Source organism: Molossus molossus, unplaced genomic scaffold (assembly GCF_014108415.1).
Source record: "Molossus molossus isolate mMolMol1 unplaced genomic scaffold, mMolMol1.p scaffold_m16_p_5, whole genome shotgun sequence".
Classification (NCBI taxonomy): Eukaryota; Metazoa; Chordata; class Mammalia; order Chiroptera; family Molossidae; genus Molossus; species Molossus molossus.
Window position 1 is genome coordinate 11861985 of NW_023425388.1, and position 70734 is coordinate 11932718.

At 54.2% G+C, this 70734-nt stretch overlaps 1 protein-coding gene across 3 annotated transcripts; it reads right to left on the bottom strand.

Annotated features, from left to right (window-relative positions):
* Positions 1-7769: 7769 nt before the first annotated feature.
* Positions 7770-24276, bottom strand: POFUT2 (protein O-fucosyltransferase 2). Of its 3 annotated transcripts, XM_036243738.1 has the most exons (9): positions 24128-24276; positions 22301-22551; positions 19457-19601; positions 18677-18787; positions 13394-13460; positions 11099-11224; positions 9986-10166; positions 9618-9741; positions 7770-8395 (listed from the first exon to the last, which is right to left on the bottom strand). In XM_036243738.1, exons 1-9 carry the CDS (start codon positions 24256-24258, stop codon positions 8242-8244), a joined length of 1290 nt encoding a protein of 429 aa, XP_036099631.1. In that variant the 5' UTR covers positions 24259-24276; the 3' UTR covers positions 7770-8241. The 3 variants fall into 3 exon arrangements, with proteins under 3 accessions (XP_036099631.1, XP_036099630.1, XP_036099632.1); XM_036243737.1 differs by lacking the exon at positions 7770-8395 and having other exon boundaries at positions 9051-9741; XM_036243739.1 differs by lacking the exons at positions 7770-8395; positions 9618-9741 and adding an exon at positions 9771-9856.
* Positions 24277-70734: the final 46458 nt, after the last annotated feature.

Genomic DNA, 70734 nt, shown 5'->3' on the forward strand with positions numbered 1-70734 from the left:
GCCTCAGGCTCGAGCCTGTCCAAGGCCGGACTCCGGGGTCTCATCTCACCCCTTAGCTCCCCACGGGCTCCCGCAGGACTGCGTCGTCAGGCAGGGTGTGCACAGGGGCCCAGCCAGGGTGAGGGGCCCGCTGTGTGGGGCTGGGCCCTGCCTCAGGGAGGCCTGGTCTGACGCACCCGAAGGAAGGCACTGTTGTCCTTCCTCGTGTTCTTACTGCGCTGCTCACACTGTAAACACATCGTCAGAAATGAGAAGGCAAAGAGACCATGTCGCCCCAGCCCTCACTGTCCCAGTAGGTCAGATTTCCCTTATTTACTCACAGGTGTCTGCATTTATGCTCTGATCTACTCAGTCTGGAGACAGTGAGATCCTGGTCAGAACTCACTCGGGTCCTCCTGCGTCCGCCCGGTCTGCCTGCTGCTGCACCTGACGGCACGCCACGGCCACCGCGCACTGCGGGCCCAGGGCTAGACCGCGCTCTGCCTGCTGCTGCATCTGTAAGCACACCGACGGCACGCCACGGCCTCCGGGCACCGCGGGCCCAGGGCTAGGCCGCGCTCTGCCTGCTGCTGCACCTGTAAGCACACCGACGGCACGCCACGGCCTCCGGGCACCGCGGGCCCAGGGCTAGACCGCGCTCTGCCTGCTGCTGCACCTGTAAGCACACCGACGGCACGCCACGGCCGCCGGGCACCGCGGGCCCAGGGCTAGACCGCGCTCTGCCTGCTGCTGCACCTGTAAGCACACCGACGGCACGCCACGGCCGCCGGGCACCGCGGGCCCAGGGCTAGACCGCGCTCTGCCTGCTGCTGCACCTGTAAGCACACCGACGGCACGCCACGGCCGCCGGGCACCGCGGGCCCAGGGTTAGACCGTGCATGCTCATGCGCCCAGGCACGTGGATTACTTATCTGGTTTTAGTGCTCAGAGCCTCAGTTTCCCCAAACGAGAAAGCAAAGGAGATAGCCTGTGCACACGAGGAGGTGCAGGAGAGGCGGTGGATTAGCCGGTGCGGAGGTCGCGGCTCTGCTGACCCTGGGGGTGGGTTTGAGGAGTGGTTTCTAGGTGGAAGGGGTGAATGTCTCTGGTCTTGGGGGGTCACTGGTTCTCTAAACAGCAGTAATTGAATTAGCTCCCCTTTCTGCTGGTCACTTGCATGCCACGGGCTCTCCCATTTCTCGTAAGAGTGTTGAACACCAAGAAAGTGCTTGGGACACAAACCTGTTTAAATTGTTCCCAGCTTGATGTCAACTGGGACTGTTCTGAAGCCTGGGCGGTTCCTACCTCAGTTGATCTTGAAGGTGAGAAACAGTGTAAGGATCACCTCTGTCCTGAAGGTTCTCCAGTCTGTTTATTGTGTGGGTGAGGCATGGAAAAGGGGTGCCAGTCATCACACATGTGACCAGGGCCCCACAGGGGGCACAGGCCTCAGTGCCAGTCCTGCTCGGGTGCGGGAGCTCCCCTCCTCCGCTCTCCTGTCTGCCTGAGAGGTCGGGCCAGGTTGATCCACAGACACTGCCCAGGACATGTTGGGATCAGGTAAGACTGATTCCTGCTGTTTGTCTAGAAGATGACACTCTCACCTGCTGGACTTAGAGATGGGACATGAGAGGGTACTGCAGTTGCTGGGGATGTTCATCTTGTCACCATGATGGGGGTTCTTCTAAGAATGGGGATCACCAGGAGACAGCAGAGCAGAGGGCGAGCAGGGACCAGATCCCAACAATGCTGCTCTTGCCCCTAGATCCAGCTGTGCCTGAAGGAGGTTCACCCCTGGCCTTTTTAGTGGTGGGAGTTGTATGTGCTCATTGACTGTTGAGCAGCTTGGTCACGTTTTTGTTCTCTTGACTGACACGTAGCTTTGGGTAGAGCTGGGTGTCCAAAACGTGAGAACCTGTCGCTGGAGAGGGCCCAGGCCAGCTACCCACAACCCCGGCCGAGTGGCTGTCTTGCCCCCTCTCAGGCGTCTAGAGGGCCGGGGGCTCCATCCTGCTGCGGAGTCTGTTCACTGGGGAGTAGCTCAGTCCCTGGTTCTTTCCCCTAAATCGGTTGCCCTGGAGCTTCCAGGGGCCTCACGGTGTCGGCACTGGGACGGGAGGTCCCAACCCAGCCCTGCGTCCCGCACAGAGGGGGCGGCTCACTTTCCCGGGATCAGCACAGAACAGTGGCAGCGTTGGCATGCAAGACCCCAGGCTGCGCGTCTCCATCGTGGCCCCTGCGTGGCTGCCTGGGCTGACTGGACGCCGGCGTTTCTTTCATCACGAGTGACAGTGCGTTCAGAGTTCATTGTCTGTGTCACCGCCTTCCTGAACAGGGGTCTGGTTTCATTACAGCGATGGGGGCACAGGGGGCTCCCCTGAGCAGAGGCAATATTTGTCTCTGAGGTCAGGCTCCCTGGCTGGAGCTGCCGCCTTCCTTCGAGGTCACAACATAATTAGAACATCACACCCCTAAAGTGAAGGCCTGTCTCCGCACTTCTCCCGTGAATGTCACTCCACGCCGGCAGCGCTCTGAGGCTGACAGAGTGACGAGTCCTCCAGAGTTCACTGTCTGCATTGGATGAGGTCCCGATATTTTTTAATTTTATTTTTGTTGTTAATCCTCACTTGAAAATATTTTTTCCATTGATTTTTTAGAGAGGATGGAAGGGAGGGAGAGAGGGAGAGAAACATCAGTGTGAGACACACACATCAATTGGTTGCCTCTTGCACATGCCCCAACTGGGGCCAAGGATCGAACCTGCAACCCAGGTACGTGCCCTTGACCAGGAATCGAACCTGCAACCCTTTGGTAGGCAGGCTGACGCTCTAACCACTGAACAACACCAGCCAGAGCTCCCCCTTTATTTTTAAAAGATTAAATAGAGCCCTGGTTGGTTTGGCTCAGCAGTAAGAGCGTCAGCCCGCAGACCAATGAGTCGCGGGTTCGGTTCCCACTAAGAGCACCTACCTCGGTAGCAGTTTGTCCCCGGCCCCGGCAGGGGTCGTGCAGGAGGCAGCCATTCGATGTGTCTCTCTCACATTGAAATTTCTCTCTCTCTCCCTCCCTCTGCCTCCCTCCTCCTCTATCTGAAGAAAAAAGGAAAAATGTCCTCGAGTGAGGATTTAAAAAAAAGATTAAGTGGAAAAGTTAAAAATGGATGATTAGTGGGTTTATCAGAGTCGGCGGGAGGAGGCGTTGCTGAGGGGACCACAGGGGAGCTGGGAAGGGCTCTTTCTCTTTGATGATGTCCCCTCCTAATGGTGCGAGTCACAGCCTTCAAGTCTCCCAGGAGAAGTTGACCCAGGGGTCATGGGCTGGATCTTAGGTGTTCCCCCCGCCCCTCTTTGCTCCTCCCTTGACCCCCAGCCCAGGAAACCACCCACTGTCTGACCCAGGACCCAGGGGCAGCTGAGCCTGCTTGCCCTCCCCTTCTGCAGCCTTCAGCGTTGGGGTCTGATTCAACCTGCCAGAGGTCTCTCACCTGTGCCCAGCCTGCCTAGCCTGGGGGGTTGAGGGGGCTCCGGGCGACCCTCCTGCCCCTTTCTGGCCCCTCCCTCTGCAGCCCTAGCCAGGAGCCACATCCTGGTTCCCTGCCCAGGCCCCTTGCTGCTGGCCGGGGGCTCCATGAACTTGGGGCTCCCGCCACCTTCCTGTCCCATGCTACCCCACACTGTGCCCCAGAACCACCGTGTTGCGCTGTTGGGATACGTTTCTGCTGCTAGAACCAGCCAGGTATGTGCCCCCCCGCCCCCGGGGCTTTGCCCAGCTGCTCCTTCTCCAACACCCTCCACCAGGCCCAGGCCAGCTTTGAGGCCTCACAGCACAGGAGCCAGTGGCCCACCTCACAGCCTCTGGCAGAGCTGAGCTGCCTGGACCGGGGCCTGTGTGTCCATGCGGTCCCCCGATGCGGTCCCCCGAGCCTCGGTGCGTCCTGACCGCAGCCTGAAGGACGGTGCTCGCGGACGCCCTCTCCTCCGTTCAGCTCAGAGGTTTCGCTCAAAGCCCACACTCGGTCCTGTTTTAACTTGCTCTCTCATGCCCCCTCCATCAGAATGCTCCCTCCCGGCTCCCAGAGGTTTATCCCCGGGCCCGTGTGCAGCGCACTTGGCACTCAGCACCCACGGGGGGTGCGGGGCAGAGTGCCCAGAGGGAGAGTTGGTGCTGGGTGCGGATGGGGGAGAAAAGGGGGTCGGAGACTGTAGGGTCCTTCCTGCAGCCCAGACTACAGCTCAGGGTTGACACAGTGTGTTATCTTCGTGTGCATACAGCTGCTTTAGGCCAGTCAGTGACCCTAAAAGTGGCAAACACAGGCACCACCCAGAAATGCTGCCCCCAAATGCGACGAGTGTGCTCCATGCTGCTTTCCTGCGAGAAGTGTTCTGTGAGGACACCGCCCGGCACAGGTGGATCTGGGGGTGTCTGGGGTGAGGAAAGCGCACCTCCAAAGGTTACCAGCTTTGAAATCCTCGTGTACAGCGTTCCTGAGCTGACAACACGAGGGCAGTGGCTTCGGGTTGGGCAGTGTGTGGCTAAAAATGCACCTGTGTGTGGGTGCCACATGGATCTGCATGTGTGACAGAATCACACAGAAGTGCACACCCACATGCACAGGTGCACACACATGCACACACACACAGGTGAGAACATAGGCACACATGCACACATATGCACGCACTCAGTCAGGCATGCACACAGGCACATGTACATGCACACACAGGCACACATTCAGGCAGCACTGGTGTCAGGGGCAGGCCCTGGGTCCTGTGGGCGCAAGGATTGGCCTGAGGTTGCGGTCCAGCACCCAGGCCGGGGTGGGCACTGGTGAGGAGGGAGGATGAGATTACCCAGGAGAGTCAGTTACAGAAGAAGGGGTCATGGGAGGTACCACTGCCCAGGGCCTCCCCTCTCCCACCTCAGCAGGATCCACAAGGTGAGAGGGGTCACAGAGGCCTGGATCCAAATTCAGCTCTGGTTCCTGCTCATTTAGTGGCCTTGGCCATTTGTTTTGCCTCTGAGCCTCAGTTTCCTCATCTGTAAATTGAAGAGGTGACTGTGCACAGACACAGTGCATGACCCGCACGTTCTGGCATTTTCTACAGACCAGCCTGTCCTGCTGGAGGTGAGGAGGGGCACGTAATAAGAGGAGTGCCTAGGTGCCAGGTTCAGGGTGGTGGGTCAGCAGGGACAGGGGTGGGGACGCAGGGGCAGGGTCTGCTGGCTCAGAGGCCTCCAGGGCTTGCTGGGGCTGGGTCCTCGGGGGGATGGAGCCCAGGTGCATGCAGACCCTCAGGGAGACGGGAGGGGAGCCGTGCCCAGGGTCACTGCCTGTCTTCTTGGCCTCAGAGTGGCCCCATGCCCCCAGCCCTTCCAGCATTGCTGCTCTTCAGCTGGATGGTACCCCGGAAGTTTCCGGTGCTCCAGGCTGGGGCGGGGCAATGCCAGCTGGGACCACCAAGACCAATAGCAGTCTTTTTGAGGGACCTCTCCTCCCCATCACCCCCCAGGGCCCTTACTCACCTCCTGGTGCCCAGGGCCTTGAAAGTGGGTTTGATGGGTTGGTGGAAACTGCCCATCAGCAACTTCTCCTTCAGCCCAATCCTTGTCGAATGCACCGTCTCATTTAAACCCACAGGGAAAAAAATCTGGGAGGGGTGTGGGTGTGGGAGCTGATGGTAGTCTCCCTTGTTTGGAGAAAGAGGAAGGGGCTGACGTTGACAGAGGGTGACCCACTGGGAGGGGCTGCGTGGCCCTGACCAACCCTCCCTCTCGGCCTCGGCTGCCATCTGAAAAGATAGCTCTACTCAGGGCCTGACGCCCCAGTGAGCCTGGAGGGCACCGTGGTCACAGCGAAGCCCCACCCCCCTCAAGGCGAATCCCCTGGTGTGAGGACAAGGCCCACATGAGAGCAGAGCAGAGCCTGGGCCTGTGTCCCAGGCCTGTCCACCAGCAGAAGCGTCCATGCAGCGTGGCAGGTGCCCATGGGCCACCATGACCTCGTAGGATCACAATGTGGGATCCTTTTGAGGTCCTTTTGGCTCAAGGTCAAGACGGTAAGGTTTGTCCCCCACGACAGTCCATCGTCCTTGGCTGTCCTGTATGAAGGACACCCCCCACGCACACTCCAGATGCTTCTCAACAGCAGGGCCTCAGCCCGACCACCTGACAGAGCCAGCAGCCACAGGAAGCAGAGAACGTGTCATTACTAATGAAGGGACGCTGCCTTCACCTTCGGCTCCAGGAAAGGTCATCTGCTGAGACGCAGGCCCTGGAGGCCGGCTGGGCTTTCAGAGCTGGGCAGACTGATTATCCCAAGAAAACAGTCTCCGCAGACACACTTCTGCATGTAGAAAACAAGGACGAAGGTGCCATGTCACAAATGCACCAACAGCTGTCCCCACCCCGTGGGAGCAGCGCCTCGATGGCCCCATCCTGAGATGAAAGGCCCCTCCTGGGACTTGGCCAGGGCCCCGGAAGAGCCACCGCTCACACCAGGGCAGCCGCCCACCGGTCAGTGAGATTTGATACCAGGCGGATAACCACTGGCCAGTGTGCCGGGGGCCATGCGGTGTGGCTGTATCCCAGGTCCTCGGGGTGCTGGGCCCGGGCTCCTGAGCTCCCCTCACCCCTTTCCCAGTGCCTCCCACCATCTGGCATGGACGTTCTCACGGACCTTTCCGCCCGCCCGCAGCCCAGGCGCAGCGCTGCCTCCCCGGGCTGAGGCTGGCAGTCTGCCGCGGCCGGAGTTTCTCATGGGCCGGGCGGCAGGCGGCCCAGTGGACGGGGGACCCGGGCGCCACCTCCGCACACGGGGTCACACCCACGATCACAGCGGCAGCACCGCCGTGACACGGCACACCCACGACGACCAAGCCCTTTCACAGGCCGCGCCACGTCAACACTGCTTCTTCGTATAGCTCTCAGCCAAGAGAAAATCCAAGGGGAAGAAAAGGCACAATTTCTAGGATTTCAGCTTTCTAGAAAATTTATTTTATTCATAATATTTGAATGTACAAATGAAAATAGAATAAATATTTCATCATTTCCCCCTGCACAGCTGTGACACCAGAGCCCCTGCGCGTGTTCAGGGTGGATTTCAGAGGCGTGGGAAGGAGGTGGGGGATCGTGGGCCTTGACCCCCCTGCCCTGGCTGCCAGGCTCAGCAGGAGGCTTGGGAAGGAGGTGGGGGATTGTGGGCCTTGACCCCCATGCCCTGGCTGCCAGGCTCAGCAGGAGGCTTGGGAAGGAGGTGGGGGATCGTGGGCCTTGACCCCCATGCCCTGGCTGCCAGGCTCAGCAGGAGGCCCCGTGTGCTTGCCGTCCACGGCTGCTCACCCAGGTGTCCCTGTAAAGTCAGGGTTCCCAGTTAGAGGGGACAGGGTGGGGCCCCCGTGGCAGTGCTCCAGCCAACCCACGTGCCTGGTGGCACCCCCAAGTGGCAGTAGTTCTGAGGCCTCGAAAGGGCTCCTGGAGAAGGACAGAGCCCACTGGGCCCCTCCCAGCCACACCCCTGCCCACGAGGGGAGCAGTGCAGGACTTCCCGGCCGAGCACCTCCATTCCCCACACACTGCAGCGACAGTCACAAATGCAAACGCAGCCGGCTGGACCTGGTGAGGACGGACCGGTTTCTCTGCACGTGAACAGGCAAATCGCCGGAGATCTACCCAGAGTTGCCGGCACCGAGCCGGGAGGAGAGCGGCCCTCGACCGGCTCTGCGAGGCCGTGACCGTCCCTCCCACCGCACATGGTCTCACTCGGGGCGGAAGGACAGAACGAAGGCTTTGGGCCAACACAGGAGTTACCCTGACTGACCCAGGCCCAGATCGCACCAGGTCCAGGGGCCCGCGAGCTCGGCCCACCCGCCGGGAGCTGCCCGCCCGCCCGGGGCCGACTTGCTGGGGAGCCTCCAGGACGAGGCTGAAGAAACACACCGGGGGTCTTGCTGGGCCGCTGAGATTCGGTTTCAAATCTCACAAAAAACACAACCAGAGTCCCCAGAAAGTGGCAGTGCTTTCATGGTGGTGACGGCTGGAGACGCCGAGAACGGCGCGGCTGCAGGGGCAGCGCACACGCCGTGGCCACGCGGTCACGGGCTGTACCTGCGTGTGCAGCCTCCTCTGGGCCTGAGACCACGAGACAGGATGGTCTGTCCAGCTGCCGTTGGGGCAGGAGCGACCCCATGGTGACATGTGTCGTTAGGGGAAGCACGAGAGTCCACCGTGTGTGGAACGGGGCCGGGCACAGGCCTCCGGGGCGCCGGCTCAGTACGCGATCTTCCAGTGAGTGGGCTGCTCGCACACTCTCTCCTGGTCCCCACAAAATCGGTTATACGTAGTCTTGGGGTCCAAGCCCAGGATCTCTCTTTCCTCATGAATCCGAAAAGAGAACGTGGAGACGGAGGTGCCGATGAAGAACCTGCAAAGCAACAGCAGAGGTCACCAGAGTCCCAGAACTGGTCACGTGCTCACACAACCCAACACCTGCCCGGCCCAGGCCCCAGGCTGAGCGGCGGGCACCATGGCTCAGTGGCCAGGGCTGGCGGGGCAGAGCAGAAACCGGAGGAGCCCGAAGGCCAAGCTGGGGGCCTGGCTGAGTCTCGGTGCTGAGGAGACCGACAGCCCTGCACAATGCAGACACGAGATACTTCTAGATTCTGATTCGCAGAGACGAGGGCCCAGAACCACAAGGCCAGGGCAGCGGGAAGAAAACACCCACAGCCACCAGCCCCTCCAAGATGGCAGCCTCGGAACAAAGGCACCAGAAGTCTGCCCTGCAAGACGTCCGCCAGGTTGGGGTCTATGGAAGATGGGTCCCGGAAGCGCTAACCTCAAAATATCCACAGAAGTCTGGGGCTGGGGGGACGGAGCTGTCAGGCTGTGGTTCAGAAGCCTGGCGTGGCCGGTCAAGGTGCAAGCGGTCCCTCAGCCTGGAGCCACCTCCACCCCGCCGCTGGGGCTGAGCCCGCCCCCCAAAGCCCTGTTCAGCAGAGGAAAAGGCCGCTCGCCCTGGAGGAGGGCACCCCTGGGCCTTCCCCGCAGCACCCAGCACACACAAGGACATGTGTACACACAGCATTCAACCAAACACATGCGTTGTCCAGGAGTCTGACAATCCTGAGAACAGAAGGAAAATGAGCTACTCCGCTTTTATTTTCCATTTTACTCAGTGTTCTTTCTGACCTGCTCCCAGCCCAGTGGGCAGAGGCCTTAGAGGGCTCCACAGGGGACCAGGACCCGCTCCCTGGGCAGGCTGCCTCCCACAAGGACCGGCCCAGGAATGGGACTTCTCCAAAGGACCCGTGCTCCCGGACCCCTGAGATGCCCGTGCACATCTTCAAGGATGGGGCCGCTCCTGCAGGCAGGTGGGCAGGTCTGGGAATGGAGTTGGGGCCCCCCTCTGACATGAGATAGAGGAGAGGTTTGGAGTGAAGCAATCATGACAGGGTGCCATGGACCACAGGAATGAAATGAGGAACCGACAGCAGCCTAAGGACCAGAGCATAATGTCACAAGGACTTAGCGGAGCAGAAGGCTGGGCACTGACAACAGGCGCACAGAACTCTCTCTTTTGACTGTCAGGTGTTCGAGACTCACGAACCGTGAGAAACACCACCCAAGGCGCCCTCCGCTCTGAGCACCTGGCATGGGAGCAGACCCACTGATCGATAATGGCCACGCCTCCGTCTTTGTAGAGCTCCAGCTCCTCCCACGTGGGCTCGAACCTCACCATCTCGGGCAACAGCTTTTTCAGCTCCTCATATTCTGCAAGTTAAAAGGAGAGGCCACTGAACGGAGACCTGCCGGTGCCACAGGCGTCTGCCTGCCAGGATCACCGCACACTCTGCGACATGTCAATTCTTCAGGAAATGGCGAAGAGCTGAAGAGGACAGAACCACGAAATTCAGGGTTACCCTCCTGGCATCAGAGCTGAGGGTCAGTACGCATGCCCAGGTCTGCCCAGAATGCAATGGGGGCAAGCAGGGAAGGCAGAGCCAGAGCTGTCTACCCGTTCTGACGGCGTCCGTGGCCACAAACACTCTGTCCAGCCCGTGGGTCTTCATGAGGCTGCGTATCTTCTTCACAGCTCCGTCCAGACTGGGCACGTCCTCCCTGTGGCCCCAGATGAAATCTTTCCTTCTCAGGTGGACGGCAAGGTATGGGCCCCCCAGCGAGGAGCCCAGCTTGACCTGGCAGAGGACGGGACATGGTGAGATGGACCTACGACTTGTGTCAGGTGCTGGCACTGGGACACGCAGAGGGGACAAGAGCTCCACGTGGACTCAGCATCCTGCACCGTGAGTCTGTCTGAGGAACCCTCAGGTGCACAGGGTGTTTTCTAAGGCCGCTGAGTGTCTAATTGCCATACCCTTTGATCCGAGTGCAAAAAAAAAAAAAAAAGGAAATGAAACACTGGAATAAATACACATCGATTAAAGATAAAAACCTTCCACCCGATACTGCATTTCCCAGCGCAGACATGCGCATGCCTACAGTGCTCGAGCAGCCCCCCCCCCCCCCGGGACAGCCGAACGTCCCACAGGAGTCACGGTGAAGCGGCTTCCTCCCCACGGAGTCTGCTGTGACACTCAGAGGGATCACACCCCTATTACACTGAAAATGGCTAAACACTGTCCATTTGAAAAAGCAACATAACATTTCTTAAAATTAAGTTACAGGAAAACCCAACCTTTTAGAAAAGAAAACAAAGGGACGATGCTGGACCAAAAGGGTAAGTGGTGCTTTTGGCTGGTGTGGACGAATCTCGTTTTTTCCCTTTATTGCTCGTCTTATAAAGAAGAAAAGTGCACCTACTGATCACCTACACTCTGCCTGCACAGCTGCCACCCGCTTACTCTAGGAGCGATCCCCGGGCTGCCGGAACCGCAGTGATTCACATTCCACGTCACGGAAGAACTGCTGCTGATTCCCTGAGCTTGCACCAGGGCCGTGGGCTGGTGAGCAGCGTCCACAGTAGTTACAGTAATGAATGTGGATTGTGTTAAGGGAGGTGACACCAAAGATGACAGTCATGCCCCCACCTGCTGTGAATTAAAGGGTTCATTATTATGCATTGAGAGAGACAGTTTACATTTCCTTACTGAAAAGAGACAGAAACTACCTTCATCTTGGTCCAGTCCTCCTCATAGGGGATCCTGTCGGCCTCGTTCGTGGAATTAAGATATTTACTTCTGAATTCATCACCCACAGCCCGCAGGTGCTTGGCAAACACCATGCTCCGCCGAGTCTGGGGGCGCAGAGACAGAGCAGCTGAGCACCCCACCCCATCTGCCCACGAGGTGTGTGCCCACCTCAGCCCTCACCCCAACCCACCCCACCCCGACCCCTGAGACAAGCCCCTGGTGCCCCACCAACTCGAGAGTCCAGTGTGAAAATCTGACAGAAATGCCAAGGACAACAAGCTGGGCTCAGGAGGGCTGAGCTGTGCACAGATCTTAGTCACTGGGCCACCTGGCACGGCGACAAGTCAACCATCAGTGAGTCAGCGGGTCAGTGAGGAGCTCGCTCACGAGGGCGTTATCACACAGCAGAGGCTCTGCAGCCGATACCCATGGCCCCATGTCCTTCCCTGAGGGTCCCCTCCACCTGGGGGCCAGGCCTGACTGAGAGTGTGGCTGGCATTAGGGGGATGTACTGAGGGGGACCTTAAATACTAGCAGGGGACCATTAACAATGGCACTTTGTGCTTCTGAAATGACCCGCCCAGGAGGCGCCCAGGTCACGTGTCCAGGGAGCAGGGGTCTCATCTGTCCTCTGCCCAGCCCAGCCCACCTACAGAAGGCTCTATGACCCCAGACAGGGCAGACCCCGAGAGTGGAAGAGGTCAGTGGCTACACGGGGTACATGACTCCCATTTCTTCAGGCTCCTGACCCATAGCAACAGGGTGCAGGTGCCCCAGCATGAGGACAGGCCAGTTATTTTATGGTTAAGAAGCAATGGCCTGGCCAGTGTGGCTCAGTGGCCGAGCGTCGACCCATGCACCAAGAGGTCGCCGGTTCGATTCCCGGTCAGGGCACATGCCCAGTTTGCGGGCTCGATCCCCAGTGGGGGGCATGCAGAAGGTGGCCAATCGATGTTCTCTCTCATCAATGTTTCCATCTCTCTCTCCCTCCCTCTCCCTTTCTCTCTCTCTAAAAATCAATTAAAAAATTTTTTTTTAAAAAGCATCAATGTGGGTGCTACCCTTCATTATAAACCAGGTGTACAGATAACAGGACACAAACGGCATATTCCTGAACACAAAATACTGTGTTTTTCCTTTTCGAAAATCAGTGGCCACAAATAACACCCTTGCAGCTCAATGGACAACCTGGGAACCCGAGAAGAGGACAAGAATCAAGCCAACCGCATGGAAACCTGTGCCGCTGGCGGGCTGCCTCCAAGGGCACAACGGGGGCGAGCACAGAGGGCCCCAGAAACTGTCCGTACATGGGGCTTCTGGGAGGTGACTAGGCAGAGGGCGCCCAAACCCCGCACAGCTGGGAGCAGCTCAGCATGAGCTTGGAGGCCAGCTTGGTGTGAGTTCTTTTTCTTTAAGACAGCTGGAATTTACCAAAAATGTTTATTTTCTCTTCAGCACCAAAACAACGCATCTTCTAAGAATCAGTTTCTCTCCACGTGTTCGGGTCTGGGTGATACTGGGAGCCGAGTGGGGCTGAGCTGATCTGATGGGGGCAGGTGCCCCGGCAGTGTCCCTGCGTCCCCGGCCCCACCCCGATCCCTCCAGAGGCCCGCACACAGCTCCCACAGAGGCCACCCCTCCCACCCAGCAGAGCCCCAACAGCCCAGGCCCCCAACAGGCTGCGGTGTCTCCCCTCAGACCCCTCCACTCCCAGCCGCAGACTCTCCTCAGGATGTGCTTCGTGCCTTTTCCCGTGTCAGCAGGATGCGCCTCTTCTGAACCAGAGGCTGATGAACAGCGGCCGCCGTGGACACGTCAGCGGAATGCTGATGCCAGGGGACAGCTGCTCTGAGCTCTGCCAGCCCCATTCACGACAACCTGGCATCAAGTCACCCAGAGCCGGCTCCCCACAAAGCAGAGTTCATGAAGTCCTCATGGCAGAAAATACCCCTACCTTGCAAAGCTGAAGACAGAGGAGCAGAAGGAGCCCTAAACCCAGTCACTGATGGAGGCAGCAGGAAAGGACAGGTGATGCCGATTCAGGAGGCGGGGGGGGGGGGGGGGGGGGCTGACCGTCACCCTGGGGCACCCTGAGTGCGTGTGGGGGAGTCACTGCCACACCCACACCCACACCCACACCCAACACTGCTCAGAGCTTCATGGGTTCAGTCAGCAAGGCTGAAAACAGGAGTTGTCGATGGTCTTAGATTTTCAAAAACTAAACAAATTAAAACGATGAGAACATTCAGAGGAGCCCCCTGGGCAGCACTCACATCCCAGTACTCCTTCCCTCCGTAGTGGTCATGAAGGAGGTTCTCGGCTCTGTCTAACATCACGGACCTGTTTTTAAACAACAGAAAAAGAAAGACTTTGACTTTTTTTTGTTGTTAATCCTCACCTAAGGATATTTTTCCATTGATTTTCAGAGAGTGGAAGGAGGGAGGAAGATGAGAGAGAGAGACATTGATTGGTTGCCTCCCACACAACTCTGACCAGGACCCGGAATCGAACCTACAACCCTTGTCAGCAGAAATGCCCAAATCCCACACAGCTGGGAGCTGCGCAGCATGAGCTTGGAGGCCAGCTTAGCGTGAGTTCTTTTTCTGTGCCCTTGACCGGGAATCGAACCCGAGATCCTTCGGTGTGCGGGCCGACACTCTAACCACGGAGCCATACCGGCCAGGGCAAAAGAGTTTAACTTGAAAAACAATTACATTTACACGCTCCAGAGAGCAGCATCAGAGTGGGGCCCTGGGCCAGGAGCCACCAGGGACCAATTCTGAGAGGGCACTAACCTGTGGGTCGCCAGGGCGTATGTGGGCAAGTTACTGCTGACCCTCTAAGGAGCACCTGCCTGGCCCTCCACACTATGAGTCTGGGAGGGTCTTAATTTCTAAGTGATTCTAAGCATCCACGGAGCCTCTCTGTCCTAGCCACTGAACCGGGGATTACCAAGCCCACTTATACAACCAATGCAAAAATGAAAACAGACCAAATAAAATTAGCAAATAGAAACCAGTATATTGAAGTAACAACACACATGACAAATGGGGTTCACCCCAGGAATGAAAGATGATTCAATATTAGAAAACCCATCACTCAACCCCCACGTCAGCAGGTAAAGGGCACATGATGACGGGTACCACAAAGGCATTAAAGTCCGTATTTACTCCTATTTTTAGAACATGGCCTCAATAAAACAGGGACTAGGTACTCCTTATGCTGTCTGTTTCTCGAGCCAAAAGCTAGTTGCCCAGCCGGTGTGGCTCAGTGGTTGAGCATCGACCCATGTACCAAGAGGTCGCCAGTTCAATTCCTGGTCAGGGCACATGCCCAGGTTGTGGGCCCGATCCCCAGTGGGGGGCACGCAGGAGGCGGCCAGTCAATGTTCTCTCTCATTGATGTTTTTATCTCTCTCTCCCTCTTCCTTTCCTCTTTCTCTAAAATCAATAAAAAAAATTTTTAAAAAGCTAGCACTTCTTTAGTGACTGCTTGACTCCTTCCCCTCACAGTGAGGGCCCAGGGAGGCTGTGCTTTACGGGGTGGCCAAACCACTTGCAGCATTAGAACACACAGGGGGACACTCCAGAAACAGGCCCACGCCCGCTTGGGACTGGGCGACCCAGGAGGCAGGACAAGTCTGGAGCTGGGTGAGGACCGGAGCCCTCTCTCACACAGACAAGTCTTCAATGGTCAGAGTTAGATGTGAGAGCTCAGACTACAGAATTAGACCATGAAAGAATTTTTAAGAATATTGGGATGGTGAAGGTTGGAATAAAAAAACCCCAGAAACCATTAAAGAACAGACTAATAACTGTGAATATGGAAAATTAAAACTGCAGAGACAGAAATTGGCAACATTTAAAAGGGTGCATAACAGAAAAATATTTCAGAAATGCCTTTCACTTTGCAATCATGATTTCACTCTGAAATCACACACACACACACACACACACACACACACACACACACTACCAGACCAGGGACCCACTTTTCACTTTTCAGCTTGAAACTCGGCTCTGCTGACGACCGCATGGGGATAAGCCCCAAAGGTGCCACCCAGAAAGGACACATCCCACGGCCACTTCCACTCTAGGTCTGAGCCTCCATTTGTACTCCCCCACATCTGGGCAAAAATGTTTCCTATTTATAACAGAAAAACCTGGAACCAACCAAAGATTTGGGCTTGTTCAGTAAAGTCTCGTACATCTGTGCAGAGACTACTGCAAAAGAACATCGTGACCGCTGTGGGTCTCTAACACCTGAGATGTATTCAGTGGGAAAAAAGGAAAACGAGACCACGTGGAGAACATGCCCCTGGTATGACTTCACTTGTGTTTAAAAAGGAAGGCGAACACACACAAATATCTGACCTAAACAGGAAAGTTCTGGAAAGAAACGGAGTGGGTAGGGACAGTGGCAGCCTCTGGGGTCGGGGAGAGAGGGTCTGCTTTATGAAACACAGCACAGCCTGCAGAAAGGGCATTCCACCCTGCGGGCCGCCAGCACTGTGCAGCCCCCACTGAGCACGGGCCCACACCTGGCCCAGCCTCCCTGTGCCTTTGCCACTGTGGGATCACCTCCTCACGCGCCCCACCCCCGTGCATGTCCCCACACTGCATGCAGGTTAGCTGTGCCTGTCACTGGACTTTATGCAAATGGCATTTGGAGGAATCTCTGTTGTGTTCTTTCACTCAACATTATATCTGATTTACCCTTGTTGAGTCAGCAGGTTTTTCATTTCCTTAGCTAAGTCGTGTTTCAGTTTTGAATATGCCACAACCTATTTATCCACTTACAGCTGAAGGATGCGTGGCGTTTCCTGGTTTGGGTGGCCACATTCTGGAACATACCTTGTGTGCACGTGCAGACACGTGAGGAGGCTAGACCTGCTGGATCACAGGTCTGCCGTTGAACCCTAGGCTAACTGTCCCCCCGAAGTTTTCCTGCCAGCAGCGGTGTGCATCCCTGTCACCCCATCATTCCCAGGGCATTAGCCTGCATTTCCTGGTCACTGAGGGGGCAGAGCGCATCTTCCAGGTTTAACAGCCAGTGTATTTCCTCCTGCCATGTATCTCATTGTGTCTTTTGCAGAATTCACTACAGACTACCTTCCCTTTGTTCACTGATTTTTAGGAACTCTGTCCATTTCCTGCATTGTCCTTTAGGGATCAAATATGCCCTGCGTGCCTTCTCCCATCTGTAATCTCTCTTTCCATTAAAAAAAATTTTTTTTTTTTTACTGATTTTAAAGAGAGAGGAAGGGAGATGGAGACAGAGATAGAAACATCGATGACAGAGAACATCGACTGGCTGCCTCCTACATGCCCCCCGCTCCCCGAGATTGGGCCCACAACCTGGGTATGTGTCCTGACCAGGAATCGAACCAGTGACCTCTTGGTGCATAGGTCAATGCTCAACCACTGAGCCACACTGGTCTGGCTATATTTTCATTTTTTAATGGTATCTTCTGATGGACAGAAATTCTTAATTGTAACGTGACTGAATTTATCAATCTTTTCTTTTTTGTCTGTTTAAGAAATCTCTCCCCACCCCAAGGTCTCTCTCAAGGCTGTTTCTTCTAAAAGCTTCACGGCTTTGCTGTCACACCAGGTCTTTCTCCACCTGGAGCGGAGCCTGCTGTATGGTGGGGTGACTCCCCGTGAAATGTCTAGCCACATGTATCTCAGGGTGCTTCCAAATCGAGGGGCCCTCTTTCTGGGCACAAGTCTCCTTTTGGGCTCAGCTGTATTCTTACCCATAAAATGAGACTCTGAAAAGTGACTGGCAAGCTTACACATCTCACAGGTCCAAACTTCTGCCTTTTCCACCCAAACGTTTCTTAGGAGAGATGCTGCCTTAGGACACTAGTAAGCTGGGGCCCTGCAACCTGTGCTTCCACCTTTCTAGAAGTGAAAACACGGTTCCTCCAACAGACGCCTGCTGGCCGACGACGAACCACTTGCATTTTGTTTACAAAGGAGTAGCCCCAAGGTGGTCCTAACATAGAGAAAATGGGCTCAAAGGGACCAGGAAGGGTCCTGCCTGGCATCCTGGCAAATCAGGGGCAAGACTGTGATCCTGTTGTGATCTGAGGAGAATCCCTCAGGCCTTGGAGATGCACAAAAGGCTTCCCTAGGCGTTGGGCCCCCAGGGTGCAAGGGGCATCAGTGAGGCTGTCATGGGAGGTCTGCCCCCATGGACCTACTTCAGACTAAAGGTAGCTAACAGAAGGGGCTCCTTATTTCAGGGTCCCATGTCCCCCAGCAACTCAATCTACAGGAAACTTCTTTTTTTTTAATCCTCACCCAAGGACATTTTTCCATATTTTGTTCAGATAGAGTGAGAGGGGGAGAGAGAGAGAGAGAAACATCGACGTGAAAGGGACACATCGAGTGGTTGCCACTTGCACGACCCAAACAGGGCCGGGGACAAACTGCAACCGAGGTACGTGCCCTCAGCGGGAACCGAACCCGGGTCTCTCTGGACCGCAGGCCGACGCTCTAACCGCTGAGCCAAACTGGCCAGGGCCACAGGAAACTTCTAAGAACATGGCTGCCTGGCTGCCAAGGTCCTGCCCCAACCAGTCTGTTTCATAAACTAAGCTGGCCGACTTGTCTCTTCCCAGGGACCCCTTGGCACCACCCAGCGGTGAGGGAGGGCAGCTGCAGCCCGAGAGGGACCAGGCACCAGGGACAACACAGCGGGACGGATCCACTTCCAGCAGGAGAGGCCAGGAGCAGCTGCCCAGAGCAGCATTTCCGGGAAAGGCTCTGGCCGCTCCTCTGACCTCACCAAGGTCAGGTTCGAGGGGCTGCACGGGGCAGCTTCATTTCAGAAGTGACCCGGGCAGGAAGCATGGCGCCCCTCCACACTGAGCACGCAGCCAGCTGGGGCCTCGCTGCCCCTGGTCCTGCTCTTCTGACTGTCCTTGCCCTCACCGGCCTCGGCCACATGTGCCCATGGCCATGGCGGCACTTTGCCATCACCAAGACGATGAGGAACATAAAATGGGTGCCCCTTCCGGTCCAGCACACGGCCTTCATCCCTGTCCTCTCCTCTCCACGGGCCCCGTCCCCAAACACCCCCTGTACACCCAGCCAGACCCCACCCTGTCACCGTCACCTCAGACAGGGACCCTGGAGTGAACCAGGTGTGAGTCTGACTCCACTAGCCACCAGCGGTGTGACCAACAGTGTGAACCCCACCAAGCAGTTCAAAAGAGCAGTGCTCCCAGGGGCACCCCGTGGGGACAACAGACGGCACCTGCAGCAGAGCCTCAGCGTGTGGGTGCCGCTGAGCCAAATCTGCGGCCCTTTCCTGGCCTTTCCCAAGGGCACACGCAGCCTCCTCCTGGGTCCCAATGCCCGTTCCGCCTCACTGCAGAGGACGGGGGCAGGGACAAGGTCTAACTGTCCAGCGACCCCACACAGGCCGGAGCCAGGCGGGGTGCCAGTGCCACCAGGACAGAGTGCACACGCACACTCACACGTGCACACACACACGTGCACACGCACCCCCACTGCCCATCACCCAGCGATGGTGCGGGCACCTACCGTGCTGATGTGTTTCTTAAAAGCACAGGCGCGATGACAGAAGCTGATCCTTGAACAGACAGACAGGAAACGTTTAAACCCCTTGTTTCTTCATAACCCCAGAACCATCCCCTGGAAAAGAACAGCCACAGGACGCCTTAGTTTAGTGTTTTCCACAGGCGATAAGTACAATCTGGGTGCACACACGTACACCTCGACCTCGATAACCTGTGCTTCTCTTGGCGAAAGCTCACTGGTCGTCATTACAGGTAGTGAGAATTTTTAAAGAAAACATAAATTTCATCTACTTGATGAGACCACTGAAGCTCTTTTCCGGATCAGGACGGCACAGTGACGGGAGAGCAGGGCAGTCGGAAGGAAACGACACGGTCATGCTGCAGTACCCGAGTTGTGATGGTAACAGTCCCAAAAACAATGCTCCTCTAGAGAGCTTCTATGTCACCCAAGTTGTTAAAGCTGCTGAGGTGACAGCCCTTCTACAGGGAGGTCTTCTGATGGCAACTTAGGAATGGGGTGACAAGAGGGCCATTTCCAGGATCTGGTTCAAACGCAATAAACAATGTGGGAAAAGGTAAATGTGTCTCGGGTATTTTTAAGTGACCGAAGCACCGTGAACAAGGGACAAGGAGGCTGGCTGCACCAGCTGGAGGGCGAAAGGCCGTCCCCTGGGGACCCATGCAGCGGCTGGCAGGTGGGAAGTGTGGCGGTGGTCACACGTGCTCTCCAGACGCTAGGGGTGACCAGCCCCCGCCTGGGCGGTGGAAGGCTGGCCAGTCATACCTGTAGTACTCGTGCTTGTCCTGTGAGTACAGCAGCGGATCGATGCAGGGCCGGTCGTCAACCTTCTCTTCCCAGGTCCCCTCTTTCCACCCTTCTGCATAACTTTGCAGGACATAAACCTGGTCAATGAAGGGCCCACCGGACTCTGGAAGAGACCAAGAACTGACAGTCAATAGTTGCTGAAACACGTGTGCGGCTCGTATGACTGCCATCGATACAGACAGAGAATGATCACTTTTTGGTTAAGGCTACCTTCTTCCCAAGGAGTGGAGGAAGCTTACAAATAGCTAAGACAGAAGCAGTGACATCAGAGCACAGGGTCCCCGAAGGGAGACAGCGGGCTAGCTGGGGAGTGGTACAGCTTGTCTAGGCCCTGGCTGCTCCCATGGGCTCTTCATCACCCTGACCACTCCCTCACCCCCTTCTCTTTATCCCTGTACCCCCACTTCCCTGGAGGCAGGGCGGGGCCTCATGCTGGCCACAGGCCCACTCACTCTTTCACCCTCCTCTCCCGGGCTCCTCCTAGGGCTGGCCGCCCACTGTGCCTCCGGGGTGCGTCCGCCTGCTCCCTCCCTGGGGCCTCCGAACAGCCATCCCCACGTGGACCATCTCCCCAGGGCTTGCTCTCGACCCGTGAGGCCACTCAAATGACACCTCCCTGGGACGCCTTCCCAGGCTGTGGCCACCTGCCCTCCAACACTGCAGACCCCTCCCCTCTCTTTTGGTCCACGCATCTCCAACCCTGCACGTTTCAGTGACTCTTACATTCTTTTATTTCTATTTTTTAATTTTTTTTTCCTTTATTGATTTTAGAGAGGGAGAGAGAGAGATAGAAACACCGATGAGAGAGAACATCGATTGGCCACCTCCTGCGTGCCCCCCACTGGGGGATTGGGCTCACAACCTGGGCATGTGCCCTGACCGGGTATCGAACCTTGGTGCATGGGCTGATGCTCAACCACTGAGCCACACCAGCTGGACTATTTATATTCTTTTAAATCCTCACTCGAGAATACATTTTGATTGATTTTAGACAGAGAGGAAGATCGATGTGAGAGAGAAACATCAGTCGGTTGCGTCCAATACATTCCCTGACCAAGGCTCAAATGAACCACCTAGGTATGTGCCCTGACTGGGAATCGAACCCTCAACCTTTTGGTGTATAGAATGACGCTCCAACAAGGTGAGCCACCCAGCCAGGGCAACTTGTTTATATTCTTTATTTTCTGCTCCCCGTTCCCCACAGGAGCTCTGGGAGCGCAGGGGCCTGTGTCCCTCTTATCCACTGATCCCACCCACACTTAGGACATGTCGGCCACATCTGTGGTCGTCAAAGATTTGTTCAAAGATGGAACGAATGACCCGTGACAAGAGAGCCACAGCAAGTGAAATTCTGGTGTCTTCCACACTTCACTCTCGCGTGGGCACTAACATGTGCATGGTGACAGCACCAGAAGCCACAGCTCCCGGGCTCCTCTTACAGTGGGGGGAAAGTGAGGAGACGTCAAGAGGCTGACATGTGGCCAGGTGCTCTACTGCACATGCCCCAGCATCCCATCCTAGGATGGGCACCCGTGCCTGTCCCCTTTGTAGGGGAAGAAACAGCTGAGCAGAGTCGGCTAGTCAGACAGGGTGAAGGCAAAGCTGTTTTGCCTGCCTCCAAGCAGGACATTCTATCTTCCCTCCCCCTGGCGGCTCCAGCTACAGGGATTGGGGGAGGGGGGGTGGGAAGCAGTAGGGAGGATACCTGTCTCCCATCCCCATAGTTTCCAGTCACTAAGCACGTTTTCAAATGGCTAAAGCCCAGACCCTGTGCCCATCTGTCAGGAAACCTGCCACCCCACCCCGCAGGAAGGTGAAGGGCAGGTTCTCTGGGAGGCTCTGTGACCTGGGTTCAAACCCAGGGCAGACAATTTCCCAGGCCACGTCAAATCCGACTAAACACCTAGCTGCCTCTCTGTTCTTGGGACGGGGGAGTAAGAGTTTCATGAATGCTTTGCACAGTGTCAGGGTTTGCCTCTTCCGAGAAGATACTATGTTGTTCCAGGCTTGTAGCAATCACAGGGCTGACTCTGACACACAGAATCGTTTCAAAGTGACAGGGTCTAGGGTGCAGGGAGAAAAGAACTTGAAAAATTAAGATGTGCAAGCCACCATTCTCAGTGTGAGCACCAATTCTAAGCTGTCCAGGTCCCTGTGGAGTAGGGAATTCAATGTTACAGAGCCACGGCTTAGAGACCAATGACTGTTACAGAGTATCAGCAGCTTAGAGACTGTGACTCATCAATAAACCTTACAGGGTATCAGTGGCTTAAAGACTGTGACTGGCTCTTCTAGGCCTCTCTAGGGAAGGAGAAAAGATGTACACTGATTTGTTAAGTTTATGTCTTCTAAACAAAGCAAGAGTAAACTCTAAATACCTTTATTCTAAGAAAATCTTCAAGCAGGACTAAATGAACGGCACATCGTTACAAGTCTTCAGCAGCACTGCAGTGGACATCACAAGGTCAGTGCCATACACACATAGTGTTTTCCTTCCGATAAAATGCCTCCTCTGCATAAGGACACCCTCTAGGGCAGCCCCGCCTGTGGCAGCGGCTTTCTCACCAGCGGCTCTAACTGCACTTCCCTGACGCACCAGGCTGCCACAGTTGTCAGAGGCAAGGGGAGTCGGAGCTCACACACTTCAGATCTACTTCCCTAGAAAAATTAAGGCAAGACTAAGATCACTGGCAGTGTGGGAAACAGAAGGATACAGGGCCCTCCATAAAGCAAAGGCGACAACAGGCCCACTGGCTGACCTCTCGGCCTGGCCTGCCATCCACACCAGAACCACCACCTCACCTGCAATGAACTGCTCATATTCAATGACGGGGATGTTTCTATTGAGACTTGGAAGATCAAAAAAGTCAGACCACGGGATCCGGACCTGGTGAATGTCAGGGCTCTGCCAATGGTAGAGGCGGCCCCAAGGGGGCAATACCAGTACCCACTCCTCCGTCTTCAGCAGGGTCTTCAGGAGGGAGGCGATGCGAATGTAGACATCCCTGCGGAGGTTGAAACCCTCTGGGGGGTTGACGTCATATAGAAGATACCTGGCAGGGAGGAGCAGGACAGCGGTGCTTTAGCTCGAGGTCTCTGGGCAGAGAACTCAAGGGGATCCAGAGGTGATCGCTCACTCTGGGGCTTTCAATAGTTTCTATTCTGTAAAGGGGAGGCAGCTGCCCATCCACTTCCAACTGACCAAAGACTTACAGAGCCCACAAGCAGGAGCAGCATCTGTTTAACAACTAGCAATACCTGACCACTAAGCCCAGCAGTGTCAGTGACCGGAATCTGAGAATCAGCCCTCCAGTGATTCTCACACTTTTTGATCTACAGTCCACTTTACACTCTTAACAATTACTGAGTACCCCAAAAGGCTGCTGTTTATGTGGGTTAAATCTATATGTAGGTTTAAATCCTGATTTAAGTTAATGTATGATTGTTAAAAAGCATGTATTAATTCACTTCAAAATAACAGTAAACCTATGACATGTTATTATTATTATTAACATTTTAAAATGAAAAGTATATTTGTCAAAACAAAAATAATTGGTGAGCCCTGGCCAGTTTGGCTCAGCAGTTAGAGCGTTGGCCCACGGACCGGAGAGTCCTGGGTTCGGTTCCCAGTAAGGGCATGTACCTCGGTTGCAGTTTGTCCCTGGTCCCAGTTGGGGTCGTGTGGGTGGCAGTCACTCAATGTGTCTCTCTCACATCAATGTTTTCTCTCTCTCTCTTCCTCCCTCTCTCCTTCCCGCTCTATCTGAAGATAAATGCAAAAGTGTCATTGGTGAGGAGTAATAACGATGATGATGATAATAATAATGATAATAATTGGTGAGAAGAGTGGCAGTGTTTGCAAATGCTTCGGTCTGGTGATAGCTGGATTCTTATGTCTGCTGCCATATTCAATGTGTTGAGATATCACAAGTGACCTCCAAGAAAAAACATGAAGTAAACCAGTGGGAGAAAGAGAGTGAAAAAGGCAAATACCATCCTGGTATCACTACAAAAATGGTATGTTCAGATGTCCTGGACACCCTTTGAGAACCGCTGCCCTACCCAAAGCATCACCACCTGCTTTAAAGACCTAAGCCGGTCCTCCGGGTCTGCTGGTTCCGGCTATCCTCACTCCTCCCTTCTCCACACTGCTTTCCCCAGATGAAGTTGTGTGTAATCCAGGGCTTGGGCCTGCAAACACCCAGAGGAAGGGCCTGTCTACAATCTCTGCACCCCTCACCCGGCACAGTCTGTTTTGTACCAAGATGACCTGCACTGACCCTTATTTTTTTATGCCTGAGACATGACCATCCAGCAACTGGATGGAGGCTGAAAGACTCGGGTGCAGATAAAGATAAACAAAGCTGTGCTTTCTTAAGAACCATCCCACTGAACATCTGACTCTGGGGATCCCCGAAACCTGGACAAGAACCCGCATCATCTAACAGGGTCCCAGGCCCACCCCTTAACGCTGACCCACAGCCGGTCCTTCCTGGGGTCTAGGGGTCGCGACCCTGGCTCGTGCCCGCGTCTCCCCGCCCGGAGCCCAGCAGCCCAGCAGCCCCGCCCCCAGTGCCCCACAGCCCCGGGCGCCCAGGAGCCCCGCCGACAGCGCGGACGCGCGTTCACCGTCTGCGGGACGCCGCCCCCGACAGGATGTCAGTCGCCGACTGGCCGGGCCAGAACTCCTCGCCCGAGGCCCAGGCTGACCGCCAGGACGCCAGCCCGAGCAGCAAGTAGACGACGCCGAGCGCCGCCATGGCCCCGGACGGCCACGCACTTCCGGAGACCACGTCCCGCCCCGGAAGCGCCCGCCCCGTGGTCCCCGCGGAGCGCGTCACCCGCAGCCACGGCAACGCCGCGGGCCCCGCCCCGCACATGCGTGGTACGTCATCTCGAGCCAGGACGGCTCTAGGGCCAAGCGCGCGGGGCAGGCGGAGCCCGGGGCCGTGGTCCCGGCCGTGGACGGGGCGAGACCGCAGCGGTGGGACCGCAGGGGTGGGACAGCAGGGGCGGGGGACGGACGGGGTCGGGGCCGAGCGGGGCCGCGCGTTCCGGGGAGCGAACGTCATCTCTGCGGCCTGCGGCGATCGCGGCCTCCGCTCTGTGTCCTCACCGGGCCAGTGCGGCGGGGAGCGGGCAGCGCCGGACCTTGCTGGCAGGTGCCCGGGCTTGCTCCAGACCCCGAGCCCATTCCCGGAGGTCGAGGCGCCTTCTGCGGCCCTCCAGCCATTGTTTCTTCCAGGAACACCTCCGGGAGAGTGGCCCGGGGCGCTCCACGCCGGGCACCCTCCCCTCAGTTCATCACCTAAGGTGCTTCCCACCTCCTCCCCTCCCCTCCTGATAGACCCCTGGGTTATGACTGGGAGAGGTTTTACGTGTCTTTCATTAAGAAAAAAAATAGATCTTTATACAAATAACTGGAAATAGCTTCCTGCTGCACAACAGTCTCCGATGGTTAAGGTTTCTTGACTGGGTGTGCATGCTCTCAAGCTACTGCAGCAACATCCACCCGCAGCCACTTGGCCACCAGAGGGCAGAAGAGCCCTTCCCAAGTCCCTGGGCTCCCGAGGGACCGAGGAGAACGTGGTGGAATAGAAAACAGGGCCCATGAGGAGTCTCCTGACAAGACGAGGGAGCTGGGGGTCTCAGACCTGGGCCCTGTCTTTCCTACCCTGGGAACACCCAGAGTTACTTCTCATCCTGGCCCAACTCCCCCAAAGAGGGGCAGCAAGACCTTCACCTGACAAGGGAGGAGGAACCCCATTTGGCCTGGGGTCCAGGCAGGTGTGGTCTGTGAGTTGTGGGGCCACACCTGTTAAAGCTGCTGCTTTGATCCCCTTTGGGCCCTGGGGTCTCATCTATCCTCACAGTTCTCAAAAGTTCCAGTGTTGGGCACCTGGATCCCAACCCTGGGGTGGAAAAGACACATGGGAAAAGCTCTGAGGCCCGGAGTCTCTGAAGAGGGACAGAGATTATTCTGGAATGTGGGATTCCACAGTAGGGAGGGCTGTGTCTGAAGCAGAGTTCAGGGAGGCAGGGTGGGACACACACCTGAAGGCAGGGCTGTGCACGTGTGTGTGTATGTGTGCACATGTGTGTGTGTGGGGGGGTCCTCTTTAGAGAGGGGGGCGGACCTTGTGTCCCAGGGGAGTCCAGTGTTCCAGCTGCTCAGCCTGGTCCAGTCATGTCCCTAGGTTGCAGCCCCATTCACAAACACCTTCTAGCCCAGGTGGGGGCCGCCCTAGGGGTGGGGCAGAGATGGAGAGGAAAGGGGCAATCTTAGGGAGGCTTGGTCAGCAGTCACAATACATTGCTTGAGGTGGGGATGGGGGCCAGGGAGGAGGACTGACTGAGAATCTGAGATCAAAGCTGGCAAATGTCAAAGAGTGTATACTTTGTTTCATTAAACAGACTGTTTATTTATGTTTGGAGAGCCAGTTTCAAGGACTCATCTCTGCCCTCTCAGATGGTAGCATCAACAGAACCACAAACAGATGGGGATAGGGTAATGTGGGTGTCCCTCCTTGAAATGAAGTGCAGAACAGGGACCTCTGCTGATTGTAGAGGAGACCCCAAGCGGGTATCAACTCCACATGACCCTTGCCCACTTTGCTCTTGTGCTCTGCATCTGGCCAGGGTTGCAAATTCTTCCAAAGGAGTCCCCAAAACTGCACAGGGTGGACCTTGGAGACTGTTTAGACTCAGCCCATGAAAACCCAGAAAGGAGTGGAGGGTCCTTTATCTGGAGTCTCCTCAGCCAAATACACTGTAGCTGAGTCACAAGCTCCCCCACGCCCCGAGGGACTCCCAGCAATAGGTGTGGCTGGGGACCCTGTCCTCATCTGAGAGTGGGGAGCAACCTGCCCATCTGTGGGGCTGAGCGAGAAGCTGCAGCCTAGTGGAAGGGAGAGTGTGAGCAAGGGCACTGTGTGTTGGTGGGCGTAATATTTTCTTTTTCAAATGCACAGCCAGTTGTCACATCATTTATTGAAAAGGGTATCCTTTTTCACTGACATGAAATGCTACTTTCATCATAAATTAAATTCCCTCAAATACGGTGCTATCTCTGGTCTTCCAGTCCTGACCAATGCACCTGTTTGTCGATTTCTGCACAGTAACAGTGCGTTAGTTATGATGGCTTTACAGCAAATTCCTTCTCCAGGTCCTTTTATTTTATCTATTTTCCTTTATTGATTTTAGGGAGAGAGGAAAGGAGAGGAAGAGAGAGAGAAAAACATAGATGAGAGAGAACATCGATTGGCCACCTCCTGTGTGCCCCCCACTGAGGATCTGACCCACAACCTGGGCATGTGCCCTGACCTGGAATCGAACCGGTGACCTCTTGGTGCATGGGTCGACACTCAACCACTGAGCCACACACTGGTCGGACCTTCTCCACATTCTTTTAAAAGTATTTCTCAACTAAGCTTGCATACTTTTTCTTCCATACGTAGTTTAAAATCCATTGTTTCAAACCCAAACTGTTGGGAATTTTATCAAGTACGCAGGTACACTTTGGAATCTAATGTTGATGTGATCTAGAGTCTGGCTCCAGGGTGCGTCTGTCTCTCGACTTCTTTAAACTTCAATAAAGTTTTCTAGTTTTCTTTTACATCAAATTCACTTATTTCTTCATTTATTTCTGGGTTTTATTGTTATCATGAATGGGACACTTTTGCTTATGAAACATTAAGATCATATATTGCTGTTTAAATAAATGCTATTGTTTTTGTATGTTGACCTTAGAACTGACCACTTTTAATTCTAATGGTTTGCCAGTTGATTGTTTTAGATTTTTCTACACAAATAGTCATATAATTATGTAAATAATTGTATTTTTATCTCTGCCTTTTTAGTATTTGTACTTCACATATATTGTCTTGTAGTATTGCGTTCTCCAGGCTTCAAATATAAAATCAGGCATCTTTCTCTTGTTTCTGACTATAATGTAAATGATTCTAATGCAGGAGTCTTCAAACCATGGCTGAGGTCCAAATCCTGCCCACAGTGGTCTCTCTTTGTAAATAAAGTTTTATTGGCACGCAACCAGGCCTATTCATTTACATGTTGTCTAATGACTGTTTTCATACTGTGACATCAATGTTAAGTAGTTGGGACAGAGACCATATGGCCTGAAAAACTTGAAATATTTGCTATCTGACCCTTTACAGAAGTTTGCTGACCCCTGTGCTAATGTATTAAGTACAATGTTTATTAGAGGTTGAGGAATTTTCCTACCATTCTTAGCTTCCTGAAGGTCTTCTGGCTGTGTGCTTGAAATGCAGTAATAAGTATTACATTTTACCAAACGCTTTTGGGGGGAGACTGACTATCTTTTGAGATGACCAAGGATTTTCCTCTTCTCAATGTAGCGAATTGTACTAACAGATTTTATGATGTTGATTCATCCTTGCATTCCTGAGATGAGCTCTACATGCCCCTGATTGTTGGGTTCTGTTTGTCAATGCGTTTACTTAGGATAATTATGTCCCTGTTATAAATCACATGTCCCTATCCGTGGGTGTGTGTTATCCCACCAGTGGGATATGTGCTGAGAAAGGCTCATATCATAAGAGATGACATCTTCCAATCCCAATTCAGACTCTGGTATTGTGGTGACATTAACAGGCTGTGAAACCTTGTTGCAAACAAGGTCTCAAAGGAGGAGAGAGCAGTGTGAGCATGGGCTCAGCTGTGGTCAGAGTGCAGGGCTGACGCAGGTTTGCAGACTCTGCGGCTTGGCTCCTTTTATTGGAGAGATAAGTGCATCTGGCCAGAGCCCCCAGAGCAGAGCCGGAGCTAAAGAAGGCGGGCCGGGCTCTGCATGGGAACCTTCCGGACCAGCTAGTCACATCTGGGCAAGTATCTCCAAAGGTGCTTAGATCAGAGCCTACAGTAATATGAGGATATGAGGTGCTGGGTGATTTCAAAATCAAATGGAATTGGTGTCAAATATAAAATGTTAAAGCACAATAATTAAAGCCAACATGTGCTGAAGGCTCGTCCAGGGCCCGAGGGGCAGCTGCCCACGTGTGGTGGCTCCTTGCAGCCTCCTTGGACCCCTTGGATGTGGGCATCTCCATATGTTGACGGGGACCCTTGGGCTGCAAGGACAGACTGAACTCCCAGGGGCACAAGCCAAAAGAAGAATGTTCTGGAGTTTAGAGGTAAGTAGCCAGAGGGAGAGACAAATGGACCAGGCTCCTTGTGGTGCTCCCTATCCCTGGGTATCTCATTGCTTCGTCTTCTTCTCCTCAGCCCTCCCCTCCCCTCCCCTCCCCTCCTTTCCCCTCATCCTCCCATCTCTCTCCCTGTCTGTGCCTGTTTCTTGTCCATCTCTCTCTCTCTCTCTTCTCTCTCTCCATCTCTCTTCTCTTCACACGTTCACACGTGGGCACTCACTGCTCAGGGGGGCAGCCTTGTAAGAAGTCGGCAGAATATACACCTAGAAGAATGGGTGGGGAACAGAGCACAAGGCGCCAGGGAAGCCCTGGAGCCATACGTATTGGATCGCCATTGACAACAGGTGGCAGAGAAGCTAGAATTAAGTGGGCATTATAACTTACTTGGTTTTACAGATACAAAAATTGTAAAATAATCAGGCACTTCTAGCCATGGACTCCTCGGAAGTGTGGACCCAGCCTTTATGCCGGCACGTCACCACCCAACCCCCAGCTGGTCCCAGATGGTGATGTCCAGATCTGGAGGAGATTTCCCAGGGCTGACTGGTTCATCCGAGCCCCTGGAGGCATGTGAGAATCACCCGTCAAAATGCAGGATGGAATGTCCATCGTCTAACTGGACAGCTTTCTGCAAACCACAACTTTTCTATCTTAATCTCACGGAACTGGGAAAGCCCAGATCATGAGAACATCAGAAAAATTCCTTTGAAAGCTAGCAGGCGCTGAGCTGGCGGCTCAGGGATGGTCAGGGTCCTGGGAACTTCCTCTGTCCCAGAATCCACCCCCCACCAGGTATCTAACCTGCCCCTGTCCCCTGGGGTGTGGCCCCTCGAGGCCCCCTCCATCTGCTCCTCATGTAGGCAACACCCTGTCCTCAACCCAAATGCATCCTAATTCTCACTGCCTTGCTTTCTCCTGAGGGAGCCCCGGCCCTGGGGAATCTCGGAACAGCTGGCAAGAACATTGAACACTGTCCCGGGCCTCACCTGCACCCACACCTGTCCCACACGCCCCAACACGCGAGGTCCTATTTCCTCCGAGAGTCCCTCATCAACTGATCCTTCCCTACTGGTTCACCCCCAGCACGAGTGCACCGTGAAGTACTTTGCATCTTTTTTTTTTTTTATCCTCACCCGAGGACATTTTTCCATTTTTTGTTCAGACAGAATGGGAGGGAGAGAGAGAGAGAGAAATATCGACGTGAAAGGGACACATCGAATGGCTGCCACCCAAACGACCAACCAGGGCCGGGGACAAACTGCAACCGAGGTACATGCCCTTAGTGGGAACTGAACCCGGGTCTCTCTGTACCGCAGGCCGACACTCTAACCGCTGAGCCAAACCGGCCAGGGCAGTACTTTGCATCTTAAATGAAAGCAAACTACACAAGGTGCCATCCTGGGTGTAGGGTGTTCTACATCCCCTCATGTTGGTCTCTCTCCCTGCGGCCTCCCCCTGTGTCACTTGCCAAATTCTCTGTAGATTTTGTTGAAAATGGGGGAAGAAATAGCCCCAGCCTGAGTGCCCAGCAAGATCTGTAGGTCCTGCATCCCAGGGACCCTCTCACTCTGCCTGCAGGAGGGATCAGGCAGGGATTGCACCCGACTGCTGCCCCCAGGCCGTGAGCTGCCCAGAGTGCATCTTCCCCCGTCTGCACGGCAACTGGGAAGGGCATCTGTCCCCAAGTCACGGACCTGAGGAGATCAGAGATGCTGCCTCAGCCCCAGCCTCTTGCCCACCGTGCCTGCCTCCCTGCCAGCGTCTCCGACCTCGGCGTCCTCCTGGAAGGTACTCATCCCAGGTCTGGCTGACCAACTGGAATGTCTTCCTCTGGGTCCTGCCAGGAGACAGGCCTGGAAGTCAGGGCCCCGGTTAGGCCTGGCCTGGGTTTTCTGAGGATGCCCGAAAGGCAGCTGACAGTGGAGGCCGGACAGTGCTGACCTTCAGGGGCATGTGGCCTGGCCCAAGCGGGTCACCACACCAGCAGTGACCGTGAACACAGTTCAGGGCATGTGGCAGTGGGGAACTGAGCTCTGTGGTTGGTAGGAGGGCACCCTGATCCCCGTTTGCCTGTGGCCCTCCTGGGATAAGGCTGCCGAGGCACCAGGACAGGCTCAGCCCACCCTTCTTAGGACCCTGCTGACGCCGAGCAGCCTTCAGCACAGCCAGGGCTGTGATGGGTGCTGCCCAGTGCTGCCTGTGACATTCTGGGTCACAGTGTCAGCCAAGTGCCCTAGAGCCATGACACTGGCTCTGCCCAGAGGAACCAGGCTCCTCTGACCAGCCGTCAGGGCATGACCCCCGAGTGGCCAGGCAGCTCGGACACACGCTGCAGACAGCACAGCAAAGCAGGGCTGGCCCCGTCAACCCAGCGAGTGCCTGGCACCTCGAGTCCTGCCGTGAGGATGCCACCGGGCTGTCAGGGGCCTCATCTGGCTGCTGGCGTTGGCCATGGAGAAGGATGGGATGTACTTGGGCTGGGGTAGGGGGTAATGCACTCAAGACTGATGGTTGGGAGGGGTGGGAATTGGGGTGTTGACATAAAATCAAATGGATGATTTCGTAATGAGTCCCAGCAGCCCTACTGCACTTAGCAGTTAAAATATTTACTTGGAGATGTTGGAGTTTTGAAGCTTAGCTTCCCAACAGCCAGAAGAAGGGTGAGGGGTGGGGATGCAGGGGAAACGTTTGTAGGTGGTTTTATCCCAAAAGCATTCTTTGAAGCCTCCACCCTCCCACGCAGAGGAAGTGGCCCAGCCCTCAGCAGGCTAACAGGAAAACTGGCCCCCAGCCTCACCCGGCTGCTATAATGTGGCCCCAGGGACTGTCCCCAAACACTGGCCTCACACCCCGGAGCCTGGACAGGCCCCTCCAGCATCTGGAGGGGAACCTTTAACATTGCTCTGATCGGGGTCTGCCTGCGACACAGCCAGCTGCAGCCCCCAGGGCCCCAAGCGTGTGGGGAACCCATTGACATCTGTGTGGAGTCCAGAGGCTGAATGGCTTTTCCTTCTGTTCCCCTGTAAGCTCACATCCATGTCTGGGCCAGCAGCTGGGGGAGGCTGGTGGCTGCGCAGTGCTGGTGCCCAGCTCCAGGCTGGCTCCACGGGCTCACAGGAACAGACCCACCGAGAGGCCAGGCCAACTGCTGTGCCGTGACCGCGCCACTGCTGTGCCTTACCAACAAGGTGCTCGGGAAATATTTGCTGAAATAAGGACAAAATAAAATTGGGCGAAATTATCACCTGGATTATAGAAATCAAAAGGGCCTGTGAAATTGGTTACATGCTCCCTGTAAAGTGTCCCTGGGGACTTTACTGTGCTATTTACTAAGGGGAGAGGAGTGATGAGCAGCCCTCCAGTGCAGGCCAGACCCCATGGCACCCTCCCGGGGCACTGAGGGCCCTGTGAAACTGGCACTCTGTCCTGCCTGCCTGCGGTTCCTGTGGCTTTGCAAGCTGCTGCTTCGTGCCGGGTCTCCGAATCCTTCCTTGCAGCTCCCACCCCATCTCACAACCCACGTCTGCACAAAGCCCGTCTCTGGATCTCTGAGCCCATCCCAAGATCTCTGAGCCCGTCCCTGGATCTCTGAGCCCATCCCAAGATCTCTGAGCCCGTCCCTGGATCTCTGAGCCCATCCCAAGATCTCTGAGCCTGTCCTGGGATCTCTGAGCCTGTCCCGGGATGTCTGAGCCCGTCCAGGGATCTCTGAGCCCGTCCCAGGATCTCTGAGCCCCTCCCGGGATCTCTGAGCCCGTCCCAGGATCTCTGAGCCCCTCCCGGGATGTCTGAGCCCGTCCCTGGATCTCTGAGCCCGTCCAGGGATCTCTGAGCCCGTCCCAGGATCTCTGAGCCCCTCCCGGGATGTCTGAGCCCGTCCCTGGATCTCTGAGCCTGTCCTGGGATCTCTGAGCCTGTCCGGGGATCTCTAAAGCCATGGATGTTGCCACAGCGGGTGGTGCTGGTTTCCAGAGCCAGATCACCACTGAACTCACCCAAAGACAGTGTTTGTAAATCTTAGGAGATGCTCCAAGTCTTTGGGACCCCACTTTCTCTTCAAGTGCACCTGGTTCCCTTCGACACACCCCAACCCCAAACAACCTTCAGGGGCCAGTTCAAATGACCTACTTCCGGAAACCTGGGGAGGTCGGACCATGTGGACTCTCCCATCACAGAACTGAGGGCATTTTTTACCTCCGGCACCTTAAAATTAATGATATGAGATCGGGGCCAGTTCCGATGACCCCCCCCCCTTCCAGGGCAGGAAGCTTCCTGCGGACAGGAATCCTGTTTTGGTCACTGCTGGTTCCCCCACAGCAGCAGAAAGGACTTTCCTGTGGTCAGTCCAAAGATACTCGTGTCCACGTGGCCTGGGGACTCCTAGCGGTTGTCGGGCCACAGTACAAACATCCAATTTAACACCCTTTATGATTCCACTTGTCATCTCGTTTGAAATTGTCCCTTATTGACTCCACGTGGAATTAACTTGATACTCAGCAGAGATAGGACTCTGTAAACCGTGTTTGATCAGCTGGTGTCTCCTCTGGACAAGTTGTGGTCTCGTCCATGAATGGACATACTTGGGGTTCTGCAGGAGGTGCAGGCCCCGTGGTGCCCACCCACCTGGGCCCAAAGAGGGCTGGGTGTGAGCCACAGAAAGCACAGCAGCTGCTGGGGGGCCGAGGACGGACTGAACTCGGAGGGCAGGGCCTCCTGTGGGTGGAGTGGACTTGGGGCCGGATGGCGAAGCCCCACACTCGGGCCAGGCCAGGAGCAGTGCTGCCTCCAGCAGGCAGGAGGTGAGCAGAGCTCAGGCCGAGGTCAGGCTCTGCTGGCGCGGGGGGTGTGGTTCAGGGGCTGAGCAAGTGGGTTTGGGCCCTGTCACAGTGGACATGACAGACAGGTACGACCAGAACTCCCCAAGAGAGGAGGAGGCAGTAACCACTCGGGTACTTCCCCAGGTGGGGGCCACATGGCCTCCTGCCCATCCCCAGAGATTCTGGGTCAGGGCTCTGGGAGGGGGCCTGGTAATGTGGATTTTTAAGCAGAGCCCTGGGGGAATCTGACCAGCAGGGAAACAGGAACCTAGTGAGAGGGGGTTAGGGGCTGTCCTGGAACTCTGAGGCCACCCCAAGTCCAGACTGTGAGTCCCTGGGTTCAGGTGCCAGTGACCCTGGGCTTTCTCCGTCATCTGGCTCAGCTCAGCTGTGTGATGAAGGCCACTGGCAGTGGGTCTGTGAACGGTGCCCATGTAGCCGGCTGGCCTTTAGGGTGTGGGGCCAAGAGCCAGAGCCCAACCCTGGTGGGCTGGGCAGCTCCAGCAGCAGGGCACGAGGTCAGGGCTGAAACACAGCAGCACCCAGAGCCCGGGGTGGGGGAGCAGGACCCCGTGTGGGCTTCCACGAGTGGGCCGAACGCAGCAGATGAGGCTCATGGTGGGGCCGACTCAGTCAGTTCCCTCGGACCGGGTGCGAGAGCAGCGTGGCAGGTACTGGGCTCCCCACCAGCCACCTGCTGGCTCTGGAGTCCAAGCTGTGGGTCTGTGCGGGGCAACAGCTTCTCCCCCTCCTCCACGTCTGCAGAGGCCTGTGGCGGGGTCCCAGCCCCTCCTCCTCGGGGACCCTGAGAAGACAGGCAGGTGCCAGCCAGCACCGCCACATGACAGCAGCTACAGGGTGAGAGCGGAAACCAGCCACACGAGGAATTGTTTTTTAAATTTACTTTTTGTTTCAAACCAATTCAAACATATCAAAAAGTTGAAAGAGGGGAGTATGGAGAATACCCGTATTTTCACCAGCCAGAGGCCTATCAAGTTTGCCAGTTGTCCTAATAATGTCTTTTACAGCAAAATATCCAATCTAGGGTCACATGTAGCCCAGTTGCCATGTCCTCCTATTTCTACTCAATCTGGAACATTCCTCAGTCTTTCCTGACTGTTGTGACTGTGACATTATTGAAGAGTGAAATGTCCCCAGTTTGGGTTTGTCTGATTAGACCCAGATGTCCCTGGAGTGCCACTCATCTGGACGTGGGGCAGTCAACACACCCCATGTCCACTCCTGGAGGAGCTCACCTTGACCATCCGATGAACGTGGGCCCACAGGGCTCTCCATTGGAAAGTTAGTTTAGTTGCAGTTTGTACACATTTTAGGGGGGACACGTGGGGGTTCATTCCACTTGCACCACTAGTTAGCGTTTCCTGATGTTCTCATTGCCTGAATTAATTGTTACTGCAATGCCTGACAAGTACATAATGACTTTCTGTTTCCATTAAGTGGAATTCTGTGGTAAGGAAGAGCTCTCTCTTCCCCACTTATTAATTAAGTTTATTTATGTCGACAGAACCTCACAGAGTCCCATTTTATGCAGTGGGTTATCACCTGTTACTGCCCTTCTTTATTTTATTTTGATGCTTGAATGTGTCCCAGTGGGAGCCCCTTGGGGCTGGTTTCTGTCTTTTCAATTTGACCAGTGTTTTTGAGCATTTCGTGACCGTGCTCCCCCGCCACGCCCCCACACCCACCCTCCGGCTCCGCTCCGGCCCCTCCTTGGTGTGCGGACTTCCGGCCTCTGCCAGCGAGGCCACCAGATACTGGGCCGCCTGCGGTTCCCAAACATCTTCTCTCTCCTCAGCACACCCTTTCTCCCATCTGCTCTCATGGGAAGGAGAGAAGGGTGTCTTCTGATTAGGCACCTTGGGACCCGAGTGTGGAGAACCCGTATGTGGAAGATGGGGGACCTCACTCTACACCATCTCTGGGGGCAAAGGGGCAGGTTCTGCTGGCCCTAGGGCAGCCCCATGGTCAGGCTCAGCAACAGAGAAGGGGAGGCTGTCCTGCCCCCCATTAGCCGCAGCGGGGCCCCACACCGATCCCTGCTGCTCTGCAGTTCCTCACATTCCTTTTTCCAACTTAGATCCTGGGACTTCGCCTCAGCCAACGCTCATTTAAATTATCCCACTTCTAATTGTTCTAGCAGCTCTGAGCAACCATCAGAATTACCATTGTATGAATATCTTGGCGTGGAAGTTTTCTGCTGGGGAGAAAGTGGCCCTTGACTGACGTGTCCTGGGCTCCCCTGCAGGTCCAGGGGCAGGGCTCGGCCTGACGGGAGGCCTCGGACACTGATGTGACAAGAGGGAGAACTGTCACCCCTGGGGGTAGTCCAGGCGGCCAGACGGCCTGTCTTTTTAGCCTCACTGCTGGCCACAGCTGCCCCAGCACACAAAGGGGGCCTTGTTCGAAGCCATCATGAGCTCCCAGCCTCACTCCCAAGCTCTCTCTGGACATGATTAGGTGTGGGAACTATTTCCTCTGGGGCTGCCTTTGACATTTGACATTCATCTCAGAGGAGGCATCTGGACTGAAGGGCCTCCCCGACCTCCCCCAACTGGCTGGCTGCAGGGGGATCAAGTGCAGGCAGCCCTGATGTCCCTGCTAACCGAGCACAGATTGCGGGCCAGCCTTGCCCTCCACATCAGAACGGGCAAGGCTGGTCTGGGGGGGCCGTGTGAGAGCACAGGAGGAAGATGGAGCGGGGTCACAAGTTCACACCTGCTCACATGCACAAACATGGCAGGAACTCATGCACACACAGCAGGAACACATGCGCACACATGAACACATCGGGAATACATGCACATATAGCAGGAACACAGGTGTACACACAAACACATCGGGAATACATGCATGCATACATAGACACAGTAGGAACACACACACAAACACAGCAGGAACACATGCACATATAGCACATATAGCAGGAACACATGTGTACACACGAACACATCGGGAATACATGCACGTATAGCAGGAACACAGGTGTACACACAAACACATCAGGAATACATGCATGCATACACACAGTAGGAACACACACAAACACAGCAGGAACACTTGCACATATAGCAGGAACACATGCACACGCAGCAGCACACACTGCACAAACACAGAAGACACACATACATATACAGCAGCACACATGCGCACATGCACACAGCAGGAACACATATGCAAAAAGATGGAGCGTTCTATACAGAGCGGTGAGGGGCACACAATCTATTCCCCAAGGACAGCAGCACACACGCAAGCACACACTGGGCCCAACCAGCCCTGCAGAGCTGCAATCTCAATGAAATCAGGGGGCTTGATGTCTCCCCCATTCTTTCCTGCTGCTGCCCTGCCCAGGGCCAGGAAGGAATGGCCCACAGCCTCCAGAAGGAGGCTGGAGAGGTGGAGCTCCATAAAGGGCCATGCTGCTCTCCACCCTGATTCTGGCGCCCTCCAGGCTAAGCATGGGGCTGGAGCGTTGTTGGAACCGTTTGCCCAAACCGCAACTATGCAGCCCAGAGCTGGCCTGCATGTTTACAGTGCCGGGGTAACAGACAGGGGCTCTTGTAAACATTGCAGGAGAATTGCAACATCATCCTTTCAGTCCGAAATCTGGAGTGGGTGTTAATCACATGGCGTGCAGAGACCCCTGGGGCTTAAGCCTTTTGGGGGCAGCACCTCTGCAGGCAGTCTGGTGGACGGCCCTTGGGACTCTGGCCAGGCCTGTTGTCATCTGCAGACACCTGTGACCACTGCTACATGGCCAGGCGAGTGAAAGAGAGAAGCCTACTGGGCAGAGATGGCTGATAGTCTAGCTTCCCTCCAGCCAAGCCCCTCCCTCAGGTGGCCTTAGCCAGGCCTCTCCTTCCCTTTTGCATGAGGGGCTTGTGACCTAGGGTCAGCAAGGTCACATGGATACAGGTGCACCCCCTCCCCATATCCATTTCAGTCCCTGGAACCCATGAATGTGACCTAATAAGGAAAAAACGTCTGCAGATCTGGTTGAGTTAAGGCTCTGGGATGAGGAGATCATGCTGGATTATCTGGGCCCTAAATGCTTAAAGAGAGCAGAGAGGATGACAGATACACAGGGCAGAGGTCATGTGACCAAAACACAGAGGATAGAGCCATGTGGCCACAAACCCAGGAATGCAAGGAGCGACCAGGAGCTGGGTGTCAGGGAGGAGCCTCCCCTGGATCCTTGGAGAATGCATAGCCCTGAGACACCGATTAGGACTTTCAGCCCCTGAACTGTGGGGGATACGTTTCTGTTGTTTGGGCCCCCAGTCTGTAGTCCTTTGTGGCGGCCACCTTGGAACATCGATGGATACCTCAGAACCACAGGGGCACTTTGTTCAAGTTCCTCTAAAATGAAGGTGACAGGACTTTTGGCTGCTCAGAGAAAGGCTCACCTGACTCTTTTACGAGAAAATTAATTGCAGATAATGAGTCATGCTTTAATGGATCATCCAACCGAGATCCAAAGCCCTTGGCGAACTGAGCAGAGAACCACGCTACCGGAGTGCGCACTACTTACTCTTGAGAAGGGTGGAGTTCACACGGTAATTCCAATCCCCTATCACATGGCTGTGGCCCTGCTCATGGAACCCAGGTCTCCTACATCCCTCTATCTAGCAGGTGCTTTGCAGTCCTGAGCTTTCATCAGCATTTAACATAACTGACCATGTGCATCTGAGCCTGGTCCTCGGGTGCCAGGACTGGCCTGTGACATGTGTCTGCCTTCTGTGCACAGGCCTCCTCATGGGCCCTGGGCCAGGGAGCCCCACCTCACTGTAAACTCAGGCTGTAAACTCCGGGTTCACTGAATCCCTGCCCTGGCCGGTACTGCACCCTGCACCTGCTTATCTTTGAGCTGGGAGAAAATGGGTCCCGAAATGGGGCAACGACCTGGCTGAGGTCAAACGGCTGCTCCAGGGAAACTAGCCACTTTCCATCCACTGTGCTGCCTACCCTCCAGAAAAGTCCAGGCCCACCAGTAATGTTGGCCATGGGCACGGACTGGAGAGGCCGCCCCTAGTTAGAGATGGTACTGGACTCCCATGCCCAGCACCGTCCTGAGTGATGCAGTTACTCCAGGAACACACATGCACAGGTACACCTGCACACGCATCTGCACACATACAAGACACGTGCTCACTCACAGCCACAACTGCACACGCACACACCTGACACTCAGCCACACACCTGCTGACACTCAATCACACATCTGCAGATGCGCACACCTGCTGACAATCACACACCTGCACATGCACACAGGTGCACATATGCTGATGCTCAATCACATACCTGCTCATGCACACGAAGTTAGTATGCCCACAGACGGAAGAGAGAGCGGAGGACATTCAGGTAGGTATGCCAGGGCTCAGCTGGGCAGGCGGAGTGGCATGTGTTTGCTCTGCTTCAGGATGACCCTGGGTGCCTGAGTCTGTCCAGACCTCTGACTCCCTGGGTGTTGCCAGCCGAGGTGGAGCTGGCTAAGTGACTGGAAAAGTAAAACCAACCCTGAATCCAGGTGACGATCCCCACACGCTGGGAGCTCTCTTCCTGGCAGCCTGCTGACTCCCCATTTGTGGCTGGGCACCCCGGCCTTTCCCAGAGCCAGCAGAAAGACGGAAGACTAAACAATATCATCCACTTCTTATTTCCAGAAAAATTCTTTCGGCCAAAATAAATAGATGTCAATCAGCTTCTCGGTCACCAATGGAAACACTGGTCGGCTCAGAGACAGAGGCACAACAGCCACGTGGCGGAAGAATTTGGAATGGCTCAGGGTGCTGCCCGGACTGGAGGCTTTGCACTGACAGCTCAAAACACTGGCCCTGTGGCTTCCCCCAAAGAGTTCTACGTGCTCCCCTACATGGGCTGTTTCCTTCCATGACAGGGAGGTCAGGACAGCAGGGGACTGAGAGACACATCCCGACACACAAATGTGAAGACATCTATTCTCCCCACACTGACACACGTGTGAGAATCAACCTTAGTCAAATCCCCAAAGATTTCTGATGGAATCTGACACTAGGAAACAGAAGAACCAAGACAGTTTTGAAAAATAACCGAGAGGTCGACATGGTTCTGAAGGAGGAGAACAAAGTTGGATGGATGCTGCCTGGCGCTGACTTACCGCAAAGCCGCAGCGATCTGGACCGTGCGGTGCTGGCGACAGAACAAAGGGATCAACGGCAGAGAACAGAGAGCCCAGAAATAGACCCACACAAATACAGCCACCGATCTCTGACAAAGGAGCAAAGACGGTCTCTTCAACAAATGGTGCTGGGACAACTGAACATCTACATGCAAGAAAAAAATCTAGACACAAATCTCACACCCATTACGGAAATGAACTAAAAATGGATCACAGGCCTAAATGTAAAATTCAAAACTATAAAACTCCTAGAAGATAACAGGAGAAAACCTACATAACCCTGTAGATGGTGATGACTTTTTTAGATACAACACTAAAGGCACGATCCATGAAAGAATTGATAAACTGGACATAATTTAATCACATTAAAATTAAAAACTTCTGGTCTCCTGGTTGAACGTTGAGTTTTCTCTCTTCCAAAAGGGCTCAAGACAATTCTCTGAACACAATGAATTGTAGACGAAGCTGCACCAAAGTCACAGAAGATCGATTGAAAATCCTCATCAAAGCATTCAACCAAAAACCTTACCCCGGTGACACTGCCAAGCAAAAGCTTGCTTTAGAAATGGACATTGAAGAGTGCAGAGCCCAGATTTGGTGTCAGAATCAAAGAGCTAGGCACAGCCCAGAGGAGATCAGAACCTGAGGAACACTGAGGAACAAGTTTCCTGTAGAGGAGATTCAAAGTAGAGAAGATACACGGCGTCAGACCAGCTACACTTTCTCCCTCATCAATTACACACCTTCATCTCAGCATCTGCAAACAACCCTTCTCCTGGGATCGATTCCAGAGAACAACTTGCTAAAGAAATTGGGGTTCCAGAGTCAAAAGTCCAAATTTGGTTTCAAAATTGAAGATTTAGAGTCCATGTCCAGAGGAAAAAAAGAACTTGATGAGCCTTTAGAACAGGAACAAGATCTCGGACTTGAGAGAGTTCAAGGTACAGAAACTACACACAATGCACCAGTCTCATTAGCAACTGTCTTATTTCTCTGAAGCCAGAGCAGGATGGACCAGGAGACAAATCAGTATATTTGATGTCATCGGCCTGGGCTCCAAATCCCTCTCTTCCTGGGAACATACCCTTCTGAACACACCTTCAGCTTCTCCAGAAGCTGAGCCTCTGGCGACGGTAAACAAGACCTCAGAAGGCACCACACAGCCCTACCAACGGAGCCTGGCTGCACAGGTCAGCAGATTTCACAGTTCACCATGAAAATAAACTTAGTCCTATTGTTACAGTTGTGAGTACGCAAAACACCAAGTTTATCCTTGTATTATTATTTATTATTGTATTATTTTCCACATGAACAACTGGAAAACCTACTTGTGCCCCTCTCTGTATTATTCAGCAATCATACTACTTGGTATTTACCCAAAGGAGTTGAAAATACATGTCCACAAAAACCTGCACGTGGATGTTTATAGCAGCTTTATTCATCACTGACAACTTGGAAGCAACCGAGATGTCCGTCAGTAGCTGAAAAAGTAAACTCTGATCCATCCAGACAATGAAATATTATTTGGTGATAAAAAGAAATGAGCTAGCCCTGGCCGGTTTGACTCAGCGGTTAGAGCGTCAGCCTGCAGTCCAGAGAGACCCGGGTTCGGTTCCCGCTAAGGGCGCGTACCTCGGTTGCAGTTTGTCCCCGGCCCTGGTTGGTCGTGCGGTTGGCAGCCACTCAATGTGTCCCTTTCATGTAGATGTTTCTCTCTCTCTCTCTCTCTCTCTCTCTCTCTCTCTCTCTCTCTCTCTCCCCCCTCCCACTCTATCTGAACAAAAAATGGGAAAATGTCCTTGGGTGAGGATAAAAAAAAAATAATGACATGAGCTATGAAGCCATAAAAAGACATGGAGGAAGCTTGAGTATATATTACAAAATGAAAGAGGCCAACCTGAATAGTCTACACACTGTGTGATCCCAACTCTACGACATTCTGGGAACGCAACACTGCAGAGACAGTAGAAAGATCAGAGGTTGCCGGTGGCTGGGGGCGGCAGGGATGACTAGGCAGAGCACAGAGGACTGGGGGGACAGGGGGACGATTCTAAATGAACTATAATGGGGGACACTTGTCATTATACATTGGTCCAAGTCCACAGAATGCACGACACTGAGCGTGAACCCTAGTGTCCGTGTAGTTTCATCAATTCCAACAAACACGCCGCTCGGCGGGGCTGTCGATGGTGGGGAGGCGGGGTGTCTGGGGCCATGGGGCTCACGTAGGAGCTCTCTGCACCTTCTACTCATTTTTGCTGTGAGTCTAAAACTTCCCTAAAAATCTATGTAAAACATAACGAAGGAAGTGCTTTATTTTTATTTTTTTATCCTCACCCGAGGACATTTTTGCATTTATCTTCAGAAAGAACAGGAGGGAGAAAGGGAGGAAGAGAGAGAGAGAGAGAAACCTTGAGTGGTTGATACCCACATGACCTCAACCAGGGCCAGGGACAAACTGCAACCGAGATACGTGCCCTTAGTGGGAACCGAACCCGGGTCTCTCTGGTCCGTGGGCCGGCGCTCTAACCGCTGAGCCAAACCAGCCAGGGCCGAAGGCGGTGCTTTAATAGACATCTAGGCACATAAGCAAAGCAGAGCACAGAAAAAAAGGATTTTCTGGCCATAGGAATAGAGAAACAAATCGGTGGGCAGAGTTGAGGGTGCAGAGAAAGCCCCCCGTAGCTGCTGCGCTCCGTCCATGGCAGGGGCATCTTGAACAGGGGTCAGCAGGAGTAACGTGTGTGCAGGCAGACCCAGTCCTCGATTCATTCATAAAATATGGAAAATAAAAGCCTAAGACCAGCAAAAGACGGATGGCCTCGGTTTTGACCTGGAGCAGGATTGGCCAGCCGAAGCCAGGACACACCCTCACGGGGTCCAGAGGAGCAGATGGATAAACTGGATGACACCAGAAGTTAAATTTTTATGACAAATGACCCCATTTTGACAAAATAAAAAGGTGGCTAACAGATGGGAGGCTAAGAAACACGAATGACCCCTCAGACTCATGTAACCAGGGAAAAGACCAGCCAAGTGAAACAGCAGACCTGGTGCTCGGGCAGGTGGGGCTGGGCGGCCGCGCATGGTGGTGACCTGTCCTCAGGGCCCTCCTATTTCTGTCTCCCGAGCAGGGCGGGCAGTGAGGCTGCGGGCTCTGCCAGGAGGTCCTGCAGGCACCAGCTCCGCGCACGGATCCTCTTTGATTTTCAGTGGGACCTGTTCTTGGCCCTGGGGGCAGCAGTGGAGCCGGGCTGGCCCTTGGGTGGGTCTGCATCCTCACGTCAGTGCTGCTCCAGGAGTCTGGGCACCTCTGGCACAGCTGAAAATGCAAACCTGGGGACGGGGTGGGGCCACACTCCTGCTCCGACGTGCCCTCGGGTTCTGACAAGCTCCAGAGAAAGATTTTCGGGAGAGTAACTGGCAGGGGCTGGGGAGACCTCCCGAGGTCCGTCTTGGGCGCTGGAGTCCCTGTTACCCTCAATCAAAAGTCGAGTCTGAGTCACCAGGTCCTGGCGAGGCCTGAGATGCTGCGTTCCTACTTGGCGTCAGGGATGCCCAGGCCTGCTCCTAAAGACCGCCTTGCACCACCGTTTGCTACCTTACAAGACCCCCCACCAGTGGCACTTGTCTCAGCAGCTCACATGTGCTGCGTGTGTGGAATGGCAGTGGGCGTGGGGAGCTTGCTGCTCCCCAGGAGGCCCAATCCTCTCTTACCTGGACTCTGAAGAACCTAATTTTGAGGAGGAGAGAGCAGGAGACCATCCTGCGGAGAGAGGGCCCTCCTACCACCATACCGGTCTCAGCCACAAATAGAAACAACAACAGTGTTTGTCCTGAAAAGTCACCTCGTTTCGCCTGCCTGGACCAGATTGCACCTGGTGCCACTTCTGATGCCACGTTCTACCTCCAGCAGGACCCGGGGTGGCAGGGTGTGTCCCCAGCCAAACCCACCTGATCGCACATGCCTGCTGTGGAGGAAATGGAGGAGACCCTGGGATGTGGAGAAGTGGACACAGAGGCCAAGCCCTGTGCTGCCGGCTCAGAGCCAAGGGTGCCTGGGAGGGTTGGCGGCCGAGACGACCATCCCCAGACCCTCATTTCAGGCCAGCCCAGGGAGGAGCCCACTAGAAGGGGTGTGTCCCAGACACAGAAAAAGTGGCGTCCTGTGGCCCTCGAGGGGATCCCCCTGCACTTGGGTGTTGTCACGGGGCTGGTCCCTGAGGCTCGGTCCCTGGGGGCTGGGAACACACGGGGCTTGCAGTGCCCCATGGACCATTCCCGGGAGGGATGCAGCACACCTTTACCCACCAAGGTCCCTTCGCAAAATTGAACATTTCCCAGGTTTCGGAGGGCGGCATCTGCCTTCCAACCTGGGGCATTTCCCATACCCTCGAGCCATCTCCCCAGGCAGGGCCTGCCTGCCTGGGCTCCGGGCCAGCTTCCTCATCACCTGGCGGACACTGGGCTTGGCGGGGGGCCTGTCCTGGCTGCAGGGATCTTGGGACCCACAGAACAGTATCTCTGTGTGTGGCCGGCACCCAGGTGACGCCCAGCTTGCATCCTGGCTTCTGGGACACAGGGCCTCCAGCTGGAAGCCTAGGTGGTCCCGACCCTGCACCAGACCCCTGCCCACAGTGACTTCAAGGTGCTTTCCAGCCTGCTGGGCTCTGCTCACAGACGGTGGTTCCTGGGGTGCCCAGTCTGGGTGATCGCCTCCTCTCTGTGGCATGGCCGCTGGGGAAGGGGATTTGGGCCGCTCTCTGAACTGTTTCGGGTTTCAGGAGTGTGTGAGTGTAACTGGGTGAGCATGTGTGAGCGTGTGAACCTGCGGGTACAGACGGAAAGTTCGGTAGAGAAAAAGAGACGGGAAGCGGTTTGGAATCTTACTGGTGACAAACCCCATGGGTGTCAGACCAGAAAGCCCGGAGGCACCATCCTGCCCAGGGGCTTCCGTGCAGTCCCGAGGGGATTCGGGGTTCGTGATGCTGGAGGCCAGGAGACAGGGGCAGCCCCTGGACGCAGTCTGCTGCTGGCATGTAACATACCCACGGAGAAGCACATGCAATTACACATTGAGAAATTGTATTGCTGATCGTCAGCACCACTGGTTTATAATCTTGTATTTTTATTCTACACATTTTATTATTATTACTATTTTAATTTTTTAATCCTCACAAGAGGATATAATTTTAGAGAGAGATGAAGGAGGAGAGAGAGAGAAACATTGCTCAGCTGCCTCCTGCACACACCCTGACCAGGGACCAAATCTGTAGCCTAGGTATGTGCCCTGACCGGGAATCAAACCCTCCACCCTTCCCTGTACCGGATGACATTCCCGCCGCTGAGCCACACCAGCCAGGGCTTTACTGTACACATTTTAAAACAAACAGCATGTGAGAGTAAACAGGATTCACCAAATGGCCAGAGAGACTGAGCTGGAAACAGGTTAAGAAGCCCTGCTGTGGCCCCAGCGGATGTGACAGGTGGGCGATGCGGGCCCAGGTGGGGCCAGGACCAGAACCCAGGTCTGCACCCGCGAACAGCCAGTCCTCCTCCCTTCCCCTTTCCCGCAGCCACCAGGAGGAAGGAAGCCGGTCCCAGCGGGCCTGGCCGACCTCTGGCCTGGCTGCCCTGTTGCCCTGCTCAGGACCCGGCGTCGGCCCACCCTAAGGCCCAGCCAGGAGGCTATTCTGGGAACTGGTACTGAGGCCCATGGAGCTCCTTATAAGGCTCTGTCCAGCAGCATGATGCCATCTGAATCCCAGGTCTGCCCTGCCACCCAGCCTGCACCGGACCCGAGGGCTACGGAGGCCCCTCGGCCCTCAGACCCCTCGCCCTGGGTCCAAATTCTCTCCCGTCTCCCATGATGTTCTCCTGAGATTTAAATGAATTTCCTGACCTCTTGGCCTGGGGGAGACTTGGGCAGAATTGGGGAACAGAGCTCTGGGCTGGCCTTCCACATCCTTATATGATGAGGTGCCTGGTCCTGACTGAGTCACTGGCGTTGAGAGGCTGAGCCGTGGGAGCCAGTAATCTGGCTTATTTTTAGAGGCTTTTACCGGAACACCTGGGTTGGGCCCAAATAATACAAGCATTTTATCGGTTCAAAAAAAAATCTCTGTTCCAAGTCATCCAAAGGGGAGACAATCAGTGAGCTCAATGAGGCATTTCCTGAGACTAACGGGCCTACGCTTCCTCCTCTCCCCGCCGTCCAGGGGCCAAGGTGGATCCAGCCCATCCGATGTGTCCCCAGAAGAACACACATCTGTACCAAGCCACCCCATCATTTCTGTTCTTCTTTTCACAAGGAATGGGGAAAGTGAGCAGATGTAAAACTAGGAGCAGATTTTAATGTCTTCACCAAGAGGGTTTATAGTTGGACCCCCGGCTCCAGGCATGAGACCTGGCACCCAAGGGCCTCCTGATGGCACTGGTGTGGAGTGAACTAATGAGTGATCGAGCAGGCTATGTTCAAAGCCCTTACGATGCCCAGGTTGTGGGCCCGATCCCCCGTTGGGGACATGAAGGAGGCAGCCAATCAATGTTCTCTCTTGTCGATGTTTCTATCTCTCTCTCCATCTCCCTTTCTCTCTCTGAAATCAATAAAGAAAAAAATTAAAATAATGTTATGATGTAAAGCAGCTGTACAGACCAGCCATCCGTATCAGTGCTGGGTGGTGCTCACACACTGCTTCGTGGCCAAGGGGCAGCAGGCCGTTCTGACAGGTGTGCTGACCAGATCAGACCTTGCCCCCTGTAAAGGGAGAGTCATACCACCTCCCCAGGTGCCTCCTAAGTGTTTTCACAAGGATTCAACAAGGCAGGCATTGCTAGGCAGTCCCCAGGACACACGCAGTGACAAGGAACAGTTGTTCCTGCCCCACCCCACCCCTTTGCCACTGTGAAAAGCATTGGCCTCCAATTGTAGGCTGAGCCTTCTGGATCCTTCCATGGTGGTGCCTGGCTGACCTCGTGGTGCATCCCAGGAGCTCGTCAGACACGCAGCCTCTGGACCATGCAGTACTTGCTCCTGTTTCCCTCTCGGCTCTGCCCTTGAAGACACGGCTGCGGGCTGCCTGCCCAGCCCCTCTGCAGGCTGTCCTCGCTCACCTTCTGCTGAAGTCCCCTTTCAGTCAGTGCTTTGACACGTCCGGTGCCGACTCCCCAGGAAATGATGACTCTTGGGAACACCTGGGAACACTCCAGCACACCTGGCGTTTCCCCCGAGCTCCCTGGGGTCCTGCTCTCTCTGTCCTCATTCATGTTCCACCTGCACAGCGACCCTCCTCCGACTCCCCCTCCCCTCCGCTCAGTGAGCCTGCCTCCCTCGGTGCCCCTTCGATGGCCAGCCGTCTTCCTGCCTTCACCCAGGGACACTTCTGCCGGGAATGCTCTCCCTCTAGGTGCCCACTTGGCTCCCTTCTGCTCAGCTGTTACCTGTTGACAAGGCTCACCCGGACCCCATGGGTCCCTGCACACTCGGATTTCCTCTCTGCAGTTTTCTTTTCTACAGCACACGTCACCTTGAACACACGACAGGCGTCACCTCCTCGCAATGTGTCACTCATCGTCTGCTCCCCTGTGGAAGGAGTGCTAGTGTGGTGGAGGTCTGTGTCCGCTTCGCTCCTGATGTCTCCCCAGAGCCAGGACAGACCCAGCTCACAGAGGGCTCTGCAACCCTCAGGGGCGGGTGACCGCCGCGGTGGCATCTTTGACGTGACTGCAAACACTAACTTCGCCCGACCTGACTCGCCTGACCGACAGCTCTGCTGCGTGACTCGCCGTCCCGCCCTGGCCTTTCAATGTCAAAACCCCTCAGCTTATAAATAATGGCCCGAAGGTCCTGGCCTTTTGAGGACCTGCACGTTCTTGCCATGTGGGTCTCCGGTAGCAGACCGGCCACAGCCTGCGTCTCAGGACATCCTCCACCGCGGGCTCCAGGCAACAGCGCTGCGGCCTGCAGTCCCAGCCCGCGGCGGGCGCTCAGCCAGGACGCCGGCGGCGGCTGGAGGCCGCGTGGTGAGGCTGGCCTGGCCTGTGTTCACTTCTTTCTCGGTGACCAGAGGGAAGACACCAGATGGGCAGTCTCCATGCATCTGGCAGAGCAGCCCCCTCTCAGGGAGGTCACCTGCAAGCTGAGGTGCCCTGGAGGACCCCCAAGCCACCCGAGGGGGTCCTGAAGGGTCCTGACAGGGCCATGGTTGGCCTGGCCAGGGGCAGCAGGGCCAAGGACCCCCAGGAGTGTCCAATCACCTCTGTTTTTGCATCTCCAGCTGCCCACGCTTTGTTCCCTGGAGGCCGGCATTGGCTGGGTCCCTGGGGCCGCAGGGACTTCTCACCTGCTCTTGTAGGAATACTGCATTCATTCTTCCCACGACCACGGCGTTGGGTACTGGTGCCAGTCTCTGGGTCACTGTGGCTCCCAGAGTCTGCTTCATCCCTGCCAGGTCCTCCCTGCCCTCCCACCCTCCACCCATCCAAAACAAGCCCCTCCCGCCCCTCCTCCTCCTAAACCCGCTCTTACTGCACCTGACCCATTGTTTCCCCAACACCTCTGAGCTCCGACCTCCTGCAGGTGGCCCTGCCCAGGGGCCCGGAGAGGCAGGGGGCAGGGAGCCTGCATGCAGGGGTCCGACAGTCCCAGGCAACAGGAGTACTGGGGAGGGGGGGTGCGGAGTCAGCGCACCATCCTCTGAGAGACTCCTGGCTAAGGCTTGGGGGCAGACACTGGGTGAGTTAGTGGGGAGCACCCCCACTTTGGGGCACAGCTCACACTGGACAGGAAAGGCAGAGATCCTGGTGGGATCCCTGGAAGCTGACCCTGAGGGCTTTACAGTTTTTCTCGAAGGGGAGAGGACCATGCCAGAGGGTTTGAGCAGAGCTGAGACACCCCTTGCCTTAAACAGTCCTCTGCCTTAACCAGTCCAGGGGGAAGCTCCTGGGGCTGCCCTACGGGGACCGGAAGAGCGGGGAGGGGTGAGCATGAAGACAGGGCGGGGAGACTGGCTCAGGGGAGAGGTACTGGGCGCTGGGACCTGGGTAGTGGGGGAGGGAGCGGTGGGGCAGCAGATTCTGGAAAGATCTGGGAGCCCAACGTAGGGACTGCTGATGGATCTGAATGGCATAGGCAGAGGGTGGGGGAGGGGGCTGAGTAGATGGGGAGAGGGGTCAGGGGGAACTGGAGACAGTTACTAAGATTAAGATTAGATAAAACCGAGACCATCCCCTAAGATGGCCACTGGTCATGGCCACTTTCGGGCTATTTTTGAATGACTGGGTTGTGGCCACCAACGTCAGCTTGCCCCCAGGAGCCAGGGGGCCAAGTTGGCCTTGAACATGGAAGGACTGGGCTGGGATTGAAAGGGGCTCTGTCCTCTACAGACCTCGGCCTCAGAACAGGACACAAGGGGCTTTGTTCTCCAGCCTGGGGCCCAGGAAGACCCCTCCCTCAGCTGGGGGCCTGTGGGCCTGTCTGGCAGGGTCTCTCCAGGACGAAGTGCAGGCCAATGGGGCCCCTCCCAAGGTCACTGCCGGAGGTCTGCCTGCCCACCTCATTCCCCAGAACCCGGCGGTGCCTGTCTGACACCCTCTACACACTCACAGCCTGGTCAGTGGGTGAGGTACCAGGACAAGACACTGCACAGAACACGTGCACGGGCGGCTCAGGGGACCTGCTGGAAGAGGTCAGAGGCTGCCCCAAACCCCCTGCAACTCTACCCTGCCCCTGCACCCCCCCGGGGGGGGCTTTGATTTCTTTCTCCTATGCCTCTTTTACTTCCCAGTTGTATTCCTAATTTTTTTGAGATGCATGCTGCACTTTGCAAATCGCAGCACTAAAAACTGGCAGGTGGCCTGCTCAGCGCACCTGCAGCCCAGGTCACCAGCACCTGCTGCCCCCAGTCCCACCTGGTTCCATCAGTTCTGCTCAGAAATGGTACAGCTGCCACATTCAGGGCCCCGGAACCCCTGAGACCCTGACCCCCAGCCCACACTGGCCTTATTCAGAAGTTTTTCCCCAAACGCAGGTCATGTCCTTTCTTAGTCATCTCTGATGACTGCCACTGTTACAGGACAGTCCCACACTCTGTGGCTGGACACTGAGGTACCGGCTGGTCCTGCTTTTCCCCTCTCTTCTCCCTCCTGCCCCCCACAATAGTTGGCCATAAAATGTGTGGATTCTGTTCACAGAGGGCTTCCTTACACTTCGCTGCCTGGCAAAATAAGTTTATCCTTCAAAGCCCAGTTCCCATGTCACTTCTTCCAGGAAGCCTTCCCTGACTGCTTGGAAGAAAAGGAATCCTCCCCATCTAGGTGAATGGGAGATGGAGGATCTAGGAGTGAACAGCCAGGTCTGAGCCCTGCCCCCCCATTTTCAGCCGATGTTCCATGAGTGAGGAGGTGGAGCACATGGAGCTGCCCTTCAAGCATGCCGCACAGAGGGGCAGAAGCTGCCAGACTGCAGACCCAGGGAGTCACTCAGTCAGACCACGACGGGTGCTCCCTGGGGCATTGTGGGAGATGGAGGTGGGGAGACTGGGTGATGGGTCAGTGAGAGAATGCCCAGGTGGGACCTTGGAGCCGGGGCCAAGGTAAAGCCAGAAGGGGGGTGGGCAGGAAATGTTCTGAGATGGAAGAACTGTGTGGATAGAAAGCAGTCATTAAGGTAGAAACACAGGGGGGGTCTGGAGACCCCAGGATGTGTCCTCAGAAGGGTGGGGAGCCAGTGGAAGAATCCAAGCTCTTGGGTGCTGGAGAGACATACCTTGATGGCATGGGGGCCAGGAGGTACAAGGGTCCCAGTGGGGGTGCAGACAGCACGGTGGGTGGCCATGTTTGGAGGCTGAGCTCACAGACGGAACTAGATGTAAGGAGAAGGAGGTAGTATCTGGCATGCCTGGGGGCTCAAGGTCTGGGCATGTGGAAGTTCAGGACCCTCCCAGAGAAGATCTGGGAAAAGATGGGGTGTTTGTTTATGCACGTCCAGTGGGGTGTCTGGACCAAGCTGCCCTCTGAGCCTGGGGTTGTAAGGGGTTCCAGGTTGGGGAGAGGGCAGTGGCCTCCATTTCTCATCTGTGACATACAAGCAATAACGCCGGGCTCCTAACTTTCTCCAAGGATGCTGTGCTTAAACATGATGGGAGATACAGTTCCTGAGCCTGTGGGCTCACAGCAGAAGCTCAACCCTTGTTAACACCTTCCCTGACCCCGTCCACAGGGCCACAGCACACTGTGTCCACAAACTGCACTGAGCCCGAGAGCCCCTCGAGGCTGCAGCTGGCCGCTGGCCCTGAGACACAGCCCAGCGAGGCTCCCTGGCTGCGGGCACTGACACCATCGAACGGCCAGTGGCCCTCAGACCCCGCGAGCAGTGCAGACCGCCTGGGTGTGGCGGGCTCGGAGAGTTGAATTTGGAGAGATGGTGCGTCTTTAAGAAACAGGAAATCAAGAAAACCATGTCTCACCAAAATACAAAGACCCCTTTGACTTAAAGGATCTCCAGTAACGTGTAGGACCCGCTGAGACAGTTTGCTCCTGGAAGGACATTCTTGATGTTAGAGAAAGAAGTTTCTCCAGGATGCAGGGACTTCAGGGGTGAAGAATAATCACTTCATTGTTACAAAATACCAGGGACATTTAGCAAGAACAAGCTAACAGCCTTCAAAAAGAGGTCATTTCCCTAAACATGTGTTGTTTGAAAGATTTTTTAAAATCCTCATCCAAGCCCAGCCAGTGTGGCTCAGTGGTTGACCCATGCGCCAAGCGGTCAGGGCACATGCCCAGGGTGGGCCCGATCCCCGGTGGGGGGCATGCTGGAGGCGGCCAATCTATGTTCTCACTCATCGATGTTTCCCTCTCTCTCTCTCTCTCTCCCTTCCTCTCTTTCTAAAATCAATAAAGAAAAAAAAATTTTTTTAAATCCTCATCCAAGAATATGTTTTGCTTTGTTTTATTATTTTAGAGAGACAGAAAGGGAGAGAGAAAGAAACATCTATGAGAGAGAAGCTCTATGGTTTGCCTCCTGTATACTCCCCAACCAGGGAATCCACAACCTAGGCATGTGCCGTGATCCGGAATCGAACACACAACCTTTTGGTGTATGGGATGATGCTCCAACTGACTGCCACCCAGCCAGGGCAAAATATTTTTTCTTAAACTTTCTACTTGGAAATAGCTTTAACCTTTCAGAAGAGCTTCAAGGACAGAGTTCCCGCCACCCCCAACAGCTTCCCCACATAGGGACATCTATGTGGCCACAACACAATGGTCAAAAGTAAAACCCTGTCGCCCTGGCTGGTTAGGCTCAGCGGTTAGAGCGTTGGCCCACAGACCAGAGAGCCCCAGGTTCGGTTCCCGCTAAGGGCATGTACCTTGGTTGCAGTTTGTCCCTGGCCCTGGTTGGGTTGGGTGGGTGGCAACCAGTCAATATGTCTCTCTCACATCATTGATTTTTTCTTTCTCTCTTCCCCACCTCTCTCCCTCCCGCTCTATCTGAAGATAAATGCAAAAATATCCTCCTCGGGTGAGGATAAAAAGAAAAAAAACATAAAACACTCACCTGAGTGATACTGTGAATAATCACAGCTTCCCCAGTGCCCTTTTCTGGCCCAAGACCCCACATGGCACTTGTTGGCGGGTCCCCGAAGCTCCTCCCAGGTGTGACAAAGCACTTCTGTCTCTCCTGGTCTTTCAGCGCCTCCACAGTTTGGGCGGCCCTCGTCAGGTGCTTTGTAGGCACCCACACTTTAGACTCGTCTGACATCTCACTATTGGATGGGATTTATGCACATTCGGCAAGAACACCGAAGAGGTGAGGAGATATGCTCTTCCCATCACATTATACCAGGGGCTCATGACATCCCCTATGCCGGCACCATTGACCTGGGTCACTCAGGGACGGTGGTGTCTGCTGGTGTCTCCACAAAGTGGCCATTTCCCCTTTCCCCACTTCCTTCGTGGGAAGGGGTCGCTAAATCCAGCCCCCACTCCTGGAAGGGAAATTGCTCCGTCTCCTGAAGGAAGGAATATCCACAAACATATTCATACACGTCAGAACCACAGGAGTAATTAAATGTTTGGGGAGACACTTTGAGGCTATGCAATGACCCTGTTGTTCCTTTGATTTTTCACTGATTTTTGCCCCCGAGTGGTTTGGGCCAGCAGCAATGACTGCAAAAGGGTTTTGATGCTGGTTTTCTGTTTCCCTGTCCTTACACATTTATATTTGGGTTGCTTCATTTGATTATTACTTATATTAGTATGCACTTGGAGATATTTATTTTATTCTTCGAGTTACCAGCCAATAGTTAATTTGACCTTAGGAATAGCTTTATCCGTTTTCTTCTGGCATTTCACAAATTCAGCACAGCATAGATTTGCATAACCACCACTTCAGTCAGGATCCAGAACCACTGCGTCTCCCCAAAACACTGCCCGTGCTTTCCTTTTGTGTCCCCTCCTCCCACCTGTAACCCTGATGACCAGTGACCAGCTTCCTCACTGTGATGGTGTCTTCTCAAGGATGTAACCATACAGTGTGTACTTTTGACTTTTTCGTTCAGCAAAATGCTCTGGGGGTCCATCCAGGTGTGTTAGTAGTTTGTTCCTTTTTATTACTAAGTAGCATCCATGGTACGGGTGGATCACAGTGTGTTTAACTCCTGACTGCAGAAGGACGTGGGTTGTTTCCAGTTTGGGGCTACTACTAATGAAGCTGCTGTGAACCCCCGTGGGTCTGTGTGTGCAGGTGTGTGTGCCTCCTCTCGGGGTAGGCGCCCAGCAGGATCGTGGGTCGTGTGGGAATTGCACATTTCGTTCTCTAAGAAATGGCCCGACTATTTCCCGGAGCGGCTGCACTGTGGCACATTCCCACCACGGCAAGTGCGAAACCCCTGTGCTTACAGGGGAGTCCTCCCCACTGTGGGGTCTGATGCCGTCAGGAGCAGGCTGTTTTCCCGTTAGACCCCTGCTGTCAGGCTGCCCCCACAGAAATGGGGAAACGACCCCCCAGGAGAGTCGTCACCTCCCTTTTGCCGGGCTGACACGTTGGACAGGGATGACTGATCGGAGGTGTGGGGTCTTCGAACCAGCCTCTCAGCAGCCCCGCCCTGCACACCCTCTCGGTGAGGCGGGTAAGTGACTGGACAGCCCATCCGGACCTCAGGTGCAGTTTACAAACTGCTGTCACGATGTGGCCTTTCTGCTCGTCCCCTGAGCACCAGAGCTCCTCCAAGAGGCCAGCTGAGCCCACGTTCCCGCTCCCTGAGGGTCCTCCCCCACTGTGGCCGGGAAGGTGGGGACGCCAGGGGGACACCAGACATTTGGGTGAGGAGCCGCCTTCTATGCAGACCTTCCCTGTGCTTTGTTGGATTAAATGAAGAGGAAAATGGTTGTGAGAAGCTGGCATCTGCGCCCTGAGGTACTGCACCCTCTGGCCTGGCCGGGGTCAGCCGCAGCAGCCCTGGCTGCAAAGGAGAGGACAGGCAGAGTGCAGAGTCCCCGGGGACCAGCTGCGTCGTGAAGGCCTCGCAGAGCACTGGGCTCCGGGCTCCAGAAACCGGCCCTTTGACCCTGAATGTGTGTGTCCTTGGCCACCTCACACTGGCAGTTCCCTCACTCAAGGCTCCTTGAATTATGCGCATGTGAGGGCGTCAGGCTGACCTCTGACCTCTGACCACTCTGTGTACCTGAGGGCTTGGGCCAGACCAGTGTCCGCCACGGGCACAGAGCCCCTCTCTGAAGAGCCTGGGCAGTGAGGGGTCTCAGACCATGCTCCCACCTCCGCGTTTAATGATTTCTCAGCAAAGTCGCCCTGGCCTGGCTTAGAGCGGGCAGAGCTCACTGGTCAGCTTGGCTGCCAGGGCAGTGACGAGTGCCAGCCAGAGCAGCTCGGGCGGGCAGCCAGGAGGCATCGGTGGGACTTAGGCAAAAGGTGTCTGGTTGGGGGGCCTAGGTTCACGACAAATGCGACGTTTAGGTCCTGGTCACATCTGTATTAGGGGCCCGGGAGCTCGGCATTATGCTCGCTGACATCCGACATGCGGGCCCCAGGTTCCCACCCAGCCGACAGAAAAGAAGCTGGACAAGCTGCAGATGAACAGCTTTTTGAACTCATCGAAGCACCTGAAATCTGGAAAGAGGTTCCTACAAGTAGAACCCGAGCAGTTGCCACCCTGGGCAGGTGCTGCTGGACTCCACAGACGGGGTGAGTCAGCTAGAGGTTGTTAACCAGCTGCCACAGCTGGGGGAGGGTGGGAGGGGACAGTGTGCAGAGCTGGGGGTGCCCACCTGCTGGGAAGATAGGGAGATCCCAGAGATTTTCCCCTGGTGTTGGTGGGGAGGGGACACCCAGACAACTGTCCCGTCATCCCCGAGGTGGCAGGGACACGTGGAGAGGGCAGGAGGACTTGGGAAGGCCACACCTGAGACCAGGTTTCAGGTGTCCCAGGCTGAGGCAGATGCAAACATCAGAGAATGTCCCTCCCCTCCCTGGTGGTGTGGCTGTGAGGTATGGACACTCAGGCATTGGACACAGGTCCCACTGGGTCTGTGCAGCCAGGTCAGTGTTTCCCCAGATGTGCCCCACAGGGATGGGCCTGGCACCCGATCCAGGAGTGTAAGAAGACCCCCACCCAGCAGGGAGGTACAGGTGGGTGTATAGGGACTGTCAGACTGGTTCACCCCAGTGGGCCAGGGAAGGGAGGTGATGTCCCCTCAGGGAGCCCAGGGAGGACCCCCAGGCCTGCCCCTCACCCCTGAGGAGGTGGGTCTCTGCAGCACCATGCTGGGCGGCCAGGAGGCAGGCCCGCCCCAGGGGAGAGGTCCGTCCTGCTTCAGACCTTCGGCATTAGAGAGGGAGAACCTAGAACCTGAGCAGAGACACCCTGCCCCCGCCCTGTGGCATCAAGTGCCCCCTGGTCAGCCTTGACATCTGCAGCATCCTCACGGTTTCCTGACAAACTACTCTGAGTACAAGGAATCTGCTTGCCTCCCTTTGAGGCACAAAGTTTAGAAGGTTTCATGGTTTTCGCACCTGGGAGGAAAAAAGAACGATCTCCCAGGTGTTTTCATTGTTCCAAAAAAGGAGAGCTCCCTGGCCGCAGGTATGTCTGGAAGCCCCGTGTCTGCACAGATCTCCTGTGGAATTCACCAGGAATGCTCCCAGGGGACAGAGGAGGAGCCTGCCCCTCTCCCCAGGCTGTAGGCGAGTGAGGGCTGACATCAGCACCCTCCGTGGGTGGAAACCCAGCCAGAAGGCAGACGTGGGCCAGCCCCTGTCTCAGGGAGGCAAGGAGGCCTCCCACCACCCACCAGCCCCGACCTGCCAGCCCTCTGAGTGAGTCACCTGGAACCCTGCAACCCAGTTAACCCTGGGCTGAGAGGCCCAGAGACAACCGACTGCAACCTCAGAGAGGTCTGAGCCCGGAGCTCCGTGGCTGCAAGGATAGGAAAAGTGACGACAGGTGTTGTAATGAGGGCAACTTTTTCTGCAGCAAGACATAACTAGCATCCCACTGATGGACGCGGTCTCCCCAAACCCAGGGCACAAGTCCCTTCAGGGTCCTTGCTCAGCCCTGACTCACAGATACGTTTTGCTGTAGGTTGATCGGGTCTGCCCAAAAGGTATGTAGAAGTCCTAGCCCCTGCCTCTGTGACCGTGGTCTTACTTGGACAAGGAGCCTTGCAGAGATGAGACACACACAGGTGAGGCAGAGATTAGAGGGCTGTGGCCACAGCCAAGGGAGGTTCCAGGTCCCCTTGACAGCTCTGGTCCTGGCACACCAGGGACAGACCTCAAACACGACTTTGAGCTCATGAGTACACCCCTAGATGCCTAAATGTAACCACAACATCATATGTTACAATATGAATTCAAATTCTCAGCCCCACGCTGGAGTTTTGTGTCTCCTGGTGAGTAATTTCATAATGCTACAATTATTTCTCCAACTAAACGTCTTGACCCAGGTGAGCACGATCGCGTGACGGCCGTGTTGTCGACAGTACGAATGAATCTACAACAACGTGAACATTAATGTTAACATGAACGTAGTGGATAATGAGCTTTTATATGACAAGTGTGCATTGTGTGAGCCACTACTGAGTATATTTCTTTAATAATATACAGATGGCTTTGCGTGTGCATGATATATTTGCGCGATGATTGTATCAGCCTTTCTGTGGCTTGAGTGTCTGCCCAATTACTAAATGTTGCATTTGAAGGCACTGGCTTTTCAGTAACGAGAACTCCTGCAAGGAGCGGTTTTCGTTCCTGAGCCCTCCCTGGTCCTGGGAGAGACTCTGTCTCATCCCACTCTGGTACGGGAGGCTCGCTGCGCCTCAGGGTCCTGGGTGGGACTTCCAGTGCCTGGGGCCACCTGGGATGGCTCCACACCTGGTCACTTGTACATGGTCCTCACAAACAGGGTTTATATCAGACAGACCCACCCCGTTTTTCTGTTCACAGGAATTGAAAGTTTAGTAGTATTGTGGGAACATATACTTGTTTTTATAAAAGGAGGTGCCACCCTGGGGGATCAGTGGCAGGCAGTAAGCAGGGGCCAAGGAACTGTGTCCATTCTTGCTTCCTTTGTTTTAACATAAAAGCCTTTTGCCCAGCCGGTGTGCCTCAGTGACTGAACGTTGACCTGCGCACCAAGAGGTTGTCTGTTCGATTCCCGGTCAGGACACATGCCCAGGTTGTGGGCCTGATCTCCAGTGTGGGGCATGCAGGAGGCAGCCAATCAATGTTCTCGCTCATTGATGTTTTCATCTCTCTCCCTCTCCCTTCTTCTCTCTCTCGAAAAAATTTTTTTAAGCCTTTCCATTTATCACTCTGACTTTTCTGATTAATCAGCCTTTTCCTTCTCGGCCTCTCGAACTGTGTTCTTGCAAATGTTCACATGCCACATTACACACGTATGGTCACGTAGTGCGTTTAAATGATACCAAAAAGCGGTCAATATGCCCAGTTTAAAACATAACTTCATCCCATTTAAACACATTTATGGCGACACTTTAGACACTGATCATGTTGCCACTTGGTTCTGAATTTAGGAAAAGGGCCCATGGTCAATGTGCAGACAGGAAGAATGAGGTGTGGTCCCCTCTGGACTGTGTGGTGGCGCCCAGCCCTTTGCCTCCGATCTTGGGGTTGGAGTCCGAGTGGGCAGCGGGGATGGTTATCCCGCGAGTGTGATTTAAAAGCGCGCAGCCCCCGCGCGAAGAGAAGAGTCTTCTTCACCAGGGCCAGGGCGGGTCCTGTGTTTCACTAAAATGTGAAAAACCAGCACAGAGAGACAGACTGCAGCCCAGAGCTTGCCTGAAATTTGTCTTTGATTTTTAAAATAACCCACAATTTGGTGTTAAGTTCTAATTTTTTTTTTTCATCCTCACCCGAGGACATTTTTTCATTTTTTGTTCAGATAGAATGGGAGGGACAGAGAGAGAGAGAATGAGGAACATTGACATGAAAGGGACACATCGAGTGGCTGACACCCACACAACCCAACCAGGGCCGGGGACAAACTGCAACCGAGGTACATGCCCTTAGCGGGAACCAAACCCGGGTCTCTCTGGACCGCAGGATGACGCTCTAACCACTGTGCTACCGGCCAGGGCAAGTTCTAATTTTTAAAAGAAGCTCTGCCCTGGCTGATTTGGCTCAGCTGTTAGAGCATCGGCCCGCTGACCAAAGAGTCGTGAGTTCGGTTCCGGTCAAGGGCACGTAGCTCGGTTGCAGTTTGTCCCTGGCCCTGGTCAGGGTCGTGCGGGAGGCAGCCAGTCGGTGTGTACCTCTCATGTCAATGTTTCTCTTTCTCTCTCTCTCCCTCCCTCCCACTCTATCTGAAGATAAATAGAAAAATATCCTTGGGTGAGGATTAAAATAAAAAATTAAAAAAAAAAGGGACTCTGGTATTTCTTTCTTTTTTTTTTTAATATTTTTTCTTTATTGATTATTAGAGGGAGAGAGAGATAGAAATGTCGATGTGAGTGAACCTCAATTGGCCATCTCCTGCATGTCCCCCACTGGGAATTGGGCCCACAATCTGGGCATATGCCCTGGCCAAGAACTGAACCGGCGACCTCTTGGTGCATGGGTCGATGCTCAACCAGTGAGCCACACTGGCTGGGCTGGTATTTATTTCTTAATATCGTATTTATGCAAAGGCCACCTGAGAATATCAAGAACCATAAGAAATCAGATAAAAAACAATACAATTCCCATTAATATCATTAGAGAATTTACCTTTAAACTTCATCCCAATCATTCATACTATAGACAGAAAGTCTGTTTCCCCCACTCCCCCCACCCAAATTCCTATGTTGAAGCCGAACCCCCAAGGCGATGGTGTGTGGGGTGGGTGGTCTTTGAGAGGTGACTCTGGAATGGGATTAGTGCCTGAATCAGAGGCCCCAGCGAGCTCCCTTCCACTTCCCCACGAGAGGACATGGTGAGAGGGTCCTCATCAACCATGCCAACACCCCGATCTTGGAGCAGTGAGCAATACATTTCTGTCCTTTTTTTTCATCCTCACTCAAGGACATTTTTCCATTTTTTGTTCAGATAGAGTGGGAGGGGGAGAGAGAGAGAGAGAGAGAGAGAAACATCGACGTGAAAGGGACACATCGAGTGGTTGCCACCCGCACGACCAACCAGGGCCGGGGACAAACTGCAACCCGTTTCTGTTCTTTATAAACCACTCCGTGTGTGGTATTTAGTTATAGCAGCCAGAACAGAGTGAGATAATTCGGGTGAAGCAATTTTATAGGTATTTATAATAGTATCATCTCATCTGTACTCCTGTAAATTCCTGTTAATTAACTAAATAAGAGAGCAGCTATGTATGTTACAAGTCACTTACAAGTGTTTAATTTGTAGCATCAGTTAATGAAATGACCAAACAGAAAATTATGGAAATGCCTGTCATCTTACACCGCACACTTCAAAAATTCATAAGACTTCCAAATCTGACATCTAAATTGATTAGCATTATTATTAGGAAAAACTTACAGAGTTAAGTAAGGAAGGGGATTGTGGTTTGGCACCCTTTAATTTTTTTTTTTTTAATCTTCACCCAAGGATATTTTTCTATTTATCTTCAGAGTGGGAGGGAGAGAGAGGGAGAGAAAGGAAGAGAGAAACATCAACATGAGATGCACACATTGAGTGGTTGCCTCCCGCACGACCCCAACCAGGGCGGGGGACAAACTGCAACTTAGGTACATGCCCTGGGCAGAATGGAACCCACGACTCATTGATCTGCAGGCCAACACTCTACCGCTGAGCCAAACTGGCCAGAGCTAAAATATTTTTCAATTAGTAGACTTTAGTTTTCTGAGCAGTTTTAGGTTTACAGAGAAGCCGAGTGGAAAGCACATTCGCTTCCACTCACACTAACATCAACACATTGGTATGTTACAGTGTTACAATCGAGAGTCATATCGATACATTATTATAAACTAATATCCATGGTTTACAGTGGGGTTCACTCTGTGTCAAACATTCTATGGGTTTTGACAAATGTACAATGACACATGTCCACTAACTGGGCTCCTTCTAATTAGGTTAAAAAAATGGGGCCTTCCAGAGATTTAAATGTGATGGTAGTAACTTTTCTTGTATTTTTCCTTCTGAAAATATTGGCCTTGGAAGGAAGTGTTTTAATAGCTAGCCACTGTTCTGTGCGTCGGCCCGGAGCCAGAAACGCGTTATCTTATCTATCCCATGGCGTGCTGCCAACTTCCAGACCCGCAGCTCCGAAAGTGAGTGTAAGCTTACACTCAAAACAGAATCTTTGATTCAAAATACAATTCCGTTCCATGAGAATATTTTTGTTTTACTTGTCGGAATCCATATGGAAGCTTATGAAACTTACAATCTGTTCCTTTGTAAACGTTCTGCCACCCACGTATCCATTTGTTCACTCATTTATTCACGTTTTTCTGCCATCCATCTCTCAAACCAAGGTTTCAACAGCATTTCTTCCTCTTAGAAAGCAGCTGCTTTGTTGAAACAAACCAAAGTTAAGATGAGCTCAGCACACTTCTCAGCCCCTCGGTCACCTCCAGCCCCACCCCCTTCCCTGCCCTTGGTTTCAAAAGCTCCAGGACAGAGTAGCGAGAGAAAGAGGGAAGGGAAGAGAGAAACCAATAATAGGGAGCTCCCTTTCATTGGAAGGATTGTTTGCTCAGTTTTCCCTGGAAATTTAATTTTAGCTCTTAAAAGTTGACATTTTATATGATTGTGAATACCAAAATTACAAAATGTGCAAACTTATGTAAGTTCAAATTGCTACATTGTTATTGACAATATTTCCCCTGCAAATCACAAGCTCTGTGTGACCTGCTTGTGCACCTTATTCACGCAAAAAATTGTCTTTCACTCCCAGTGTACCTGAGGCTGACACACAAAAAATAATTCATCACAGAAAGAATTTTTTTTCTCTTAATTGTCCAAGGCACCTGGAGCAGCCCCTGTGCTGGAGGGCAGATGCTTTTGCTGTCTGAGGGCTACTGGGAATGCCACTTGGCGGGCCCTCAACACTGCCTTCCTCAGGGGAAGCTGGAATCTGATCCAGGGTTTACCCCAGGTTGCACTTCCTCAGAACACAGCCACTAGATGCTAAGGTTTGCCGGGGGGACCCTTGAGCTGCCAGCAGCACAGAGCAGGGTACAGGTTTGGTCACATTGGCCCCCATCTCTCGATTTGCCCCAAAGGACCTGGCACATTTAATATTTGGGGAGGGAAGGAGATGCATTTGAAGATGCCCTTGCAGGCGGGGGTCCTTGGGAGCTTATACTGGGATCACCCGAACTTCCCAGTGCTGTTGACATCTGATTGCTTCTCAGCTCATACCTAGGATCACAATGTGCACGTCAGCGAGCCACTCTGGAGCACACGCACACTCACACACTGTGCCCGCGCTGCGCCACCCACTTCCATCCGGCTGTACCAGGCTCACCGGCGCACGTGCACACGGAGCCTCTCTCTCTACCCCTTTCAGTGCAGGTTGTCTTCCCTCCGTAGCAGGTGCGTGTTTCATCCACTCTCTCTTTTATGGGTTCTCACGGGGCTCACAACAGCAAGCAGGAATTTAGTTGTGTACCTAGAAAATCCAAAAGAATCTACAGATAAATGAAAAGGAGTGAAAGTGAAGTTAGTGCCCTGGCCGGTTTGGCTCAGTGGTTAGAGCCTCGGCCCCAGGACCAAAGGGTTTCAGGTTCGGTTTCCAGTCAAGAACATGTACCTTGGTTGCAGGTTTGATCCCTGGCCCCAGTCAAAGTCATTTGGGAGGCAACAAATTGGTGTCTCTCTGTCTCGCTATCTCTGTCCCTCTCTCTTCCTTCCTTCCACTCTATCTAAAAATATATATATATATATATCAATGACAAAATATCTTTGGGTGAGGATTAGCAAAACAACCACCGAATGGAGTTAGTGCAGGTAGGGTCGGAAGGTGAGAAAAATGTCCTATAATTGGTTGCTATGATGGTCGCAGAATTCTGTGAATACACTAAAAATAATACATTTTACATTTTAAGTAGGTGAACTATATGGCTTATAAATGATATCTCAATAAAACTATTTTAAAAAATGAATTTAGCAGGGACACTGCATACATAATAATATACAAAAGTCATCTGTATGCATATAGACATACAACACTTAGACAATAAGAATTTTTAAATGACAGCATTTCAATAGCATCAAAAATCTCAACTGCCCAGTAATGAATTTAACAGAAGTTTCTGTCCACTACAAAACGTTTATTCGGGTAGACTAAGGATGACCTAACTAAATGCAGGAAGATAACATATTTGTGGGTTAAAAGACAAATGTTGTAAAGACATAAAAATTGATCGGCAGGTTTGAGATAACCGCAGCAGGGGTGTGTGCGCATGCACTTGATGGGGAAATTGCCTGCTGACTGTGAACTTTATGTGCAGAAAGGGACAGGAATAGGACAACCTTGCCACTGAGGGGACCAGGGCAGGGCAGCCCAGGCAGAGCCAGACAAGGGCCTGGGACAAAACTGGCAGGTGAACACGTCTCAGGGCAGCTCTGCACCCAGGCCTTTCAAATTTCTAGGAAAGCTTCTTGCTAAAAAAATAAAAGAAACTCAGCAAAGTTCTCTGAGTGAAGGTTGAAGACCATCAGCCCGAGGGTGGGTGTGCATTCTGCACCACCCTGCCTCCCTGCCTCCCACCTACAGCCCAGCTGGAGGAACAGTGCTAGCGACACAAAGGGGATCCCCGTTCTCTTCCCTGGACTGGGGTCCTGAGTGGGGCGGCCCTGTTTTCGGGTGTATTTGGTCTGTGTGTGGCCTTGACAGGCCAGTTACCCTCTGCGCCCAACCCCACAGGTGTCTGGGGTCAACCTGGGCCCATGGTTTCCGGGGAAAGAAGGGTTTAGATGAGGCGGGTGTGGCCCACCCTTCCTGTGGGGCCAGGCGGGCTCATCTACCCCTCCCAGGACGGCTTCCTGCCTCCCACACAGGTGACCGGGGCAAAGCCTGGAAAGTCTGACCAGCTCCCGTGGCTGACCTCTTCCATACATCGGGAGGCTCAGGCCTGGTCCTGCCCACCAGCATCTGGGACCCATTTCCTGCTCCTCCCGGACTGCACAGCCTGGGCAAGAGCCAGCTGGCTGGTCTGGGAGCCCCTCACCATCAGTCAGCCCCCAGGCGTCAGCCCACACAGAAACCCCCGCGGCCAGGCGCTGCTTTCTCCCCAAAGTGGCCACCATCACGCTTGGGGCCCCAAAGTGGGGAGCCAAAGAAGAAGGGGCTGTGTGGCAAAGATGCCAGAAGTAAACACCCGGGGACCTCATGCTGCAAGTGGGGCCTTGTGGGAGAAGGGGCCAGACCCCGAGACTGGACAGTCGTCCAGATCCCGCACTGTGGCCCCGCTGTCGTGTTCTCTGTCCCCTCAGGGCTCATCCTGCCACTCGGCCCCTGTCACAAGCCTCTGGCTCTCGGCTTCACAGTGCTGTCCTGGACCTGCACCTGGGTACACGCAGCACTTGCTAGAGCCTGCAGACAGCTGGAGGAGCTGCCGGTGGTTGACCCACAGCCAGCTGGCCCAGGAGGGGTGGGTGAGGGCAACATGAAGGGAGGCTATTTGCCGGCCTCCTGAGTTCCCCTGGCTGGAAATTTGTATCCTTTATACACAGAGTCGTGCAGTTTACACACACACAAACATGCACATGTACATGAATTTTTGAAAAACAAGTTACCAAAACTAACTAAAATGAAATATAAAATCTGAATAGCTCAATGTCTATTTTGTAAAATGGAATTCAACATCAAAACTCTTTCTACAAAGAAAATTGCCTGGATAGTTTCACTACTGAGTTGTATCAAAGACTTAGGAAAGACATATTACTGATCTTACACAAACTCATTCTGAAGATAGAGAAGTAACAATTACCAACTCATTTTGTGAGGCTGGCATAACCCAGATACTACAAATGACCAAAGACACTGTAACAAAAGAAATATAAACAGTAGTACTGCATGAACATAGACAGAAAAACACCTAAGTATTAGCCAATTAAATTCAGCAATATATAAAAAAGATAAGTTACATGGTGTAACCAAGCACTATTTAGTCCAAAAATGAAAGATCTGTTTACTATTTGAAAATCAATCAGTATAATTCACCATATTAACAGAATAAAGAAATAAAACATATGATCACTTCAATAACTGCAGAAAAAACTCTAAACAGACCAAGAATATAATGAGACTTTTTCTTCTGACATGGACCATCCATGAACCGTCTATAGCCCAAATCATGTTTCATGGTGAAATAGGGTGTATTTACCTGCTATGTTTGGGAACAAAGTAGGCCATTTGTTCTGATCACATCTGTACAACACAGTACTAGAGACTGCAGCCAATGCAATAAGGCAAGAAGACCAGGAAACCAGAGGGCAGACAAGGTGCAGTGTGCCTGGTACTAAGAGGTACCTTTCACCTAGACCCACCCTCTGTTCTCAGCTGTGGGTTGGGTGTGGGAGGGCGGCTGAGATTGCAAACATTTCTACTTTACCCCCTTCCTTGGCTCCTTCTCACACTCCACAGGCTTACATTCTCTAGCAGATGCTAGAGAGAGACTGCTGTAGCCCAAAAGGACAGAAAGGACAGGTGATTTATGGGGATGTAGTGATTACATTTAATGTGTGTTCCTGGACAGCATTTGAATTTGAATATGAACTGTCAGCTAGATGATTGTATTACATCATTTAACAATTTTACAAGGATTTGTAGGAGAATGTCTGTGCCCCTAGGAGATGCACCCTGACATATTTTGGGGTAAAGGGACATGATGTCTCCCCCTACTTTCCATTGGTTCTAAAAACACTTCAGAGAGGGGAAGAGAGAGAAATGAAGGAAATGGCCCCAAATTTAGAAAATTAGTAAGTCAGAGTAAAGACTATACAGAAAGTTCCCTCTTTATTCTTGTAACTTTTCATTAATTTTTCTTTAAGTTCGAAATTATTACAAAATAAAACACTAAAAAAAAATCTAAAATCAGGTCAGGAAAAAAACAGCTATTTGTTTCTAAAGGAAGTGGCCATATGTTCATAACCACAATAAGGCAGCTCTGACTCCAAGTTCATAAAGCTGTTTTGCTGTCAAACGTGCTGATGCTGCACATTTCAAAGCCGACCTTCGCCCTCCCCACAGTTGCATTTTTTCCGATCAGATGTTCTCAAGGAACAAGAATGTTTAGTTTTCACTTTGCTCCCACTGTAAGTGATGCTTTCCTGATGAGCATGCATGCACATCCACCATCCATTTCTGCACGTGGAGTTAAGATCACTCACTTGCTAAAGGCACAGGCTAGGCATGGCATTGGGCACGAGCTTATCACAAGGGGGATGAATGAGCTCTGGAGCCTCTTGACAGCTCTGGGCTGCTGGGGAAAGAGGACTGGTTTATCTCCTCTTGAACACGGAAGTAGTCCAGATCGCCTGCTCCTGGGGTTCTCAGGCTTTGCAATCTGTGGTGGACACAGTAGCACTGGTGTAAATGAAAGGCAAGATGTAAGTCATAGAAATAGCCAGTTCCAGCTGAATGGGGAGCTGGCTTGAGCTCCTCATGGCTCCATGGCCCCTTGCCTGAGCCCGGCTTCTAGGAGGGAGGCCACATGGGCAGCTGTGGATGAGTCCAGGACTGCAGGGGGGTTCAGCATCACAGAGTGATGTCACTTTTGCCCAGGACAATTGACAAATGCCGCCCAATGGGTAAGGCTTGGAGAGCAAGGAGACATTCTGCCCTGAGCAGTCAGAACGCTGACAGGTGAAGACTGCTTCTCACCCTGCCCTCCATCACCTTGCTTGTGTACTGTGGGGTTTGAGAGTCCCTCCCTCTGGGCGATCTGACAATAACAGTCTAGGCTCTCAGTGAGCAAGATCACTTCCACGTTGCCCCTGAGTGAGGCCAGGACCTGGATCCACAACCAGTTCCAGGACCGAGACGGACGCTCAGCTCAGAGCCAGAATCCACAATGGCCGTTCCTCCACGTTCTTTAGTACACGGAATACTACTGGCCTCTGGGTGCAGGACTGGCCATGTGCTTCACTGGTAGGGAAGGGGCTGGGGCCATTATCTGATTCCAGTGTGGATGTGTCAGTGAGTCCTCAGCACTGTCCGGCTGCCAGTTCTAAGTGTTAACTCATCTCACAGAAGCTCACCGACAGAGCGGGAAACTGGGTCACAGGGAGGCCACGCAGCTGGGCAGCATGGAGCCTGGAACTGAAGCCCTAATCTACCAGGCATCCCGCTGCCCACAAGGGCCACAAAGAAGGACCATCTAGGAGAGCGTGCCCAGGGGTCCAAGCTGTTGGGGGCCTGGGGCAGCCAGGAATGAGGAGCTGGTGGGTGGGGAAGAAAGCATGATACGCCCTGGGGGGCTGTGTTCAGCCTGGTGGGCAGGACCAAACCCACAAGAACCTTCTGCAGAGTCCAGGCCCCAGGGGGTCCCTTCCTTAACTCTACAGTTTAAGCCTGGCCCTGTCCCCTCCCGCTCTGCCTGGGAGCCCTGCGGGCTCCACCTCCCACCCCCTCCCTCACACCAGCAAGAAAATGTAGCGGAACAAACAGACACGACCCACAATTGTAATCATCATCATAACATTAGGAACAGGCAATTTACAATGTGTGTGGCCCAATAAAAGGAGACTTTCTAATTGCATTACTAACTTTACAAGAAGATTTCAGCCAGCAGAGCCTTTGTCCACTTGGGGGTGGGGTGATGGGATGCTCACTAAGTCCTCACTCCTCCATCCACCCTATTTATGGGGCACCTACTGGGTGAGGCCCTGGGAGGTCCTGGGAGACATGTCAGACCCTCTCCCGCCCCTAGGCTTCCCACCCTACATCTTTGTAAAAATGTAAGAATACATTGACAGCTTGGTTTAGGGTAGGAAGGAGGTAAACAGGGGGCCACTCCAGGTGGGGTCGGAGGCCCTTCTGGGGAGGTGACATTCTTAGGAGACCTAGAGGGTTTGCAGATCGGGCACCGACTTTCCTAACTGAGGGAACAGCAAGGGCAAAGGGCTCCCTCTATCGTGATAACAATCCCCAAAGAACTCCTCTATGAGCTTAACGTGATTGTAAAATTTATTTTATACCTTATGACTAAAGGATATAAAAATATTTTAATAAAAAGAACAATGAGGGGAGGTGACCTGATGGGATGGAAGACCACCCTCAAAGTCCGTGTGAAGGGGGTGGCAGCCCGTGCAATAATGACAAGGTTCATTCCCCATCGTCTGTGGCCTAAGGCACGTGGCACAGGACCAGCCATCAGCCATCAGCTCGTGCAGCACAGGGGATGAGGACGGGCTGCCAGCACGGTGAGACCAGGTTCAGTCACGTGTTAACTTACCGCGAGCAAGCCACCTGTTCACGGAGAGCCCAGGTGCAGCCAGGCACTGCCATCAGCCCTGAGGGAACCCCGAGGGGCTCAAACCAGGGGGAGCTCAGGACCGAGAGCACACACAAGGACCCAGCAGGGGCCACGCAGATAGCAGACACCTGCAGGGACATCATCAATCCCCCCAATGCTTTCATACAGTACACTGGGGCTTTGTGAGAACATACCGGCCCCCCAAAGATGGCCCACCCTCCTCCTTAGAACTGGGAACATGGAACCTCACATGGCAGAGGAGCTTTGCAGATGATGAAGGTGAGGAACCCCGAGCACGAGCGATCGTCCTGGGTAACCCCCGTGTACTCACAGGGTCCTCAGCAGGGGGCCGGAGGGCCAGGGAGGAGGCAATGAGCTGGCGCCGCTAACAGCTGGAGAAGGAGAAAGGAGTCCTCCCGGGGCCTCAGAGGAGCCCGCCCTGACCCCGGCTACGCCTGTGACATTGATTCGGGACTTATGGCCTCCAGAACTGTCAGATAGTAACTTTGTATCATTTTAAGCCACTCCGTGTGTGGTCATTTGTCATGGCAGTCACAGGAAACGAGTACAAACATCGGAAGCAAAACACTGGGTGGCAATTGAAAATAAATTACAAAAAGGAAAATGTCAGGAGCAAAGGTTTTAATTCAGTGGACATGGCAGGTAGGTAGTAAACACTTGCCGTCTGGGAGATGCAGGGGTGGTGGGACGTGAGCCGCAGGAGACATCTGATCTCCACGCTGGGGCAAGAAGCAGGTTGGGGTCAGTGCAGGGGACTTCTCAACAGGTGCCAGGAATGGGTTCCCGGTGTGCCCTGGGGTGAGGGGCCTGGGCCACCAAAGCCCCCGGGTGTCCAGTGGCCACTGTCCAGCTCAGCTTCAGTCTCCACTTGGGGCCAGGAGCCCTCAGCTGTGGGAGGTCAGAGTCCTGTGTTGCAAAGGCCGGGTGCCCACTGAGGACCCTGGGGACACAGGGGGCTCTCAGGGCTCCATGGTGGGCATCAGGGTCCAGCTGCTCTTGGCAGGATGATGGGGGAACTGCGCCCGGAGGCCAAACTGGCCAGGAAAGTGGAGTGAAGACTGTGACGGGCACCTTCCAAAGTGAGGTGAGGGCCAGGACAGGGCAGCAGGGATGGGCCAAGTGACAGAGGCCTTGAGCTTCCAACGGTGTCTAATCTGGGGTTGCGCAGGAAGGAAGCCAGGTTTCAGCACTGGCTGGGACTCAGGTGACACTTTCTGCCAGAGCCAGGACTGCCCTCCAGGAAACAGGGAACCCCTCACAGAGACAGGATGTTGTGAGGGGCACAGGCCAGAGGAGAGTACAAGAATAATCACGGAGACCCAGCATGGAGGCCAGAGTGTGGAGCAGCCCAGGAGGCCCAGGGGAGGGTGCCCCAGGTCTGCAGCTTCTGCATAGCCCGCTCACCCACAGACTCTCTGGTCAAGACGGCCTGGTCACACTGGGAGGGACTCCAGTTACCCGACATGTGGACAGCAAGGGGACACTTACTGTCTCAGGGGCGTTGGCTAGAAGTGAAGTGTCCAAACTGTGCACCGGCCTCTGCCTGAGCCCTGAGACCTCTGCCCTGTATATTTGGGTTGTACGTACCCGGTCACCTCCTCCTTGAAGCCATCCTGCCTGCTCATCTCGGCCACCCTTTCATCTGAATTCCAACAAGTTTTATTTGATTTAATGGACACCCTTCAAGAGGGCATTTAACTCAGCATTGCCTTTTATTGTTGTGTTGTTTTTATCCTCACCCGGGACACTCTTCCATTTATCTTCAGATAGAGTGGGAGGGGGAAAGAGAAGGAGAAACATCGATACAAGAGAGACACATCGATTGGCCACCTCCCACATGACGCCAACACAGGCCGGGGACCAAGCCGCAACCCAGGTACGTGCCCTTGAGCAGAATCGAACCTGTGACTCTTCTGTTCGGGGGGCCGATGCTCCAAACGCTGAGCCAAACCTGCCGGGCCAGTATTGCCTTTTAACTGTGATTTTATTGTGTGTTATGTGCCCTCCCTACCGAGCTGGGGCCCCAGATGAGGACAAGGTCTCTTTCCCCTGAGGAGCAGGGTGAAGGGTTGGGTGGCATCAGAACCCCCTTTGGGGGAAGCCCCCTGCCCACTACCTGGGCTGAGGAACCCACCCACTGCTCCTAGAGCAGGGTGGCCCCCTCTCACCTGCAGCAAGAGCAGGGGTCCCAGCATTTGGCCCCAAAGCTCTGCACAGGTCTCCCAGGTTCTCTGGGCCTCGAACCGAGAGCCGGCCGGGCAGTGAGAGAGGAAGCCCAGTCTCTGCACTTCACCAGTTAACTACTGGGGGCTAGGAGGCAGGCTTGCCTGCTGCCTGGTGCTGGCCCACCTGGTCCTGCTCCTATGACACCCCTGTCGTTCCCTCCCTCTTCCACACAGTGGTCCCCAGCTCTGGCAGTCACAAACAGGCCAGTGGGGGACACTCAGGTAGGGGCTGGGCAGGACCAGGCAGAGGCCTGGCAGGGTCTGGTCTCTTTCTTGTGGGGCTGAGGTGGTAAAAGCAGAATGAGTCCCTAAAAGATGCCACCTGGTCCTATGCTCCTGGCAGACGACCCGTCTGACGCCAACAGGCCCCCACCTGTCGGGCTTGAGGAGGCTCGGCGTGGCCAGCCGCACTGTCTAGCGTGGTGCAGCCCGATGAGGCGGGAGGGTGGTGCGGGAGAAGGTGGCAGGGCTGGGTCCCCAGGCTCTCTTTGGAGGGTTCGTGTGACTCCTCACTGTGCGCACCCCAGGAATCCTCCTGGATTTTAAGGAGCGTGGTTGTGAAAACATCCAGCCCCTGGGCTGGGCTCTGAGCTTGCAGTTGGGGAGGGTCAGGTCTTTGGGGACAGAGAGGAGACAGAGGAGGGACTCATAAGGGACTCTTCCATATGAGGACAAGGAGGACAACCTCAGCGATTGCGCTCTGGGACACGAGGTCACTGCAGACAGCTCCAGCTGGCTCTGTCCCTGCGGGGAGCCACAGGACATGCCTGCAGGGTGGCCTGGGGGTAGTGGTTTCAAAGGGAGAGCGAGCAGCTGCCTGAGCGAAGCTGTACAATTTTGTTCATCAAGGCTTCTTTAAACTTAATTTTTCCTTAAAACTGCTGATCTGGGTTTG

Bases quoted from the DNA above. Each gene is read 5' to 3' on its own strand.
- POFUT2 (XM_036243737.1), bottom strand. From the start codon at position 24,258: ATGGCGGCGCTCGGCGTCGTCTACTTGCTGCTCGGGCTGGCGTCCTGG. The intron at 22,552-24,127 runs GTGAACGCGCGT...CCTCCCTGCCAG, and splicing joins GGGGCGGCGTCCCGCAGACG to GTATCTTCTATATGACGTCA. The intron at 18,788-19,456 runs GTATGACTGGCC...GTTCTTTTCCAG, and splicing joins GACAAGCACGAGTACTACAG to GGGATGGTTCTGGGGTTATG.